Genomic DNA, 72,089 nt, shown 5'->3' with positions numbered 1-72,089 from the left:
TTTAAATGACCTGGGAGAATAATTTTTGAGTGTTAAATAATAGTTAATTTTATACCCTTATTGCGATATTAATAATAATAACAGATTGGCGCTTACACATATGTTAGCATGTGGCCGAGATTCTCCTCCGATTTGTGGCGTGCGCCTTGATGTTGATGAGTTTTGTGAGAAGCTATTTTTCATGGCAGAAATCCACTTGGAGGCTTGCCATTACCTGCCGAGGGACGACCGCTGTTAATGAAAAAACCTTTTTTCTATATTTTTTTGCGATGTTGCTTTGAGCAGGGCATGAACCCAGGCACTGCGAAGTGGAAGCACACACTGCTTACCACTACACCACAGCGGTTGATATTATTGAATAGAAATATTGAAAGATTGAAATAATTGATAAGCATATTTAAGATAATATTTTTTTTAAGTTATCGAGCATTTTAAAGCACTTAAAACGAATTTGTTGTGCGAATTTTTGCCGACCCTAATTATTATCTACAATGTAATATATGTACATACATACATACACATGTTTAGTTGACGTCATGACGCGTCAGAAAAAAAAGTCCCTTGTGTGTACTATTAAGACTATTAAGTCTCATGATGTGATATTAAAATATATTAAAGTATCTACTTAAATTACCTCAAACATTAAAAATTGAACTTCACCCATTTGAAAATATGTACATATGTACATTGCTATGAAATGTTCCTTAGAAATTAAAAAAAAAGTTTGGCTTCTTTAAACTGTTTTTTCCACATACATACATAAATACTTACATATACATACATATATACCCTGCAAACCATTTTTTCAGAGTATTCTGCATTGTAAAGAAATTTTAAAGAATTCGTTAAGATTTAATTAGATTTTTTTCCGAATTTTCTAAAATGAAATAAATTACGCACACTTCCATTCTTTTACGAAATTTCGGAAGAAAATCTGTGAAGCAACGAAAATAATGGTGCTATGTGAAGAATATCTTTCAGAATTTTCTTTATTTTTCGTACAGAAATTTCTTTACGAGTTCGTGTCAACCACTTCATATATAATTTTCTTTGAAAATTCGTAAAAAAATCGTTACAGAAATGAGATACTCCTAACGATTTCCTTAAGATTTCGGGAACTTTGGTTTGCAGGGTATGTATATCAAAACCTAAGAAACAAAACATATTAATTTGTGTATGTATATTTTTTCCCCCTAACTTATATATTTACAGTCATAACACCTAACACACACGTCCCTATCAGAGAAAGGTATTCCTGCTTGGTCTCCTTTGGATCAAGTACAATATTATAGAATGCATATAAACCCTGTACAGAAAGTAATTAGATTAAATATCAATGTTCAACTAGTTTTTTAGCCACCACAACTAGTTGATGATCTGTAGCTCGTTTCTGTAACAATTCTCTACCAAGGCGAATTGAGATATGAATTCGCCGCCCTGTTCTCTACTGCTAATGAGTAGTAGAGAATGACGTATATTCTCTACCAGTAGAGAAATAATCGGTAGAGAAGAGTTACAGAAACGAGCTACTGACTTTCTTCCTTGGAAAGAACAGTTTGACTTGAACATGGCGATGTCCTAGGCATCTGCCAATTCTCTCTGACTCTGCATTTGATTTCAGCTACTTTAAAATGCATTTGGCTTAAAGCACTTTAAGTCAGTTATTTGAATACGCTTACATTCTGCACTTCATAGACGCTTTTTCATAATTGAGAAAAACCGAAATTAAAAATTTAAAATTAGATGTTCCGCCTAATGAGATTTGAACATGGGCATTCTTGGCCGCGAGCAGTTGTAGCAAGCATCTTTGCACGCGCTCGGCTACAGCCAGACATGTAAATGTGCTTTAAATGTTCAGTTTGAATTGTGTGCAAGTAGTAAGTCGATCCGACTCTGCATTTGATTTCGACTACTTAAAAATGCATTTGGCTTAAATAAATGCAAAGTCTGTATGTTTCTTTTACAGATGACTTTTCATATTGAAATAGTTAATTGTCCACAGTTAGATGATTTTATAACTGGAATTGAACTATTTGCAAGGATATGTATCAAAAGTGTAAGCATTTCGTTTACCTCAATAAAGCTGCTGGTTGATTATACATCAATTTGAAGTTAGTTGCTGCATAAGTAGAAATAAACTAATTTTTCTGAAGCGATTGGTTGAGCTACGCCGTACTGGAACTAATAGAAAAGTATGAACCAAAAACACGAGTGGTACTGTTGTGAGATTCTATGATTACATTTGATATTTTCGGTTGGAAGGCTTAGTTTTTTGTTTGTGTATTTTTCTTTAATTGATGTACTCATGATCTGAATGTCAAGACGTAATGGACATCTGCCTAACTATCAGCAATTAAATATTAGAAATTGTTTAGAGGTGTGTAGCGCACGTATGTATCTACATACATATGTGTGTACGTTAGGGTGATCCAAAAATACATGCGGGTTAAAAGTTTAAAATTTTAAGTTCTTACCCCCTACGATTTTTTCAAATGGAAACAAGAGAATAACAGTATTAAAAAAAATTATATTTAGAACTGCCTCTAAGCCAATCAAGTTTTCTATGCATTTTATATGTGGAAAAAAAAATTTTTCGTAGAAAGGGTATAGAATTCGAAAACTCTGCTTCTCTTCTGGAGACTTCCAATAATAAGTAATACCCAATTATTTACTTATAAATTTTTTTGATATTTATTAAATATTTTTTTTTTTTATAAGAGCCCTGAAAACTCCCAAAAATTCAATAGGGGGACCTATAAAAAATCGCTAGTATTACTACTTGAAGCCTCTTGAAGAGAATCTGGGTTTTCCGATCAAAAATTTATTTTAAAGAAGTCTATACCAGTGTTTCTCCCCATAAAAAATAAATGGAAATTTTCAAGGGCTTTGAGGCGGTTCTAAATATAATGTTTTTAGCAAAAAATAGGAGTATACTTTTTTCCATTTAGAAAAATCCTAGGCGGTGAGAGCTTAATCTTTTTTCTTTGGACCACCCTAGTGTATAAATGTTTAAGTGTAGATGACAATGACGCGACTAATTCCGGTGGTGAAAATATATAAATAAAAGTTTTAATGTTCTTTCAGGGAACGAAATTTAATTTTTAATTTTATTATAACGGCCGTTGCCATGTTGCCTAGGTTGAGAATAAAAAAAAAAATGTAATTACTATTTATTAAGAAGTCACGTACACATAATGTCTTTTTTTCTTCGTGGAAGCGAGAACATTATGTTTGTGTGTCTAAGAGCCAAATTCACAGTGCGTAGTTTTTGTACTGAAAATCTGTAGTTAACTGAGTTGAATTTGGCCCTAAGAAAAATTTGTAAATATTTACATCAGCATAATTATCGGGTTATTTGGGAAATATTATTCTTCAGCCCATTTTACTCTTAGAAACCGAATTAAAATATAACCAAATGTCTCGATATCCAGAAATATTTGAATACGAATTGAAAATTTGAAATTTGAATAAAGAATAGTGATGGAGCAATTTAAAATTTTTGATTCCTGCTAAAACAAGAAGTTTTCTCCTTCACTCACACTCGCAGTAATTGGAAATACCAATTGCCACCAAATTCTTCTCCACTTCGCCTTTCTGTCGTATGCCTGCAGCATACCAGGCGTTCTTTCTGGGTCGCTGTAATCCGGTATATTCTTCGGTGGCCTCCATGAAGCAGCCAGCTGCTTAATCAGTTAATAAAGAAATGTTCTTGAATAAAGTGAACGTTCGTTTTTATAGGGAGCGGAGACTAATAAAGGTTCGTTGATGGTTCCTTCGAAACTGGTAGGAAAGCGCCTTTTGGAGGCATCTACACCTTTCGCTATAAAGATACACAGAGAAAACTGCCCCATAAAATTAAACGAAACTGGATTTTCTTCAAAAAGACATGGGCAAGAAACAAAATCTAACCAATTAACCAAAATCTAACCAGTAATTAGATTTTTACTAATAATATTTGGCGCTTACACTTTTGCTTAGTATTTGGCCGCGCTTCTTCCCAATTTTGGCGTACGTTTTCATGTTACAAAAAAAGAAATGGAGGGACCTACAATTTTGTGGCAAATAGTTTTTTGAGAAGCTTTTTGAAGGCAGAAACACACTCAGAGGTTTGCGCTGTTCGGAATGAAGAAATGTGGAAAATGGTAAAATTCAACGCGCTTCCATTCCCACAGTCCCCGTGGGTGGAAATAATAATGTTATCCGATTTTGATGAAATTTAGAAAAGCATAAATCTGAAACATCGTCAACATCGGTTTACATTATCGTCCAGTAATTCTAGAAAAAGAGGCGCCAATTAAAAAAAAAATCTTTTTTGATGAAATTCGATGTGCCCTGCTCGTTTAAGCCAAATATTTCCAACTTGGAAGATAACAAAGAATTTTCTATTACGGCGCCCATCACCTACACAAATTTGTTGGCTCCAAGTACTAAATTTTATGAATTTTTGAGAAAACAGGCACATTTATTTCATTTCTAAAGAAGTTCCTATTTCTTCATTTTAAAAATGACAAAGCGAAAACATTTACAATACCTGCGTACTTAATTATGTGCACGATAAGTATTTACACTGAAACTTTCAAATTTACCTACATTTTATACCACAAAAGCTGAGCTAAGGTCGGCAGGACCCTGGCCATCGAAAACAGATTTCGTCCAGAGAAGCGTCCATTTTTGGCTAAATGTTGAATGTGATTAATAGATTGGCGAGCCATTAATATCTACATCTTCTTCAATTTCTATTTTATATTGCATATTATTTATTTTATGTACACACCAGAGTCTTTCCCTTCAGCTCTACAATAAAAATTAACTAAATTTCACAGGAGGTGTGTCTATAAAAGAAAGAATAGAAGCTGAACTTGCAGTTCCTCGCAGCTGGAACTATCTGAGATATGACACGCATATTTAATGTTAACTTGTCCTAAGTATAATTTAGCTCGCATCCTAGGTCGGGTAGGGCTATTTACCTTTTTAAAGTAAGCACTCGAAAAATTTTATACTCATAAAATTATGTAGAATTTCAAAGTAAACTATTTTATACATTTCAAAAGATTTATAAAAATTTAAAGCAATGCTTGACCACAGATATATTCAAAACCTGCTCATAAATCAGATTGGCTTTTTATATATACACACAAGTGGAAAAATTAATTCAAATTACTTGCGACAAAATCAAATTTTTTCTACTTTAAGCTTGTGTCATGATTGCAAATATGCATTTTTATCAAAAATTCTTTTTGGTTTGGGTTAACTGGATATTTTGCTATGTATCTGCGTTATTACTTTTTCAGAATTCGCTTACCCGTTTTTATTACTTTTGGCCGCTGTAGTCACATTGTGCACCGCTGATAGAAAAAACTTCGAACGCAGGTCCTGCGGAGTGGTAGTGTGCACCTATAACCAGTCGGCTACAGCGGACTTTACTAATTGGAATTAAAAAAAAAAAAAATTGCGCTGACCTGTCATTGAACCTCGGCCTACTGATTTAAAGGTTACAGCTCTACCTACTAGGCTACGGACCGATCCTATTTTATGTGATAATATGAACTACTTGTCAAATGGAATTAAGAAGAGATTAAAAAGACGCACAGTGCGGCCGAAATCCAAAAGTAAGGTCAAAATTGAAAAAAAAGTTTCTAGATAGGGCTTTTTCATCATTAAGTTAGCTATAGGGATCCTCTAAGTATCGAACACCGTTCACAGTAACGACCTGTACCCTAAGTCCCTTCTTAATTTTGAGTTGGAATGTGTTCTTTGCCGAATCACAACGTTACGGTAGATTCAAAGGGAAAAGATATAAACGTGTAAAATTTTTGTGAATATCAACACTGTAACAGAATTTTTTTTAGAAGTATGTAGAAATATAATGTTTTTATACCCGAGCGCACTCGTGCACAAGGGTATTATAACTTTGTTCACATAACGGTTGTTTGTAACAGGCAAAACGAATCGAGATAGATATAGACAATTGTATACATAAATGATCAGAATAAAAAGAGAAATCGATTAAGCTGTGACTGTCTGTCCGTCCGTCCGACCGTCCGTCTGTGCACACGATAACTCGAAAAAAAATTCAGATATCTTAACGAAACTTCGTACGTGCACTTCCTTCGGTCGTAGGACGGACGGTATTGAAAATGGGCAAAATCGGACAACAACCACGCCTACCTCCCATATAACGGTAATTTTCAGAAATACGAAAACTGCGATATTTTAGTAGCTACTCAAAATTGATATTTACAATGATTTTTAGACGAAAAATAAGAATATTATAAATTTTTGGAAAATGGGTATAGCCACGCCCACTTATGATTACATGTGTATATCTTGGTAACCGCTGCATCAATTTCTTTCAAACTAGTCACAGTTGTTGGCTTTGGTACAACATACCAAATGGTTGAACATTTTTAAAATCGGACAATAACCATGCCCACATCTCATAGAACGGTAATTTGGAGAAATACGAAATCTTCGATGAATCGGTAAATATTAAAGCTAAGTTATTCAAAATTGATGCTTGAAACAATTCTTGACCAAGAAATACGTTTCTGAGAAAATTTTGGAAAATGGGCGTGGCGCCGCCCACTTATGACCACATATATGTATCTCGGTAACCGTTCTACCAATTTGTACCATACTCGGTATGGTTATTGTGCTTGTCACATAAAAGCAGAACTTTGAAAATGATTGAAATCGGACTAAAATTACGGCCACTTTTCATATAACGGTAAATTTCAGAAATGCTTGAAACTTCAATATTTCGAAATTTAAGGACGCTAATTTACTTCAAATTAATACACCCCGGCTTACCATGTAGCGGTAGGTTTCGGAAAGGTGAAAAAACATATATTTAATACTTGCGCCGTGTATTTAATGTTCGGCTCCGCCCGAACTTAGACTTTCTTACTTTTTTCTCAATTCCGACAGCGGATTCGTAATAAGCGACCCCGAAAACCCCCTACTGTGAAACTTCGAACTATTTTTTTAAAGCTTAGAATTTTGGCCGCACTTTTGGATTTCGGCCACACTGTAAGATTGTATTTTAAATGAATTCAAATACACACCACATATAAGTAACCTTCGGAGGCCCGATAACTTTTTACATGGCAAATGCCCTTCAAGGTGCCCAGGGATATTCTCTATTAACATGACGTGCGATGCGTGTAATTGCTTTAGTGTTATTAAATTGTTATGATCCGACTTTTAAGTAGTGTAATATTGTAGAAAGTGTGTGGATGTACATATAGAACAAAAAGAAATTATATGATGATCGCGGGCGTCCACAACATAATGACCTTAACCCGTTGATTATGATGAACGATATCTCGGAATCGTTTTTGAGGATATTTTAATAGATTATAGACATTCCATTTATAGAGGTCGCGAAGGCTTCGGCGGTTAGTTCCAATCGGATTAAAATGCCGTATAATAGACGACGTCATTGGACCCTCATTCGAGGGTAAAACAGTCTTTATTTTTAAATGTTTCTTAATACAAACTACTTGGAATTTTTCCTGCGAAATATCGAGCCCTAATTGCAAAAAAAAATAAAATAATCTAAGCGAATTTTTTTTGTAATATTCTGTTCGATGCAGAAATGGATTTAGATGCTCTAGGAGCATTTCTGCATTCATTTTTTTGGCGGTTTGGGCTCCATATAATTTTCAAAAGATATTCATATAAATAAAATTAATAAGGAGTCTCTATGGAAATATCTACAATGTTTCGTCTTTCTTTGTCCTTTGTCTAGAAGATTTTCAAAGAGACAATCTTCTACAATAAATTCTACACCTCACAAATATTTTTCGCTACGAATTGCTTTTAGACAATATGAAAATTGCTATTAGAAAAGCCTTAAATTTGTGACTTCTTTTGAGTAGATACTACAAGAATCAATAAGCACAGCAATTTTGGAGTTGAGCTAGAAAAAGCTTTGTATGAATGAAATATCAATCAAAGCTCTACTACCAAATCAAGCCACTCTTGCCAACATTGGTAAATTGCTTGGTACTGACAAAATGACGAAAAACGCATGCGTTTTGTGTTAAGAGAAAAAATCCGTTAGTAGAAAACGGCTGATATGGCTGAACACAGTAAAGTAAAAAGTAAATAAAGATATACTTGAATATGTATGTATTCAAATGAAAAGCAACAGAGTAAAGAAAGCTAAAGCAGAAAACTAAAATCCGCAAACTACAACTATTAATAAATAAACCATAAACTATTAATAAAGACAAAATTAACACAAACGCAAAGTGACAGATGGAAAATGTCTAAGAAAAGCCGAAAATTAAATTATCCAACTATACCGGTCTAGAAATAAATTAACTTACTAAAAGGTATGTACACATGTGGTTTGTATAATTTTTTCGCTCTTTTATTTTTCAAGTAAATTCAGCACACTCCTCCCAAATTAAAATATAATTTTTTTTCGTTTATTTTCATTTATTTTTTACATTACTTGCTCGCGCGCAGTTTTCTGATTCCGAGCTCTGCTTCACCTAATCGCAGCTTCTTGTTGTTTTTGTAATTTCCAGCTTCTGTCGCGACTGCGACTACATACTGGCTTCTACTTCTAGTTATGCTGATGCTGGCTTAGCGACTTTATAGCAGTCGTTGCCGAATCTGAAGCGTGTATACTTTGGATAACTTTTTTGGCGTTTCATGTATGTATGTATGTACATATGTAGAGTCGATATAAAGGGTCAAGTTGCAACTATGATATTCGCATTTAGCCGCAAGATTTTGATAAGCTAAGAGGTATGCGAATGCGTGCGCATGTGCAGACGAACGGAAAAGCTGCAGCAGAAGAACAGGTGTAGTGAAGTGATTAGTTGAATGTCAAAATGTAAATGATGTTCGTAATTTTGAAATGAATTAGAAAAAAACAAATGCCTACAAAAAAGTGATTAAAAATTCAATTTATGTAAACATTTCCGGCATGACACGGAGTACTTTGGATTTTTAAACTAAACGGCGGCGCTTTACATGAGTTTAAGGTTTTCTTAATGTTTTTTTTGGTTAAACAAAAAATGTCAAAAATATTTTGGTGTGTTTATTGAGCCGTTATTCATTTGTGCAAGGTGTGGCTGATTGTGAACCCAGTGATAATCAAGTTCGTTTGTAGATGAACAAATAAAAGTGAGGAAGTGCTTATAACAAAATCGTTTCTAGTTATGTGGTCGTGACAATATAAAAAGAAAATAAAAAAAAACATACATATGCATAAAGGCTGTGATAAATCTATGAAACGAGATAAATTAAATTATTCATAAAAATAAGATACTAGTATATATAAGCAGTAATTTATGAGTGAATAAAGAATACACATCAACTGAAAGTAATTTAACTTAAGGAAGTCTCAAGTCTGCTTTTTATTGATTTTCTCATAATTTGTACTTAAGATTGAGTGATATAAAAAAAAAAAATGAAGCTGTTTGCATCTGGATCAAAGAATGGGAGTAAGTAAAAAGTGTTTATTGCAAGTACATATGTACATACACTAAAATAAAATAAAAAATCCCCAAAAAAAAATGTATTCATAAAATTTGATATCTGAAAAATACGAATTTCGCCTACAAAATTGTGATTTTTTAGTACCATATGAAAATTAAAAAATAAAAAAAGAAGAATATGAAAATCTTTATACTTATACAGCTTGAGAGTAAAAATTGTATTAAATTTAAGCAGGAACTTTACATAATTCTCAGCTAAAAGTATTTTGTTTCCAGCGTAGAATACATACTCAAAAGTTCAATATTGGTACTGTACAAGAAATTTTATGTTTTTACTCTTCACCTTTATTTTGATATCCCGTCACCTCGACTAATTTTCATGCTAAACATTAAATTTAAAAAAGGCTGTTAAATGTCCTACAAAAATATTAAGTATAAAATTATGAGATGGTTATAAGAGGGTTAAAATTTTTGGGAATAAAGATCACTTAAAAAAATCATTACGAAAAAGTGCATTCTACTAAAAATTTTCCCTTGTAGCTTAAAAATGATAAAAACTTTTTGAACAATCAACATGCTTTTTAAACCAATTATATCCTTAAAAATTAATAAATGATTTTTGACCGTCGACTTGTATAAAGTGAGCACAGTGTGCGGCGTAGTAAATGCAAATAAATATTATTTATTATTATTTACAGTTATTTATTTTTTACACACTTATCTTCTAAAAGTTGTTGAACACTTTGCCTGTTGCTTCCTTTGTCTTTATAAAATTTTGTAAACTTCGTGGTTTCCATTTTTTGCCCTTGTCTTTATATTTTAGGTATTTTATATTTGAAAAAAAATTTTCGGTTTCATTTTCTCTGATTTCTAATAAATTAAAAATTTATTTTTATGTTGTTTGCAATTAAACAGTGTTTAAGTGTGCTTAAATTTTAAATCTAACTGCCGTTTTCTTTTGTTATTTTGTGTTACAATAACCCTCAGTACATAAGAACAATTGTGCTGCAATTAAATATGACCTTGAAGCTCATCTAAAAAAATCTGCGATGAAAAAAATTGCAAAATAAAATTAAATAAAGCTATTCACCAGCTTTACTCGCGACACGTGCTAAGGTTTTGTCTAAAATTTACAATTAAAATGAGAGTTACATGAATTTACATTGTGCGAGAGTAAAAGCATAGACAGACGGCAAAGTTGATCCGGATTAAAACGCAATTTGTGGATTTACAAGCCACGAGGTCGTAGGATCGAATCCCACGGCCAGTATTCATTCAATTTTTTTTTATTCATTCCATTATAAATTCTATATTTTTTTAAAGTTGGTTTTAGTTAGTTGTCTTTGACTTTTTAGTAAAATTATACTCTAACAGGTCCATTCTGCACGTTACCAAAGATTTTGTAACCGGAAAATTTTATTACCAAAAAATGTTACCAGTTCTTGTCACCGCGATTCTAATTACGTTGGTAATGCAGTTAAAATATTCAGCAATTCAGCTATGAAGAATTGTGGAGATTCTGGGATTGCATATTTCACGGGGCAATACTTTGTTACCAGCTTATGAGATAATACATGAGTAACAAAATTTACCGCTTACAAGAGTACACAGAATTCGAAAAGGGTTTAAAAATTGACAGACACTTTAATTACCGGTTACAAAACTTTTATTACCAGCGCAGAATAGACCTGTAAAAGTTTAAATTAACTAACAATAAAATAAAATATGTGAAATAACAAAAAACAAACGAAAATAAAATAAAGTAAAATTAAATATATTAATCAAATAAAATAAAAAAAAAAAATAAGTAACACTAAAAACAATTTTGTTTTTGGTAGTCGCTCCAACCGAGGATCCAACCTGGGACTTGCAGGCTTGTAGCACGTAGCCCTCACCATTCGGCTACCGCGGATGCAGTAGTTGGCTGCTTCGCTTGCTCAGAGAGCGTAGAATACAAAGAATACCGATGAAAAGGTCCATGCTAGTTTTGCCCTTTCTCTGTATTCTACGTTCTCTGAGTTTTGGTCAGTGTTGTCATCGAATATTCCCTTGCGAATTAACTCTAGGACTTAATCTGGATCAACTGCAGTTAATTCCCGAGATACTTCCGAATTAACGAGTTGATCCGGATTAACGCTGCCGTCTGTTTATGCTTTACGGGCCAATTTTTGTACTGAAAATCTGTAGTTAACTGCCGAGTCTGAGTTAACTACGCCCCAAATTAGGTAAAAAGCAGTCCGGTATGCGAGATAAACTCAGTGGCCTTTGTGATACCACATGGGGGTTGTTTTGCTGCTGCTATGATTTTTATAGACTCGAGATAACTTAGTTCCTCAAAGGAATATCTAGAGCAGGAGCAATCCTAGAAAATCTTACTAATTAGAGGTTTGCAGGTACTAGTTATTGGAACAGTTGATGTAGAACTGAAGTAATTTTAAGAAAGGGTAATGCCCTGGCGAACAAACTCATCTGGATTGCGGACGCCTTCGATGTTGCAATGCCCTGGAATCGATACTATATATGTACGTAAAAAATGTATTAGCCAGCTCACAAGGAGCTCGGCCGCCATTTAGAAGTAAGCGAAGCTTTTTCTAAAGGTTTTGAAGGATGGTTTAACTTAAAATAATTGAGTTTACTGACACAAGGAGATGGTTTAGGTCAATAATACGTCGTTCCATTTGTTTGATAAAACTAGGACGGACCTGCATCTAAAAACTATTTTCTATGTTTACCAATTACGACCAAGGTTTGTGAGCCGGTCCGTGATGTTGGCTGAGTGCAATGTAGTGACCACTATATTTCTAAAAATGGTAATTTATAGTCCAAATATCCATGACTGAACTGTCGAATCTATATAACTATGCACTGAGCCAAAAGCGCAAGGGCTTTTTCAACCAAGTTATGGTTAGATTTTTTCATGGTTAATTAGCCGATTATAAGAAAAATGATTCAAGTTGAACATTTGAAAACAAGTTCATATGTATGGCAGTGGCTGAACGAGCAGAGGTGCTTGCTGTTGGATTCCAGTAGTACGAATGCCGTCAGCGCGATACATAGTTTTTACCTTTTTCCTGTTTTTGGTTTTTCTTAGTTACGAAAACGCCGCTGTGAAGTGCAGAACCAAATCAAAAGGCGAAGAAAATTGAGTGTGTAGAGAGAGAGCTTTGCTAGTCCCGTCAGAGGCAACGTGTTAGAATGGTTATAAAAATGTTTGTTTTGTATCTTCGAATTATGAAAAAGCATCTGTGAAGTGTAGAACATAAATGTATTCAAATGAAAAATCGACAACCAAAAGTTTGGTCAATGTAAACAAAAGTGAGGTTAATACCAAATCATTGTTGAAATCATCAACCAAGGCATTGTTAATATTAACCAAAAATCACATTGATTCCTTTTCAAGTTTGAATTTGGAAATATTAACCAATTTTTGGTTGATTTTTTTCTCAGTGTATATATAATACGAGAAGGGACTTTTTGTCAAGATCATCAGATCTGCACCGTTCGTTAGATTTTTAAATGTGAGGTTTGGCTTTTTTCGAAAAGAGTTGCCACCTGTTAAATAATAAAACTCAAGTTATTTAATAATCAATGCCCTCAGATCCACACCATTCATTCGATGTTCAAATGTGCGGTGTCAAATTAAAGGGCTTAGGGTGTGGATGTTCAATAAGGTTTTACTTTTTCGAAAAGAGTTACTACCACCTGTTAAGAAATTTAGCTCAAATCATTTAAGAAGCTAAATCAATTGTTACAATATGGGTACCAACCGAAATGGGTTGAAAAGGCTTTATATCCTTAACTATTTACGTACGTGTAGGAGGGTTGCCACATGTTTAAAAAATGTAATTCAATTTTAACTAAAGGAATATGGTAAGTTAATAAGGTATCACTGTATGGCTGTCAGACAAAAGAGATTTAAGAAGGTAGTAGTGGGGGAATATTTCGAAGAGGGTTGCCACCTATTTGAGAAGTCGAATTAAATTATTTCATACCCAAGTTATATGAAATATTAAATTGACAATTTAGAGTATTTTTGATGTGTTTGAGAGTTGCCCCAATTTAAAAGGTTAAATTATAATTATTTAATAAATTAAATGAATTACTAAACGAAACGGTTATCAGTGGAAATGGGTTTAAACTCGTTTATTGTATTTAGGAGGGTTGCCACGCGCCACTTTAAGTATTTATAACAATGTCAGACGAATAATATTTAAGGAAATTTTAGTTCGAAAATAATTTTTCATGAGGGTTGCCGCCTGTTTTGAAAGTGGTATTTCGTTTAATTATACATAAGTTATTTGAAATTTTAAAATATGGGTATCAAACGAACGAGTGTTAAGAAAGCTTTAAGCAGTTAGAATTTTTTTAGGGTGTAAGAGGGCTGCCACCAGTTGAAAAATTCAATTCATATTATTTAATAAGTTAAATGGATTTTCAAAAGATGGGTATCAATCGAATTGGGTTTGAAAATAATAATATTTCTGAAATGTAATTAGGAGAGTTACCATTCAACTTAGTTCATCAGTTAATTGAGATATATGATTGAGTTTAGTTTGAAAATACTTTTAAAGGGTTTCCACCTATTTGAAAAGACGAGTTTGTTTTACTTATACGCAACCTACATATATGAAATATCGAAATATTAGTGTCAAACGAAAGAGTTATCACATCTGCACCGTTATTTCGAATTCATAAAATGAGAAGTCACATTAAAGAAATTGGATTCTACATTAGAGGTGCAATAAGGGTTTTATTTTTTGAAGTTAACCCTTTTTAGCGGTACAGGGAGATTTGAAATTTAATGAAAAAAAAGATTGGCGCCTTGCGAGACCTCTCATTACTCAAAAATGGTTTAGATAAATCATTTAGAATATTTTTTGAGATTTTTTTTTTGAGAGGTTAAACCCTCTTTCTGGCGTTTTAACGCCATGCGGGTTCACTAGTTAGTACTTATACATACGTAGTATCAGTAGTATTGGCTCGCGATTACGCACACTCACGAAGCCTTGTTTTTTAATCACGCACGCATTTTGACGGTTTATTTTTATTTTTTTTTATTTAAATTTCATTTATATAAATTGCATTTCATATGAATGGGCTTTTATCACATAAGTTTTGTTACAAAAGCTTAGACAAGCACCTACTATGGGATGTATGCGCCATTCTTTGTACTATTATAAATTTCTGATATAGTTATTTATACGCTTCGATTCATATTTTTGTTTAAATATACCAGGGATATTCGCTAAGTCTTGCAAAATCCTTGCAAGGTGTACGGATTGCGCGGTTGCAAAATTTTCCCATAGGAAAGCCGGTTCCAATATGCAAGCCACACAAATTTGGTAGGCCTCCGGACAACTTACAAATATGCAAAAAATTACGAATGTTACAGAATGACTTCAATGTAAAAGGAAAAGAAATAAATTAAAAAATTTAAATCCATTTGATAACTATTGACTCCGTGAACTAAAGTGCTTGAGAAAAATTTAAAAAAAATAGTTATGGTGACAATGGATTAAATTTACACTCTTTATTTGTATTACTCATACTTGTATAGTACTCATACCCAGCGCTTGACGGGGAACAAAGTATATTTTTCCCTATTTAAAAAGAGCTACTCCAGATATTAATTGTACAATAATTTACTAATTAATATAAAGAATTCTACTAAGTTTCACCTGTGCGTAATAAAATCTTGCAATACATTTTTTACCAACTTGCCGATGAACTAGGGACTTACAATGACAATGTAATATGAAATGCTCCGCTCGATGGCGCAACTGTCGAGATATTAAAAAAAATACGTATATAGGTACATTTTTTACATGAAAAGGAATAACTTCGTAAAAATTTGTCCGATAGATGGCGGAGGAGACGAGTTATTTATGGTCCGATTTGTTTCGGTTTTAGAACGTATATTACAAAAATGGGAGAAATAACACTACCCCAAATTTAGCCGTTAAGTGGTGCAGGGGTCGATTGAATTTTTTTTATTATCAACTAATAAAAGCTTGTCTTTAAAAATCCTGTTTTTAAGTGTTATTGTGCTTCATTGAATTTATGCTTACACATACATATAATAACCTAAGTATGTATTATGAAACGCAGTGTGTAATACTAATGTTAATGTACTAGTCTAAAAAAAGAAAAACTTGTAAAAACTAACAAATAAATCTCATTTTAAAATATGTCAACAAAAACATTTCAAGGTCAGTGTGAACTCTTAACCAACAAAAAATAAATAAATAAAAAATAGCAACAACTACAAATATGGTAAAAAACTTGATCTGATAACAAAGAAAAAGGTCCAAAAGTTAAGCTATAGGTACACATATGAACATGTGAAGCTAAATACCCTGTCGGAAACGCACTGCCGAACTGATTTTGAACTAGACATTTAGATGTCCTACGAAGTCAAGAATGATAGAATACAAGATTGCGCCGATCAGAGAGGATTTTTGAGAATAACTTTTGTGTGACGTCACACTGGTGCAATTGCGAGAGAGAAATGCCAAAACGTGAGCAAAAATGGAAGAAGAAGAAAAAATGTTGCAAAGAAAACGTAAACAAGTTGCACAAGTGTGACGTCATGCAAACAACGATTCTGTCAAATTCGTTAAGAGAGGAATAGCGGTCCAAGATCGGCGCAACCTTTGTATTCTCTCAATCGTGCTACGAAGTGTCAATTGCTCCCGCTGCATCCCTTTTTCGATAACTCTGTAATGGTTCTAAATCCAATTTCTCAAATTGACAGACGAAAAAAGTATCATGACTTTTTCATTATTTTTAGTTTTATCGTGTATGCCTTTTTTAATTATTTTCAAAGAAATGTGTGTTTCAAATTGAAACTAAATTTGTTTGAATGATTGTAAGAAATGAACATTTCCATACCTTTGGCTGTTGCTGAGTGTGCAGAGATGCTTGCTGTTAAAGCGCAGTTAGTCAACGACGTAGCGTAAGCGTAGGTTGACGTACGTAGCGGCATGTCAAATTTACTGTTGATAGGGAGAGAGAGAAGCTACGGCAACCTCAGCGCCATGCAGTGGTGAGTTTTCGTTAACACGCGAATCCCATAAGGTAGATCGTGTCTGCGTCAACCTACGTCTACGTTACGTCGTTGACTGTTTGAGCTTTTATTGGTCAGATTCCAGAAGGTTCCAAGATGTTAAAATGTTAAAATAGATTTTTGTTTTATATTACCAAGCTATGAAAAAGTATCTGCGAAGTGCAGAATGGAAGCGTATTTGAACGAAAAAGCCATCAAACACGTTTCTTTGTACATAAAGTAAATAAGCCCCCCGCTGCATCCATTTTTCGATAGTTCCGAACTAGTTCTAAACTCGTCACCTTAAATATAGATTTCTAATGAAAAAAGTGAAATAAAATAGGTACCATATTTCGCTGATTTTAAAATGTTGGGGATCTAGTTACGCGGACTGGTTTCTTTTTGTCGATAAATATTTATTACGGAACTAGAAATTTGATTCGATAGCTCGCGGTTTCCCTGCAGGGTACATACATAGATATGTATGTATGTATGTTTGCATGAACGCAAACGATTGTTTACAAACAATATTAGAGGGCCACTAGATAGTTTGTTAACCAAAAATGATAAAAATCGGTGCACAATATTGAAAAAAAAAAAAATAAAGCAAAGAAGCAAACAAAAAATTTTACCCAAGTCAACCGAGCTTACGGGAGCTAACACTACACACATCAAATCGTAAAAAAAGTATTGCAGCTACATACATATATACAAATGCACATATATGACCAATGCATTATATGCAGACATCCAAAACACAAACACGTCCAAATAATTTGTATAAAAAGACGAAAAAATATTAAACGCCATTGATGACATTTAAGCAGATCAAGAAGTAAGGCAAAAAAGACATTGAAGTGGGGAAGAAGGGGAACATAAGCACTTAGATACAACAAATACATATGTACAATTACAAATAAATGCACATTAGGCATATGAATTAAATATGTATGTATATCTAATTTGTGAGGTTGAATAATGATGAAAACCCAACAAATATAACGCTTTTTTCCAAATTTGGTAAAAAAAAGTTCCGCAGGGAACTCCGAAAAAGAAAATATATATTTTACTGCGCTCAAAAATTTGTTTCCAATTTTTTTTTCATTCGGTTTACTTGGAATTTTCCATTTGCGTACTTACATGTGGTTAAGAAAAAGCATATATAGTACAGTGACTTAGACTCAAAATCATACAGTGATTTTTTTACAATATTCGCCATGTTTTTTCATTCAGAAATTCTTCTTCTTATTTTTATAAGAGTATAGCTAATTATCTAAATTGCAGACTTTGTGCAAAAATTAGAGAAAATCAACAAAGTTCTATAAAAACTTTACAATCCGTATTCAGATTTTTTGGAATATTTTTGAGTATGCAGTTTTATGGCCCATAGAAAAAAATCTAGCATATTTGTGTTGTGCATTTTTTCCACATAAAAAAATTTCTAACAAACTTTGTATGGAGGAAAATGTACAACACTGTCAGCAAAAAAAAAAAATATCAAAAATCAGCGGGATTTTTTAGCGACTTCGAACTTGCACTTTATTCTATTGGCGTATTCGTTTCTACAAAAAATGTTGCTTTCTCATTGCCCTCTTCTTAGTATTTCTGCGTAGAGGGCAAAGGGAAGGTAAAATTTTTTGGTAGAAACGAAAACTCTATAATAAAAATCAATGGGCTATAACAGGGGTTCCCAAACTTTATTCACCGCGGCACCCTTGTTGTGCTAAAAAAATTTCGCGGCACCCCTACTCTTCAAAGGTTTACGAAAACAAGAAAACACAATGCAAACTTTATGCTCCTTTAGCTTTAATGTGAGGACTGAAATTGTTTTGATGATTTCGTTATTTCCTTTAAGCTTTACCCTGAAATCATTTGACGCTGAAAGCCTGCAAAAAAAAGAATACGGTTATCAATTCGGCGGAATATTTTTTTTTATTATTTTTGTCAATGTATGTTACCGCATAACTTTGGACCACGTTAACCGATTACTATATCTTTTTTAAAAGAAGTGTGTTACCTGACAGGTGGTCTAATTTGGTTTAGATGCGGTCATTGGATCATGAATATATTGACGATAATCTTAAATTCTTAGATGGGACTTTGAATCGGGTTTGTTTTTTTTTGCTTAAAAATTACTTGTTTATGTAAGCATTTGTTGAAAATGCAGTCTCACATAGAAATATTAAAGTAACAAGGAATGAAACCGATTCAAAATAACGTTCCGGTTTGGGTTTCGGTTTAGCCAAGTGTTTCGGTTTCGGTTTTGGTTTCGTTCTTCAAAATTTATTTCGGTTTTGGTTTCGGTTTCGTTCCGGTTTCGGTTTTTCACAGAAATTTTGTTGATATTATTTAAATGTCAATGTCTTAAACGTTGAGGAAAGAAAATCGAAAATTACAGTTCACTGATAATATCAACACTAGGTTCTTTCCCTAACAATCCGGACCGGATTTGGTAATTAGAGAATAAGAGAAACATTTTCTTTCAAAAATGGAACAAAGTTCAGAAGTACGGAAACGCAAAAACCCACATTTCGTGCCCACAAGTCGAGAAACAGCTGATTCACGTTGTTCTTGTTTTTGTCACTTATACCATGTTCTGACCGACATCGGAAACATGTTTTCGTAGCTAAAACTGGTTTTCGACCTGAAACTTGTGTTTTCGTCCATATAAAATCTGTTAAACGAAAACCAGTTTTCGCTGAAACCTACTTGAAAACTCACTTTCCACTCATTCCAATCGGTGTCTTCACTAGTTTTTTTCGATTATTTATCGAAGTGGAAGTCATATTTTATCATCTTTAATACGCCATTTCGGATTTATTGTTAATTGCCTGGCCAAAGCAAAATAAGAATGAAAGTTAAAGGTTGTAAATGAAAAGAAAATGAAGGAAAAATGTTTTGGTTGTCGGTCAGAACATGGTATTAAATGCAAACACTTGGAAATTGAATTTTGGTTTCACAAATTTGATTTTAAGTACATAGATTGAAAATACATCAACAGGCCATTCACTTTTCCTTAAAAGCACCAAGTAAATGCAGGCAACATGTAAACACAATACAGCTGATATGCACTTTGACCCTTTATCCATTTTTACTCGGAGAAAAATTCCGGGCTGTTTCGGGCAGGAAGAAGCATACACTTACGATCGAATACGCTCGAATTTTCGCTCTCTATTACCCATTTTGTTGAGTACAGGAATGATTTCTGGGCTATTTTGGGCACACGCGGGATCTCGCATTGCGTACGGGAAAGAAACTACTTAAATATAATTAATCGATTATCGATTCACAACAACAAAGTCATCAACAGATTTTTGTGAAAAGTTACCTTGCCATACTTATTTACTACTTAACAAGAATTTTAGCAAAATGTTGCTGATTTTGGTTAAATAAATCATTTATTTCAAAGAAATTTTTATTTATTATTTTTGTAAATTTCTGGAAACCGATTGAAACCTGTGATTGAAATGGTTTCGGTATCGTTCCTTTTCAGGTCAAGATAACGGTTACGGTTTCGGTTTCGGTTTTGAAAAACGAAACGGTTTTAAACGGTTACGGTTTCGGTTTGGGTTTCGGTTTCATTCCTTGTAAAGTAAGGCCTATTATGAGTTGCATTCGACTGTGGTCGAAAGTGCTGATCGAACGAATTTTCATTTGGTATTATGACACTCATTCGATGAAGAATAGCGCTATTGTGAATTTCGCTCGGTTAGATTGTTTACAGTAGTATATTTTTCATCGCTAAGAAGTTTTTTTACAAATCGAGCAAACTAAATAGTGTGCTTATAAATATGTATGTAAATTTGTGCAAATTGAAATGAAATAAAAAGAAAGCGAGTTTATAAAAATGTGGTAAAAATGAGTACAACGGAGTTCTGGTTCTACGATTCGTCAGAGGATGAGAGCTTCGTATACTGGCCCGGAGTAGAAAATGTTTAAGAGGGTTTAAGTGTAGTCTTTCGAATATGTTTTGACATGAAATATATTTAAGAATTTTGTCTACAGATTTATTAAAAACGTCCGACTGTAAAAGAGGCGTATGTGAGCCAAAACTATTCAAAATATTTTAAAACTATAAACAGCTTACGATTTTGTTCTTAAAGATCGTGCCAACTGAGTAATGGGAATTTTTTTCAGAAGTAAAACCAGCCTTTCGAGCTTGTGTTTAATATTCACGACGTTAGAACTGCATGAAATTATTAAAAAAAAATTTAAAATTAGTATCTATGGCGGATAAAGTAAAAAACAAATGCAAAATCATACATTTTTCATAATTTTCTAAAACTTCGCTACACCATCGAAAGCAATATTCTGTTCGACAGAAAAAAATACTCAACGAAAATTTCGACACGGTTGCATGGCTCATAATTTCTTCGCTGGTTATCGAAGATCGAAAATCGAATGCAACTCATAATAAGGGCCGAAAAGTCACTAGTATTTTTAATGCATCTTGCCAACAGCAGTGTTTTCTGCGTACACTTGCATCCATAACTCTCTTGACTCCCTTCGTAGTATTTAATAATCAAAGAGCTGTCTTCACTGATGTCCAGAAGGTTTTCAAAAGCTTAATTGGTCATCTGAGTAGGTTTACTTTTCGGGCCACATGGAAACGGGTTTGCTATCCAGCTGAAGCCATCCCCAGAGTCAATGTTGGGAAAATAATCGACAATGGTTTTTCTAAACCTTCCAAGTTAAGGCTGGTAATGCGCGTTAACACTAAGAAAATAATTTTTAAAGCCAATTTCACGAAAGCAGTTTAATTGATAAATGATTTTAATTTTTTGAATTTTTAAATCGCTAGTGAAACCGGCAATAGTGAGAATACCGAGGGATCATACAGGGACTTCTCGTGGCGTTTTCTGCCTCTTGCTTCATCCTAGACATCGCTCCTTCCATTTTTCCAACCACCGCAAATATCCGCAACGTGCTCCATTTCAAACCATTGTTCTGTACAAATTTGTCGATAGCTTTAAAAACTTCGTTCTTCTTCGATTTGCATTGCGAATGGGTACCTCACTAACACGAAAAGACTGCCTCTAAAATCGTGTTGATTCGCTCTTTGACAGTGTGATTGTGAAGTGCCAACAGCTACGCCAACCGATGTACATGCATATATGGAAAATCCCAAGTTTTCCATTCATATATTGATGAATAGGTTACCGAGATACATATACAGTGAACCAAATAAAAACTAGAACGCGATATTTTAGTAAGTTTTGGCAATTTTTCTTTATTCTTTTTTGATGTTTATTATTTTTTTAAGAAAGTATAGCTGATTACTTAACAAACACGATAAAAGTCCAAATTCAGACTTTATGCAAAAATTATGAAAATTCAGTAAAATTTTACCGAAATTACTAACTTCTTTATCAGCATCTTTAGACAAAATTTTGGTATTCAGTTTTGTAGCAGATAAGTTTTTAGCAAAGCAAATTGCTAAATTTAAGTATCTTGGACTTGCCGTTGATTTTTGGCTGTTTTTTTTATTGACGGTGCTCAGCATTTTTTTCTTATAAAAAAAAATTTCGAACATAAATTACCAAAAATCAACAGTTAAGGCATTCACACATCTATGCGATTCTGTCGCAACGAATCCGCACCGTTTTTGATGTTACAGACGTTACTGCTTCGAAAACGCAAGTACGCATACATCTGTGCGATTTATCGCAGTAAAAACTGTCAATTTAACCAAAAATAGTAAAAAAAAAAAAAAAAATTTGAATTTTCTACATCAAATATGTTTTGCTTTCTTACGTTAAATTTTGTTTTAGTATTGTAAAATCCTTCTATTGGCCCTTCTCGTTCTCAAAACGCGGAGTCTGCGCTTTCGGCACGACCAAAAAAAGAAGTGTTCGAATAAATCGCTGCAGCAAAATCGCGTAACTATGGTCGGAATTGTTGTAAATTTTGTTGGAACAGATTCGCACCGACAGAATTTCCAACGTTATTTCTGAATTATGTACATATATGCATATTTGGGCAGAAAATATGTACGGTGGTCCTTTTTTTGCATTCGCATAATCTACACAACATATGTAAGCTAATGTTTGTTATTAAACCAGCGAAAATTATGTGTCCGAATAAGAACTGGCGAGTCATGCAAAAGATCGAACTAATTGAGAATTGCCCATATGTGTATGTACTTAAGTATGTTTTTTGCTCCCAATACTTTACTCTTTTCTCGGAGTTCCCTGCGGGAACCTTTATTTGTAACATTTTTAAAAAACGTAATTTTAGTTGGTTTTTCATCATTCCTCATCCTATCAGCATAGGTGTATTTAATTAACAAATTAGCTGAAAAATTCTAATGCCTAATGCTCCAAAGCATATACATACATATATACATAAATATCTATCACATTAGTTATTCTAGCCTGCGGTCACTACGTATTGATGTAGATCGTAAATAAACGAGCATTAAGTGATTATACGACTTGTGAATATGCAGCATCGAATAAAATTTTTTGGTTTAGTTTATAAAAATATCACGTATTAAAACGTCTGAACGATAGATATATTCACATATTTTCGAGTATGTATGTAAATTGCAAATTGTCGAGTAAAGTTCTTGGGTTGTAGGCGGAGATGCTGATAAAAAAGCTTTGATTTACTGAAATTTATTATTGTATACATATATGAAATTTTGTTGCTTTTAAAGTGTATTTTATTATCAACTAGCAGACCCGGTGAACTTCGTACCGCCCAAAATTAATTTTTTATTGAAACATTTGGTCTAACATTTTCACCAACAATTCACGTTCACGTTTGGTTTTGTGGCCGTCAGAAGGCATATCCCCATTGCCGTCTTAAATAACCTAACCAAAGCGTTATGCTCGTGAAGAAGTTCTTGCGGCAACAATGACCCGGTTCGATAGACTTATTTCAGAGGAAATGTCTTAAAATTGAATTTGTAGGCATTTATCAAGAATTGTCTTTATTCTGTTTAGTCGCTGTGAAGCAATGACCGGTGGTAATTTGACATTGCTCCCTGGTTTCTCCGAATGACTTCACTTGACGATTTTTATCAATAACTGGACTCCAGCGCCACCTTGCAGATGTTTTCTTGGTAGTATTGCCCCAACCGTTACCAATATACTACATCTCGAATACGAGCCAAATTGGATAAAAAATACGATTTTTTGGAGGAGTTTACTCACAAATACCCGTACCGCGGAATTATATGTGGATTTACAGAAAAGTAAAAGTTTCAATATGTTTGGAAGGCTTCTCCAATAACCCCCACTTATCTCCATGAGTATGACATTGATTTAAAATATCTCCATACCAAGTTCCAGGACTCTACCACCAATAATTGCAGAGATATACGGTATGAAAAATTCGATTTGTATGGAATATGGCACACTCCCTTGATGTATCGAAATTATTATTAGCCTATAACCATCCTTGGAAAGTTTGCAGTAGGTGTCCAAATTAAAAAAAAAATGATTCGCGAGATCACCTCCTATAAGAAGAAGGGACCTCTCTTTATATATTTAGTAAAGTTAATAGATATAGATAAATAGCGGTGCCTTTAAACCCCTTTCGAACTGTAAAACAATCATTTAATTCGATTCTATGTATATCTATAATACGTGTACCGAATTTCATGCAAAAACGACCAAAAACACGATTTTTCGAATAGATAGGTAGGTCCCTGGTAAATCTATCAGAAAAAAAGTATCCTATACGTTAACACACAAAACTTAAACTTAACACACACTTAACAGCGCAACACGGAATCGTTTCGGTAAGCCGAAAATACCGAGAAAAAAATGTCGATCCGTTGTCACACCGTAATATTTATTGTATGTAATTTCGCTAGTATTTTTTTTTTGTTAAAAAAGTATTATAAACAAAAATTTGACCTTATCTTCGCCGATATGACAATTTTTTTGCGGTAAATTGATGATTTTTCAGCAAAAACTTTCGCAGCGCTGTTCAGAGGATTTCTTGCGTTAGCATTTTTTATCTATGCAATAAAAATTCAAGAGTTTTAAAACCCTAAAAAAACATGAAAAATAATGAATTTTTTTCGTTTTGTTTAATCTTCATTAATTTCTCAATAAATGCTCATACATGTTTTCGTCACAGTGGCTCTGTTGGAATATGTTATAAAAAAATACACACTTTGACAGGGCTCTCGCGAGAAAAACATTTTCAGATCTACTTGTCCATGATTCCAGCTTGAGCAAAATGACATACTACATACTTATATGTTACTAGATAACTGTCCCTGCTTGTTTTCACCATACATTTTTGGTGAACCTTTTTTGTGGCTTGCTCTTACTGAATAGCCAAATCGTCTCAAGTCACAAATAGAGGCACTAATTTATGATCACAAAACTTGAGAAGAGACTGACTTACTGAATACCAGCATAAGTAAAAAATCTATTTTTCTGCATAAAAAAGCGTTTGAAGCCACTTTAATGCGGGCGGCAGGCGGTAAAAACCCATCAATTTAATCAATTACCACCTCCATGCAATTTTGATTTCCGGGATTTTTTTTTTGCAAAACTTGTGAGTTCATTTTGTTTTTATTTACTCTGTGTTAGTCACTCTCTAGTCTTATCTTCTATGTAATTGTACTTCTTCTAACTATGTATTTTGCCATTTGTGTGAGGGTATGTGCAGCATCCAGTGTTCACGCAGAACGCCTGTGTTTATCACACATATGTAAATAGAATTGAGTTCCTAAATAGTATTGTAATAAAAATATTTTATTTATTTTAATGTTTATTTACATATGTACTATGTATATAAAAATAAAATTTTAGCTTTTAGGCCCCAAATTGTGATTCCCACCACATGCTTTATCATCTACCTATTGCTAATTTGCATATTAAATTAAGGTAAACTAGAAATAAGATTTACTTATACATGTGTAAATTTACATATGTAAATTTTGTTTATCTATTTCTTAAAATAATCTATTTTAGTTTTAATGAATATTAATAAAACGAGCCCTTAGCAAAGTTCTACATTATGGGTGAATGTTTATTATTCACATTTTAAGTAGTTTTAAGTATTATAAGCGTGTACAATTGAGGCTACCTGTTAAGAGGCGATTCATCTTTGAGGTATGGACGGCAAGATCTTTCACTATTTGCAAAACTATTGCTTCTGCCAATTCTCTTAGTTTTAATTTGGTAAAAATTAAAACTCGCTAACCTTAGTTAATACCCTTTACAAACCGTGCCAAATAATTAATATTCTTACAAATATTCGCAAACTATAATCTCATTACGCTGTCACTGCCCAAATTCATATTTTCTAATACAACTAAGCCAGTGTCGCGCGCCAAACCAGTCCGAGCTAATTAAGACAAAATATATACACTTAAATACGAATTATACCCGGCATAAAATTAAATTGAATGGGCCATAAAAAAAACGCATACCAAAGATTCTGAATAAAAATTTGAAGATTTTGCTGAAAATTTGTTGAATCTTTTATAATTTGTGTACTACGTTTGAAATGTGGATTTACATGCTGTTTGTTGTAGCACTAGCTAAACTTTATAAAAAAATATAGAACATTAAATTAGCTAAAGAAATATAGCCAAAGCTGGCGCGTCTATTACTTCTGCCACCAGTATATGTATCTCTCTAATAAATTAATTACGAATTTTGACACTGTTGTTTCAATACAGCGCACATTGGGTAATCAGAATTCAATCTCCTCACCGGTAATGGACCAGCTTATGATTATTAGTCAGCATATTTATGTAAATGTGTGCGCTAATCTAATTTTAGTACCGTCAAAACGTGTCATTATTTAGATTGCAAAAGATGATTATGCACTCTATCAATAACTAAATACTTAGAAGCTCATCGGTAGCTCTTTCATCTTTTAAGCTTCTTTCAGAAATGTGTACACAAATTATATATATTTAATGGTGTTGTTATGTATGCCGACACAGTCATGCGTTTTTGCCACGCTAAGTGTCTAATCAAAAGTCCCGATATTTGTCTGAAGTCCAATCTGTTCAATGCAAATAAATATTTAGCACAAACCTTCGGCACTGAAGCCTCTGACGGTGACATCGATGGACGAAAGTGAGTGTGCTTAAGTGGTTGTGGAACGCGGCGTATCTGGTCTGAACTCTCTCTGGCCAAGAATTTCCGAGTGATCTGGCATCCAGAGTTAGATAAGTTCAATACTATTTCCAATATATTTTAGTCGATTCTTGCACAGCCGAACCAGCCTGGAAATAGTTTGAGGACTGGTCAATGCTTTGAATGCAGCTTGGCTGTCACTAAGGACACTTAGCTGCATATCCAGCTATTTTCCACCAAGTGGTCCATGGCCTTGGGTAAGCACCGCGGCCGAAGAAGTAGTCCAATTTCAAGAAGCTGTAGAAAAAAAGAAGCCACTTACAGGGCCACGCTGCGATCGGGCGCAACGCGAGCTACGTGGAACTGCCATAGGGAACTGAAGAGGGAAGCGATACGTATTTGTCGCAATTAGAAGCGAGAGGCAGAAAAACGTTAGTGCAAAGAGCCTCAAGAGCAGGCCGAACTCCTGTAAGAACAACCATGGCGACCTAGTTACGGATGTCCAGAACATACTTAAATTATGGAAGGAAACCTTTTCCACTCTGCTGAATGGTAAGCTCTGAAAGCTGTAGAGAAGACGAACCCGTGCCCCTAGTCAATGATAACTGAGTCGATGTTCCATCAGCTGTCTATGACGAGGTACGAATAGTAATAGCGTGCTTGAAAAACAGCAAAGCTGCTGGATATGATAACCTGCCCAAGTGGGATAAAGAAGCAAACCGATTAGGTCTGGTGGTCAACAAGGACAAGACGATGTATCTCCTGTCATCAAACAAACAGTCAGTACATTCGCGCCTTGGCACCCACGTCACTGTTGACAGTTATAATTTCGAGAAAATAGCGAATTTCGTTTACTAGGGAACCAGCATTACCACCGATAATAATGTCAGCAACGAAATCCAACGCATGATCACAGAAAATCGCCAAGGCGGTACAGCACCCAAATAAAAAGAAGAAGTCTATGGCCTTGAGGATTGCAGATACCTTGGTTTGGAAGGTAGTCTCAATTATCTTCGATATAGAGGCCATAACCTTATAGAATCTCCTCAATATGAGGTAATGGTGGCGTACTATCCTAAAATACACTTGTGTCTAGAACTCTGCTCCCCAATAATTTCCGCATCGCACCACTCAGTATCAAACCAAAATCCATTTCTTTTAAACTTGCAGGTGGCCTTCAAGGCCTCACCATGGATTTTTTGCATAAAATTATTTGAAAGCTCAAATTTTTGTTAGATTTTGATCCGTTTTGTAAGGAACTTTTTTCGAATGAAAACACTGATCCCAATAGCTCTTGAACTTTAGCCATCATATTTGCTTTAAGCGGCAGAACTCGTTGTATCAGCATTTTCTACTACGTTGAAATGCTACACTTTCCTTGAAGGCTTACCGCACAGTGCCGCGACTGCGGCCAAAAGTAGTAAAATTCGATGGTGAAAAAAAAATGTTGATACCAATTATACGGTAATATATTCATTAGATTATTTCAAGCAATATTTTTTTTAAATTCGTTCGCAGGTTTTGCCCAGAGCGTGCCCAAATTTGGTGCGTTTAAAAATAATATTTTTGGCGTTCATGAAAAAATGCATGTGATGAAGCGATTGATTTGAAACCCATATGAAATTTCTTTAAAATCAAATTAAATGCATTTGTGTTTTAGTTGGTCTAACCATTTGCGTCAATATTGTGTGCCTTGTGGGCGTGGTAGTAAGTCGATCTTTATCAAATTTTGTATTTAGAAATTTTTTGATAATATAAAGCTACCCATCAAATTTGATCAAAACCGAAGTACATTTAGTATTTTCGCGCACTGGTGTAGAGGACGTGACAGCTACTTAATTTTCACCATATTTATTTACGATTACTATTTTTGGCCGCAGCCTATATGGAGTCGCGACACTGTGCACCGTGGGAAAATTTCAACTGATTTTGTTGAAAAATGGCGGTAATAGTAGCTTTTTTTATCGAAATGAATTTTTTCCAATACTTTGAACTGATTTAAGAAAAGATTTTCTAGGTCCGAATTAAAAAAAAAAAATATTCTGTCATTAGAATAGTATTAGTGACTCCAAAAACCCCTTTCCATATTTAATCGGCCATTTTGAATTCACGCTGCTATCAGAATCGAATTCAACGACCTGAAAGTCGTTTTTACCAACTTTATAAATTGAAATTTGGCACCAATTAAATATTACGGTTTTTTTTTAATATTTCAACTTTCACAATATGTCGATAGAAATAAGAGTTTCTTTTTAATTTCGGGTCTAGACAATATTTTCCAAAATCCGTTCCAAGTATTAAAAAGAAACAAATTATTCATTTCAGTAAAAAATTGACTTTTCCAGAAATTAAAAAAAAAAAATGCTCACCGTTGTTCGTTTATTGAGAGATACTCTCTGCGACCACGAGTAGAAGTCGAGCGGCGAAATGTTTGGACGCAGCTTGATTGCTTTTTCGACGTTGAGCTATCCGTTGGTTTTTTAACTCATCGAGGCGTCTATGCATCTTGGCTGCAACAAGGTAGTGATCTGAGTACCACTGCTACTATCCCTTAGGTGTTTGTATTTTAAACGTAGACGATTTTTTTTTTGTATTCCCCTTCTTGCTTATATCCACCGGTTATAATTTAGTACGCCGGAGTTTTAATAAGACATGAATATTTAGTGGATATACATGTTTTTTAAAAATACATTTTCATATATAATAAAAAAACTACAGAATAACATGTTTTCAAAGCAGCTGTGCCTAATATTGAGGAATATTGAAATTTATGTTGACTTGATTCAACAATTAAAACAGGGTTTACGACCGTAAGCTACTTAAAGAAAAGCGAATGGTATTTCGGAAATGCCGCTCTAGAATTTCTAGTTTTTTAAATACATAAATATCCTAAACAAGCAAAACACAATTTGTTTATAGAGACGTTGTGAAATGGAATTAATTATTTCACTATGCGGACGTGACCAAATGGCTAACTTGTTGATAACGAAGGAACGCTCTTCCAAAACAAGATTGAAAAAAAAAATAATAAATAAATAAAACGAAATACTACCAAACATGGTTTCTGTCTGCTAGTCACTATCCAGTTGCTACCAAACCCGCTACCGGTTAGTTATAATGCAATACAACATCGCCTTCTATGTTACCTGTTTACAGCAAAGTTGCTCCACCATCTATTTGCTACAATGTAAACAAATCGCACGTGGCAACAGCCTCAGCCAGTCCAACAACAATATTCAATGAATGAGAGGGAAACATTCATTGCCGTAGACAGGGCCGGATTTAATCATTCAAGCGCCCTCCATTCGGCCTCTTATTTAATTTAACGAAATATATAAGGCAAAAAAAAACATACCAAAAAAACACTAAACAGCAATTTTTAAAGTTTTTTTCCCAACTAATCCTAACAAAGGCGTGCAGTTGCGCAAAAAATGTTGCTCTACGAGTATCTTATGTTTTCTCAAAGTAAGAATTCCTATCTTAGAAAATGCATTATCTTCAGTTTTGTACAAAAAAACAAGATTCCACCGCGAAATTGTATCTAAATGAAAACTTAAAAAATATACATATTTAAACTAAAAAAAAAAAAAATAAAAATAACCACTCATGCTCAAATACCCGTAGTTCATTTAACACATTTACCCGCACGCCTTAACTTAAATTAAAGGTCATAATATTTAAAAGTAATTAAATATCGGCGTGGAAGATTTTTACACAGTTTTCCTTATGCACATAAGTACCTTTGTACATATGTATATATTACTTTCTTCATGTAGAATTAGTTTCTCAAATCATGGTCATATTTTACTAAATGTAATTTTTTTTTTTTATTTGGTAACACACTACTTTTGTTACTCTAGATTCGATCGTTTTGGCAGGAAGAACATTTGAACTGTTTAATTTAACGTTTTCAAGTACCCTTAATTTTAAAAATAGAAAAAAGGTAGTAAAATTTTAAAAATTACAAAATAGCTGCGACAGAAATTCTGCATGCTGCCATTTTTTTTAATTTCGTGGTACACTCTTGAAACTGCACAGATATGTAATATTTGACGCCAACGTCCATTGCATCTAATATGAACATTCTATTTTAAAATTTCCCAAAGTTATAAAAAAACACCATTGTGTGGCAACTATCTTTCAACTCACCACAGTCTTTCGTAAGACAATTGTCAATTCTGGCAACTATCTTGAATGCTCTGCTAATGAAGAGGTATTAGCGTTATGCTGTTCGCCTTTTAGCAATAGGTTTTTTTTTTTAATTAATATGAATTATAAAACATAAATTCTTCGTTTTAAAACATTAAAAATAATAAAGAATAAAAAGAAAGAAAGAAAAAAATTTTAAAATTAAAAAACAAATGTATTCGTAAAAACTAAATGACATTAAAAAAACAATTCTTCTTAAAATAATAATAACCAAACCAAAAATAAATAAAATTGTAAAAGAAAAGCAATACATAAAATTAGTTTTTAAAAATTAAATTATATTAAAAAATAAATATGTTTTTTTTTAAAATTAAGACATCTGAAAATTTAAATAAAATAAAAATGATAAAGAAAAATAAAAAAAAATCGCTGCATCAAGACTTGAATTCGGATCTCTTGATTGGCACGCCTGTGCTTTGTCCACTCGGTCATTGCGACTGATGGAGTGACGCGAACTAAATTAATTTTTTTCTACGACTTTTGTGACAGAATAACAATCGCGTTCTGTCTTTCATTTGTCTTACGAAAGACTTTTTACTATCTTAGCAAAGAATCGTACTAGTCTGAAGTAAGGCTTTGGATGTCTTAACATCAATGTTCGACTTTGAATCCAGATTCTCATTCTATCACGAATCCGAATCTCGAGTCTAGAATGACTTGAAAATACTTTCTTCGGAAGAAATCTAAATCAATCTTTTGTAGAAATAAAAGGAATGAAATGGGTGATAAAACAGACCTCATCATTATATCAATTATATCTGCTCAATAGTCCCTTATCGATTTGTTAAGAAACATCGGCTACAGAAACCATTCAACTTAACTCAGAGCGGATCCTCTGATGCTTTTCACAGCGCCCTCTAAATCCAAGCGCCCCTACCCTAAAGCCGGTGCTGAAAGTGTGTTATATACTTATTTGTAGACTTGTTGTCAGCAATGATCAGCTGTTGTTGTAGCTGGTGATTAATGTGTCGAAAGCGAGTTAGCAATCGTTTGAACGAGTTGTTTTTCAAAGCAGCTTATCTCTGCTGCAACGTTTTAGAATGAAGTTGCGTTGAGTGCCACTGAAGCGATAGATTGTCAAACCGATTGCTGTCACAATGATCCCGACTAATAGACAACTTTTTTAAAGTGATCGTCACAGTTGCCACACGCACTCAATTGGCGGGCACATTAGGGTGGTCCAAAAACAATAAAGTCGGAATTGTAATGCTCTCATCCCCTAGGATTGCTCTATATCGAAAAAAATATACCCCTATTTTTTATTTTGAAATCAAAAACAGGTCGCTCAAAGCGCTCAAAGTTTTCCATGTATTCTTATATGGGGAAAAAACAACTTTTCGTAGAAATGGTATAGAATTCTTAAAAATACATGAAAAACTTTGGGCGCTTTGAGCGACCTCTAAATATTTTTTGGTTTCAAAATAAAAAAAATTGGGATATAGTTTTTTTTTGGTATAGAACAGTCCTAGCGGGTGAGAGCATACAAATTCCGTCTTTACTTTTTCACAAGCGTATTTGGACCACCCTAGTGCACACTCATACATAAATGAACATTTTCACACAAATAGGCTGCACAATTTTTATTTTTATTTTTTTTTACTGGCTTTTAGTTATTCGTGCAGTACTTGTACATGCTCAGAGATTTTCCGGACTTCGTCTGTAGAAGACTTTCAATCTCATGACATGGGTACGAGTATATATATATTTCATCGAGTATGTGTAATTACTTGAAAAGTTATTAATAGCTGGCATTACATTTCTGAAATTGGTGACTGGAAGCTGGGTGGACCTGTCAGTTAGTTGTTCAATAAAATTATAGTCAGAAATTCGTTGATTAGATATACATAAGTGTTTTAGTTATAATATCTTTTGCTGGTGAAATAATTTTAAACGCGTACTAAATCTTTTACCATAAGCATATATACATAAATATTGGCCTTTGATGAAAACTTGCCCGCTAAGCACCAGTTGAAAGCTCAAATTGTTCTTCTCTTAGTTGTAAGGCTTTGATTACCTATATGGAATTTATTGCTTTTAATAGCTTACTTAACTAGGTTACAATTCGTAGGTTATAAATTGGTATTAAAAATCAGGGTTGCATTTTTCATATTAAAAAAGCCGACATTGAAAATTAATAGTTTTTTATTATCAAGCGGCATTTAAATTGCTCATCTGAATTTCGCGAAAATTATCAGCAAAATATTGCAGCCAATTCTTATTTTTATTTTTAATTTTAAATTAGGTATAATGATGCCCACTTCTTGAATTAAAATGCATGCTGACACGTGAATTATTAGCAATTAACATTTTATTAACGTCTTTTAATTTTAACCTATTCATAACGGTATATTGCATTCCACACCTCACATTAATTCTTAAGCTGGAGTCTCATCTTATCGCGGAAGCGATCGTTGAAGGTGCACCGGCGACAAAACAAATCGCATCAATGCAAATTCAAGTTCCAAAGTGAAAAAAAAACAAAAGCATAACGAGAAAATAGTGCAAAACCCAAAGTTGAAAATGAAAACAAAGAAATAATAAATTAATTTCATTTTTACTTTTTCTCTTCGCTATTATACTTCGCTTGCGATGCGAAACCGCACCGTGACCAGTGTTGCCAGGTAATTGAAGTGAGAAATCATCAGTTTGGTTCTCAAAAATCGTCATTTGCATGTAAAAATTGCCAACATATAAAAATTTTAATAATCAGAAGCAGGAAGCTCTTTTGTTTTTTTTTTCATTTTATTTTAGCTTCTGATTGCGAATTTTACGAATTTTTAAAATTTGCATTACTTTTAACACAAAAATTTTTAATTGCAATAAAATCACTTCTTCGTCTTATATTTTTTTCAAACTGCAACTTAACTATGTACATTAGAAACAAGTTTTGATAAATAACGTATTCATAATTCCCTTCGCTCAATAAAATATGTACCAGTGCACCATGATTCAATAATGCAAGGTTTCATAAATATTGATATTTATGTCAATTGACTGGCTTGTAAGGTTGCATTTGAGAAGGAAGGAGAAAGCGGGTAACCATTTTATCCCCTTTTGTGCAAAGGTAGAAGGAAAAGTAGTCTGGTATTGCTGAAACGCATTTTTTTTGCATACAAATTGAATTAAATATATAAAGCAGATTTCACTGATCTTTAAAATATACAATGAATTAACTTTTTTATGGTACATATGTTAAACATACCAAATAGATATTAGAAATGAAAAAAAAATGAATAGTCATAAAATTCTCACCAAAGCAAAATCTTACTGACTAATATTCAAAATAAACCATGGTTTCATTGAAACTTCAGTATACATTAAAAAAATCATACAAATAGTAATTGTATAGTAGTTTAGTAGTATTGGTTACATTTAAAAAATATATCTTCAATATCGTAATTAAATTACATTTGGTTATCTAAAAATGCGTTTTTTTAAATGTTTTTTACTTTCATTATATTGGTTAAACTTTAAAAATATGTCTTTAGTATCGTAATTTAATTACATTTAGTTTTTTTTTCAGAAAAGTTTCTTGGTAATAGTTTCAACTATTTTCTCCAATTAGTCTTGCTAATCATTATATTGGTTACATTTAAAAGTTAGATCATCAATAAATATGTCTTTAATATCGTAATTTAATTATATTTGGTTTTTTTAAAGAATATTTTTTTCGGTAATATTTTTAACTATTTTCTCCGTTAGTCTTGCTAATCATTATATTGGTTACGTTTAAAAGTTAGATCTTCAATATCGTAATTTTATTACATTTGGTTATTTAAAAATGCATTTTTTTATCTTTTTAACTTTTTTCTCCAATCAGTCCTGTTCATCATTATATTAGTTAAACTTTAAAAATATGTCTTCAATATCGTAATTTAATGATATTTGGTTTTTTTTAAAATGAAAATTTTATTAAGTCAATGATAATTGAAACCAGCATGAAGAGTTCTATCGAAGCACTTTTTGGGTGTTCTATAGACCAACGGTTAGTACTCTAACTTTTTCCACTTCCACCAGTATATCGCACACCGTTTTCAAAAGAGTAAATCCCTGCACCAGCAAATGGTCCTGACCTGCACAAGAAAACATAATTATTAATATTTCCACTTTCGTGTTTATGGAGTGGTATATGTACTTACTTGTAAATATGCAAAGGCTCCACTTGACCAACCCAAAGGCTGCAGTGGTAAAAATACATGCACCAGCAAACGTGGACGGAAACCCATATGATTCTGCACAAGAAAATATATTTATTAATATTTGTACTTTCCCATTTACAAATATTGCAAAGTAGTTCCGAGTGGACTGCACCAGCCATACGTGGACGGACACACAGGGATTCTAGTACGCAAAACTTGCTTGCAACGACTGCACTTGTTGTTAACACTACTTTTTTTAATACAAATTATGAATAACTCTAATACCCTGCAAAGAAATATGTAAATTATTAGTTTAATTCAAAATATTTCCATTATTTTTGTTTTTTTTTGCATACTTACTTCAATTTGGGCAATAAGAAAATGAGTTTACACGAAACAATCGAAGAAAATATCGACAGTGTTGCCTGTTGAACTTTTCATACGAAGACAATATTACTCCTTGTATTTTAGTAGTAGTTTCTATAAATCTAAAGGAAAGCATCACAGGCTAGGGCAGAATGCGGGAGCGAGACAACTGCCAGGTTATCCAACCTTTTATTATTGAATGAAGCCAGTGCACAACGTCATAACGCGAAAGTTACGAATTGGACAGCCAAAAATTACACAAGTAGTGATAAAACAAAGAAGACAACGACTCAACGATAACTACTCTTCAACTTGACGACCAAATCGGTAACCTGGCAACACTGACTGTGACAGTTACTGTCACTGCCAAGATCAACGAAACTATGACTTTGGCTTTGACTTCTGGTTCACCACCCTGCAGGAAATGGGACTAGTTTGTGGCTAACTATTAACCGACTAGTGGTAAATATTCATTAACTATTTCCTTTGGCCGCAACTAACTACTTTTGAAGGGCCATGGCCGCAAAATAGAGAGAACTGGTTTCCTCTGCATTAGATGTCATCAAACTTGTAGCTAAATACTCTTGGACATAAAATATCAATAAGAAAAACAAAATATTTTTTTATTTACCTATTTACTTTATTTTATTACAATTTATATTTGTTTACATATTCTGCTGTAGGTGGTCCCATATGTGAACGCCGTCAGACATAACTTCAAAATGATTATATAAAATTTCGATCTTCCTTTTATTTGTCCTGAATACGAAAAAGAATCTGCGAAGTTCAGTAAAAAAGTGTATTGAAAGTAATTTTTGTATGAGGTTATTAAATAAAAACTTCATCTGCATGACTCCTGCACGATTACACAACTAACTTAAAGTCAGTGTTGTCATAGCTTATCAAAAGTTAGTTATTTATCGAACTCTCGCTAAAAAGCTCATTCGAAGTTGGTTATTTTAAACAATTGATAATTTTTTTCTGCAGGGTAGCATCGAGATTATTATGTATGTATGTACGTATTTATGCACGCACATATGTATGTATGTTTGGATATACATCTGATTACGACATTGCAAAAAAAGAACAAAGCCAGACAGAAAAAATGCATACATAAATAAAATAAATAATCAATAAGTGGGTCAAGTTGGTTTCAGGTAAGAACTTTTTGGGCTTTTAGGAATGTACAAAAAAAAATAAAAGATAAGAATAAATTAGGCACGAAACAAAAACAAATTTTGTAAATACTACTACATAAATATGTATGAGTGTGGCTGGCTATTGATTGAAGTTATTTTATTTTATTTTGTCTACCACTTCGACATCTCTCTGTATATGGTTGTTGTAGTTCTTGTTGCCATTTCAATGCCATTTCACTTTTTCTTGAATTCCTTTGTTATGCAGCATCATTGGGCTAACTTTTAAGAAGTGCTTTAGTGGTTTTCACTTACCTGGTATTTCCTTAATGATATTATTCGGTTTTATCAAGAAACGTGATCTTTTCCGGTTTCACATTCGGCATAATTAGTCTCTGATACTGGTTGTTTTCGATTTCATTATTGTGGTTGTGAATTTCTTTACCATCATAAACTGAAGCAAAGCAGTTGCTATACGCACGGCCACAAAAATAATGGTCTTGACTATATGAAAAACCACATGTCACTGTTGCAGTTGAAAAAAAAAGAACCGTCAGAAATTCATTGTGAACTTGAACTTCATCCAAGCGAAAATGATAAAAACAAAATGCTACTCGTAAAGGATTGTACGTATGTATTGTAAGTATCCCAGTGGGAATTAGGAGCACGTAATAATACCTTATTAGCAACTTACTCTTCACCTGGCAGTCATTGCCATTTCCCTGCCGAACGTCCCTTACTTTTACAAAGGCATGGCCGCCTTATGTAATTAGGAATTTAGAATGTACATTTGGTATCAGACATACTTCTGAGCCGCTTTACAAAGTAAGTTACGTGTAATGCAGAGAAGTCGCTCGGAGTAGTTCGGCGCTTGGAGATAACTTCGGCTGCACGTTACTTTGCAACTGACAACGTAATGTGTCGTTGGAGGTGTTCATTTTGTGCTTTACTAGTAGATGACATTGGCCATGATGACAATTTTGGTACTAAAAACTGAAAGAAAACATGGCTTACCTCGTAAGGTGCTTACCTATTTTCCCAGTGGGATATTTTATCTGTGAAGTTGTAAATGTGAAAAAATATTGAATTTTGAGGTAAAAAAATTTTTGCTTTTATTTTAAAAGCGGAAAGTTTTGCATACAGCATTACGTAACGATGCTGGTTATCCCACTTACGGTAGTTTTTAAGCGAATAGCGGCAATTTTTCTACTTAGTGGATAATGCAAGTAATGGAGTATCTTCCAAAAACTTGAATGGATATTGACGTCAAAAGTTGATTTTTTTTTCTCTGAAAATGAGTGAGTCACAATTAACAGGTTCAGTATTACTTATCTAAAAAAAAGAGGCCCGTCAGTTCTGTCAGGAAGAAAGATAAGTGGACAATAATAGTTTTAAGGAAGTTTAGGTCGAAAACTTTTCATTAATTAAAAACGCTCGCATACCACGCATTCAGGAAATGCATAGTGTGTGTGCGAAGTTTGGAATAATCATAGTACAATATTGTTGATGTCTTGTGTAAATTTTATACATACCGATCCGATAAACCGATCTGATACTACTAAGTGATCAGTGCTAATTGGGCTTAGTTGGCTGACAGTAATTCTAAGCTTTGTCATAAAAAATTAAAAAAAAAAACATTGATGCATCGATTTAACCCGATGCATCGGCTGCGTTCGATATATATATAGAGATGCATATATATATTTTTCCGAAACATCGAGTTTTATTCTTTAGAGTTTTTAAAGCAAGTTTTCAGATTATATGGAAGTAAATAGGCAAAACTGTAAACAAATTAGGAAAAAGTAACTTCAATTCTAAATAATTTGGACGCTTTTACACTAAAATTAAGTAGGTTTAAATCTACGTAATCCAGTTATTTCTAAAAAAATCAGAGTCAAAAGTTAGGTATAACTGGGACGGGGTATCTGACGAACTTATTCAAGGCTCAATGGACAAGGAAGACTTTTGTATCTTTGATGATACGTTTAAAAACAGTAAGGGAAAAAACTGGCTCCTCCCTCCGCTCTCATGTATATTTGGCGATGTGCCATCAAGGGAACTTTTGAGGAATTTCAGCCGAGTTAAGTTAATGGTGGGGGCTCTCCTTTCCATTCTCCAATAAATGCCATTCAACCATTGTCAAAATAAACAGCTCGTACGACCTCGTACATTTAGAAAGTGACTACTTCCAAATTAAGCAACAGCGGTATAGACAAAATTATTAGTATAAAACAAGCATATAATTTAGTTAAATACTGACCTCTTATGGCCTTAGTTCACTCGATTGTTGACCTCTCTTCAAAGTGGCATGTAACTGCGTTTCGTGTTGATGCAGTTGTTGTATGCACATTCCTACTTGGTATGCAGTATAATCATATTTTTTTTCACAATTAAAAACATACATATGTACATAAATACTACATGTACATTAATTTTCACACGCCTTTTTGAGCGTAAGCATTGTTTTTGTTTTATTTTTTAATTTTTCGTACTCATTCACGTGTTTTGTTGAAATTTAATGTTTTCTTAATTCACTACAAAGATCCAATTTTCCGCCCCGCCGCAATTGAATAGGTTGCAATAGCATAAAAACCATTTTGTTTACATACATATGAACATAAATATTTATTTTAGGCGTTCATTGTTGGTTGGCCTTTGCTTATCAAATAGCCACAATCAACAATCAAGTGTGTGTTCCATTGTGGAAAAGCAGTTCATTGTCAAAAATCTTGACCAGCGGTTTTATTGCAGTCCAGATGCATCCGTGACGTTTTTGATATATTTCTGAGGATGTGCTTGTATTATTTAGGCAAAAGCAACATGCGACTTTTTGGGCATAATCATGACAGCTACTAAAATTCGGAATAAAAGTTCGAATTATAGTGAAACGTTACGGATGCTTTACACATGTACTGTTGTGAACGTAAAAAATGTAGCTTTACATTCATACATACATATTTAGAAACTAACCATGAACAAAATCATTTATAATAACTTTAAGAGGACAATTCTAGCAACCGTCTCTCGAAAGATTTTAACCAAGAAGTTTAGGGAAAATTAAATTAATTAAAAAATATATATATTGTACTTTATAAAACAATAACCACTAAAAATTAAATTAAAAAAAAAGTTAAAAACGCTAAATAAATAACATAATTTTCTAAAAATTAAATGAAATAAAAAAATATATTTTTAAAATAAAAAAAACTAAAAGCTACAAAAATATATGTATTAAAAAAGATAAATAATAGGTTCCTAACAATTTAATGAAATACATTTGTTTATATAACAATGTCTAAGAAAACTAAAAAAGGAAAAGCTAGATCTTTTTCTATTTTAATTTAGTTATTTAAGTAATTAAGCACAACGGTTTCACGCTCCTTCCCGCCCAACCGACACTAGCGACGCAGTCCGCATGACACGCGGAACTTGTTTCTAAAGATTCTTCTTCTTATGTAGCACTACAACCTTTTGTCTGTTTGGGCCGTGAACAAAAAACTTCGGCAGTTGTCTCTCTCCTTTGCGGATTTTCGCCAGCTGTTCATCCCAAGTGCGGCCAGGTCCTTCTGTACTTGGTCCTTCCATTGTCTTCTAAGAATTAAATGAAATTAAAAAAAAATATTTTTCTTTTCAAATGATTAAAATCCAAAAATTATATGAAGATTATTAAAAAATATTAAAACAAATACATTAAAAAAGTGTTTGTCATGTTTTTCACCATGAAAGTTGGCAGGCGAGCTTGGTTTTGTAAGACTTTCGTGTCAGAATAAACAGCCAGAATTGCCCAATAAGAGCCCTTATTAATTTATCTCTGTCGTTTATGCGACGAGTGAAAAGCTCTATGTGGGAAGAGCACATTCAAAATAAATAATTATTAAATGGCGAAATTTGTATTACTCACGACTGAGTGCCCTACCAAATGGAGTACACCGGTATGATACCGAAACAAGTTTCAAACAGGATGCCTCACTTTTAGCGGTGATAAATTGTTGGACACCCTCCATGATTTGATACAAGGGTACTTGAAGTGACTAAATAATCTGCGAACATAATATGATTGCTGTAAATGTTGAACTGATGGTGAAGAATACTACAGTGGCTCTGTTCTATTGACGGGGTCGATCGGAAGAAAGATCCTGCCTTCTTACGGGCTCTGTGCAATATCCATAATTTTTTATGGAGCCCTTGTATAATACACTAGAGCAGTCTACGCTAGTTAAAAAGCAGGAGTGGATGCAACGTGTCGCCAATAATGAAAACAGTTGGGCATTTGGGACCAATCCCAATCTGGCTCTTAATGTCAGGCTTAACATAGTGGCTGCCGCAGTCGCAGTTAAGGCGGCTGTAGCAAGGTCTGCAGTCATACTTAGGGGCATCGGATGCTTAAAATAATTAGTACTTTGATATTCTAACGTTCTTTTAGGCTTTGACTTTAACTCTGATAGTATAGATCACTCCGTCACATCCCCTCTATGGAAAGGTGGGCCAGATGCACTGGTTGAAAGGAGGCACTGGTCAAATATTTTACACGCTTGAAGTGAGGTTTCACTCTAATATCCGTATTGGCATTTAGGCTGGCAAATCAGAGTTCTGCAATCGCTTACGGTGCGATCAAAGCTAGTTTCGTACATTCTGACCTCACTGACAGTGATATTACAGGAAACTATGTCATAGATGAGCTGGTCAGGAAAGGCATTCTCTAGTCACTCTCACCGAGTGAAGAGACATTGGGTATACCTATGGCTGCATGTGGGCTACTCTTGAACAGATGGGTCTTGGACGAAAACACGGACATGTGCTAGAGGTAGGTTTTTCTGGACGACTATGAACCGGAGGCCTAGGGCATTTTTTGTCCAGGATGCCACCTGTTAAAAAATTATATTGAAATGATTTAATAAATTAAATCAATTATTACTTAATGGGTAGCAATCCAATAGTTTTAAAAAGGCTTTATTTCATAACTTAATGTAGTTGCCACCTGTTTAAAAAATAAAATTCAAAATGAATTAAGGGAATTAGGCAATCGAAATATGTATCACCATAAGGGTGCCTGACGAAAGAGATTTAAGACGATTTCAGTTGAAAATGCTTTGGAAGAGCCATCTGATTAAAAAGCCGAATTTAGTTAACTTATGCACAAGATGATATAACGAAATAGTGCTAAGAAGATATAGTTTGAACATTAGAATTTTTTTGAGATTATGAGGAGGGTTGTCGGCTTTGGAAAATGTTAAATTCAAATTATTTAATAAGTTAATTCAATTTAAAGAAGATGTGAATCAATCAAAATGGGTTCGAAAAATATCTATTTATGAACTGTATTAGGAGACTTGCCACGATGTTAAAATATCAAATTCAATTTAATTCATTAATTAATAGAATTTTATGCCACAATATCAGCGGAAGAAGTTTAAAACGATTTTAATTTGAAAGTACTTTTAAATAGGGTTCTCACCTATTTGAAAAGTCTAACTTATATAACTTATACAAGTTAAATTAAGTATTAAAATATGAGTGTAAAACGAAAGAGTTTTAAAAAAACATTAGTTTTTATATATATTTTTATTAGGACTACCATCTATTCGAAAAGTACTATCTTTACTATCTAAATATACTATACTAACGATAGTAAGGAGAGGGCGTATCTTACATTGTCGCTGAAATGCAAAAACCCACAACTAACTAAAATGTTTTATTGCACAAAAGGCCTTATAATTCCATGAAATGCATCATAATCAATCAAAAGGTTAATTTTGAGTTTTTAGTTAGTTACGGTTTTTTGTGTTTCAGCGACAATGTGAGTTACGCTCTTTCCATATACTAATTTTGACAGAAAGTCAGTATCTCCGCGGAACGAATTTTTTTTTACATGTACATGGTGTTTTGATGGAATATTTATTAAGGTTTCAACCTCTTTAAAAAGTTGATTTTAATTTTAATTCTTAACGTCATGCGGGTTCACTAGTTCTTACTAACTCGAGTATTGCACTTTTATTGCTTGCTATTGTACTAGTCAATGTTAGTAGAGAATTAAAATTATTTAACTTCATTTAACATAGCAACCAAAATATGTCGTGGTCTATCTAAGTGTTTGCGGTATTTACATAGATATTTGTTGCTTTCGTCTTGAATATTTTAGATTTTTGTGTATCTTACTGGCCAAGTTGATCACTTTCAAAGATTTTATTGTTTTCTTTAACATAAAGCCCAATAAATATTACGTGTTCATTGACCACAATAGTCCCATTGTCAACAGTTACCTGTCATAAATTTGTTTTACCTTTAACCAATATGCTAAGAAACTAGTATTTAATATTTAGGAATCAGTCGGCAAATAAATACATACATATATGTATACGAGTTTTGTATGTTTACATAAGTACAAGTATGCATGCATATATACAAATATACGCTTATTATAACTACTATAATACTACCATATACTACATACATATGTTTATATGTATGTATACGACGAGTATTTACGTCGCAGTGTCATGTACAAGGAAATTTTTGCCGCATATCTACCAACTCATGAAGATATGCCTGAAAATAATTAACACCTAAGAACATCACAGGTGTGCTTATGTAGGTATGTATGTATGTAAATATTTTTTTAAGTATGTATACATACAAGTGTGACTGCATTTTTTTGTTCAAAGTTTGTGAACAAAAAGTAGCTAAGTTTTTTTTTTTAACGCTGGACAAATTCTTGATTAAATTATAAAGGTTACTGACACACGAACGATTATTTTTATCTTTTGTTTATTAAAAACTAATTAAAATTGTAAAATGACAGGAGTTTTTACTTGTAAATATGTATTAAAATTTGTTGTGTAAAATACTTGTAAATCAAATGATTAAATAGTATTAAATTCAAAAAAAAATATTTTTACATATTTAAATTTGATTTTGGTTTGGAGGAGCTATAATTTTTTTTTGTTTTTAAGTCAAGTCAATTTTGAAAAATTTGATGAAAATTAAAAAAAAGTAGACACACCGAACGTTCCGAAGAGCGTTTTCCAGTCCTTCTTACCTTTCTAGAACGTTCCCGTAAAAGAGGACGTTCTCAAGAAGAACAGAATGAGAATGAAGCTTTCGGAAGCGTCTGGGGCAAGCCTGGCGAATGTTCGACTACAGGACAAAAGCAGGCGTCTGCGTATTGGGATGAAACATCGTTTCAGTGAGAATGATGATTGTTAATTCTAAGCCAGAAGAAAGATAAATCCTTTATACTTCCACATCGTTTATCATTGGGATAAACTGTCCATTTATCCAAAAGTTTTAAACTTTTTGTGCAAGAAAAGTTCGTCTTTTAAATCTTTCGTTTATTTAATTTGCATAATTATCTTTTATTTATTTTTGATTCATTTTAATATTCTAACAATTCAAACTAACGCAATGCTATGTGAACATTTTTGTTCTCACTTAAATGATTCGCGAAGGTTCATAGATGATTTGTCCCCGTTTCTTTCTCTGTCAGAATGTTCATGAGACTGTAGTTCACAAATTTTTCTACGAGAGAAAGTTCCTTAGGTTTTGGGTCCCGTTTTGCTTTTCTGTTGGCCAGAACGTCCGAGAGACATTTGTTCCCACTTTGTTCTCTTATAAATGTACACGAAGGTACTGTTCGCATTTTGTTTTCCACAGCGTTTTGTTGTTATATACATAATTCCCGTTGGAGCCTTCTCGATAGTTTTTTTTTTCTTACTTTCGTTCTTGTTAAAACACTGCCGAAAGTTTTGTTATAATTTTAGTTTGACTTTTTGAGTATTCTTGGGAACAAAATAACGAGAACGAATTTCGATCATACCTTTTGTTTCCGGCCCCCACTTTGAAGTGACTGTTAACAGCGCAAAGCGCGCTCGTACTCAGTATGTTTATGCTAAAATATGTAAAGCTTTAAGTTTTTGGGTTGTTTATGGTATAAACGCCGTTGAGGAATCATATCCTTCATTGACATTTGCTGCCACTAAAATTTGGTTTATGTACCGTTAAAGTTCATAATCTTTGTTAAGTATATTTTCTGTATGAGTTAGTATTTCCTGCAGGGCTACATCCATATAAAGTACAACGAAATGCAGACATTTTTTCCATACAAAATTAAACTTTAAACAAGTATTCGACAATTATTTATTGTAGTATACCTCGCTAATTTTTCGCTAATTGTAATTGTACTAGACAATAGTTACTATTAACTGTTGTTACTTTTGTTTGAGCCGAGTTATTATTCAATTTTATTAATCTGCTTCGCGTATTTGTCAAGTGGATTTGCCAGACATACTTCAGTGGTGATAGTGCTGCTGTCGATAGTCTGAAACCGACACCAACGGCGATTGTTGCTTGTTTCGACGTTTAATGCGTTTGTGCTGTTGGTATTGCCGGTATTGTTTTTATTTTTACTTCTGCGCCTGCCAATGCTCTAATAGCCAACCCATTAGTATCGCAATTGTTGTCGTTGCTATGTACATATCATGTACCCTCGATCAGTGTTGCTGACATGGCTGTGTATAAAAACACGTTCAAACTTACATACAAATATATGTATGTACATTAGACTGAATCACTCGACATACAAAAAAAAAATAATAATAAAAATCGGTACTGTTTTTCCATTGGAATTAAAAAATCTATTATATTTTAAGACGTCCACCAAAATATTTGGGAAAAATATTAATATCTAAGCGAGCGGGACCGTTTTGAAAATACCTCCAAAAATGGAGTTTTTTATGAATAAAACTAGTTTCTTAAAGATGCTTTTTTGGAAAAATCACCTCAAGTGACAAAACGGTTTAAGCTTAAGAAATTTACATAAAAATTTTGAATAAAAACTTTGAACCGAATCGTAATAACGAGACTTTTGATGCTGTTTTTTTTAACTTTTTTCAAAGATTGGTATAAGAAAAACTTGAATAACTGAACCTAAACTCTTCCGATTTAGACTTGTTAGATATCATTTTTATTTCTTTGCTACCAAGCTCATTCAAAGGATGAAAGAGAAAGGTAGGATGAATGAACATCATTCAAAGTTGATTTAAGATGTGTTGGTATTTGAAAAAAAAAAAAATTCTTTAAGAAACTATTTTCATTCATAAACAAGTAAGAGCAGCGCTGTCTTCGGCTATGCCGAAGGCTTCATACCTTTCATGAACATCTGCAAATTTTACTTTGACAGATTACTGCTTTTGAGTACATCTGCATACATCGATAGAGGAGTTACATACCTATATAAAAAATCGCATCTGAACAAACAGAGGTATGGAAGATATACCTTATATTAGCACCAATCTAAGTGATTTTCACTGCTATGTGATCGGTATGTAAACCGGTAACACAATTTATTGGGTTTAGTTTCCTACATAAAGGAGATATATCGCAAAAACTGGTATCTGAACAATCAGTGCTATAGGAGATAAAGCTTATACAGCATAGATTTTGACGATTTTCTCAGTAGACTTTGTATTATTATTTATAAAATATCTTACGAAATTTATCGGTTTTAGCTGTTCAAATAAAGGAGTTTTACAGTAAAATCCCATATCTGAACAATCAGATGTATGGAAGATATATGTTGTAGTCATCCGATCCTTGTTATTTTCACTGTAAGTATTCTGTTAATAATGAGTGAAAATGGTGCGAAAATGTTCCTAGCTGCATAAATGCATGAATTATAACGAAAAATCTCATATCTGAACAATCAGTTGTATGGGCGCTATAGGTTATAGTTATCCGATCTTTTTAATTTTCACTGTAAGTTTTCTGTTGATAATTATTGAAAACAGTGCGGAATTTCCTGTTCCCAGCTATATAAATGGAGGAGTTATAACGGAAAATTTTGTATCTGAACAATCAGTTGTATGGGAGCTATAGGTTATAGTGAACCGATCTTTGTAATTTTCACTGTAAGCATTCTGTTAATAATGAGTGCAAGTGCTGCAAAATTTCATGTTCGTAGCTGCATAAATGTAGAAGTTATAACGAAAAATCTCATATCTGAACAATCAGTTGTATGGGAGCTATAGGTTATAGTGACCCGATCTTTGTAATTTCCACTGTAAGTATTCTGTTGATAATAGGTGCAAGTACTGCAAAATTTCATATTCCTAGCTGCATAAATGGAGAAGTTATAACGAAAAATCTCATATCTGAACAATCAGTTGTATGGGAGCTATAGGTTATAGTTACCCGATCTTTTTAATTTTCACTGTAAGTATTCTGTTGATAATGGGTGCAAGTATTGCAAAATTTCATGTTCGTAGCTGCATAAATGGAGAAGTTATAATGAAAAATCTCATATCTGAACAATCAGTTGTATGGGAGCTATATGTCATAGTGGTCCGATTCTTCCGGTTCCGACAAATGATTAATACATTATAAAAATACACCCACTTACCAAATTTGATCCGGATATCTCGAAAACTGAGAGACTAGATTGCATACAAACAGACAGACAGACGGACAGACGGACAGACGGACAGACGGACATGGATAAATCAACTCAGCTCGACGTTCTGATCAAATAAGTATACATTTTAATGGGTCTATCTCTTTTTGTTCTGGTACTTACAAACATCGGACCAAAGTTATAATACCATTTCATGCTCATGAAAGGTATAAAAAACACCATTTTTGGAGGTATTTTCAAATCGGTCTAGCTCGCATAAATCTTAATATTTTTCCGAAATATTTTGGTGGACGTCTTAAAATATAATAAATTTTGTAGTCCCGGCAGAAAAACCGCAACTTTTTTTTTTGGTGATGCAGTCTAATGTACATATGTATACATAATTTAAATACTTACTTATGTATGTACATATACATGTATATACATTGCTTCGTAGGCAGATACATAAGTAAATTAAGTGCGGGTACAATAATAATCGCTCGGTTCAATGCTCTAACTTTCCAGCTACAAACGCCACCGTTGCGAATTACACTATTGTTGCGTTAATTGTTGTTGCAATCTGATTTATTTGCATTTTGCTATTATTGACTATGTTTGATTGTGTCGAATGTGTTGTTTTTGCAGTTGTTTATTTTCATTCTGTGTTTTTTCATAGTTTCTTTGACACCAATGGCAGCTATGTTTTAGTTTTTGGTTATTTGATTAATTTGCTAATTAACTATTTCATTTACTCAGCAAAATTTTGTTTTGAATCTTAAATGAAGGCATAAAAGTTTTATTGGTTTAATACCGGTTTTTATTAGGTAGTGATTTTCATTGTCATTGTCATGGAACAAGTGTCACAATTAGCTTAAAGTTCACAGGCGATGCTGTCAAATACATACTTACCTAATTAATCAAAATTTGAGCAACTAGTAACTGGGACTTTTATTACATTAACGTCTAACTTTTTCTTTGAGCGCATTGGGGAATGGCATGTACTAAATTTAATGTAATTCATTCTGTGATCAAATGTATCTTTCATTCGAAATCTTCCTTTAATTTCCGGCTCCGGCTTTGTACTGAAACAAGAGACGTACCGATTGGGCTATGCTTAGAGGTTACCTACTATCGGAGTCTTTGCCCAAGGACGCTTCCCTCGAGTTACTGTTACCACCTAGCGAAGCGGAGCCTCTAATTGCCAACCTCGCTTCTCTCGGTGAGTTAAGCTCATCAGAGAAAATAGAGGAAGTCGTAGATTGCCTTACTTACGTCTGTAATACGGCCTTCTCTGCTTCCTGCCCAACTGTAATTCCCAGAGGAATGAGCAAGCCAAAGAAATCGCCCCTCTAAGGAAGAAAAGCAGGAAACTCTTCAATGCGGCAAAGTGGAATGGTTCTTGGTCTGCTTACAAATGGGCCCTGAAGAAATTTAAGAATGCCACCAGGAAAGCCCAAATGTACTTCTGAAAGGATTATTGCGATAGCATAGTGGAACAGTCGGAGGGTAAAAGTGCTTGCTAAATATCGGACGAACTCAATGTTGTATATTCAGCAGCCAAATGGCGAGTGGAAGTCATCCCAAACGGAAATGCTGTGAGGTTCTAATGAGTGCTCACTTGTCAGGGTGTACTGAGGAGCCCAGCATATGCGAATTTCATTGACGTAAAAGGGGTAGAGTGGGCCATAAGCTCCTTGCAGCCCTATAAATCTCCTGGAATGGACCGTATTTTCGCTGCCCAATTTCAATAAGCACCCGATATTTCATTCCTCAATCTATAAGACTTGTCTTAGATTTATATTCATACCCAAGGGGTCTGGGGAGATTGGTGAAAATTATGTTCATTCCCAAAGACGGAAGACTATCCCACGTAAAGCCAATCATCTTTCGACCGATAAGGTTCTCGAAAGACTGCTTGTCTTAAATATCCGACAGGAAATTGATAAAAATAAACTATCTAGCTGTCCGAATGCCGACAGGATAGGTAGGTCTTGTAGATACAGCTTTGTATAGTAATGCTTGCACCATTGAAGAGGCACTAGCGTTTAAGGAATTTGCATTAGGCGTCTTCCCTAATATCGAGATGCCTTCAAAAATGTTCTCCCAGAACACGCCCTAACACATCCTGTGTGTAGGAAGCTAAACCCATTAAATTGTGTTACCGGTTTACATACCGATCACACAGCAGTGAAGAACACTTAGATTGGTGTTATATAAGGTATATCATCCGTACCTCCGATTGTTTAAATATGATTTTTTATATATGTAACTCCTCTATCTATCTATGTTTGCTGTGAATATATAAATTTTTGCAAATGCAGTAATCTGTTAAAGTACAATTTTCACTTGTTTTTATTGCATCACTCCATTTTGCATATTCCGAAGATTTATGAATTGCCACCATAGTATTTCAAGCTGCTCACTGTTGTTTATACATATGTACATGCAAATGCATGTAGGACTTATTTATTTACTATGCGAATTTTTACTTTTAAGCTATAATTAAGTAAAGCAAATTGATATTAATTTTTGCATTTTCACCCTTTCCTCTGCCATTTTTCAGGGATACTCAAATTATCCAGCATTGGCATTGCGCTAATAAGTTTGGCTGCGCTGATGATTGCGATCGATCCACTACAGATACTAATCGATAATGTAAGTGTACAATGCAGGCGTAACTATTAAGTATCACTGTAATTACAAGTGATCTTGAATTGAGTTACCAAGCATCATCAACTTAGTTTTATCTTGCTGCATTACCAGGCAATGACATTTTTCGAATTTGTTTAACTTATTTTTTCAGCAATTGACCCTGAAGACTGGCACGCTACTGTATAATTTGTGGCTAAAGCCACCACTCGAAGTATTCATCAGTGTGTATATGTTCAATGTCACCAACGTAGAAGCCTTTATGAGCGGACACGATACCAAGTTGAAGGTGGTCGAGGCGGGTCCATATGTGTATCAAGAGATGTTGGAGAACCAAAATGTATTGTTTAATGACAACAACACAGTGACGTTTACGCCAGTGCGTTCTGTGCGATTTATACGCGAACGTTCTATTGGCGATCCGCTGGTCGATAAAATTGTGGCGCCGAATATACCATTCATGGGTATATTATCGGCGGCAGCTGGTTACTCGTTTTTCGCTAGCATGGCTGTGAGTGCGTTGACGAAGAAGTTCAATTCGAAACCAATGTTGGAGTTAACAGTGCATGATTATCTGTGGGGCTATGAGGATCCGTTGGTGCAATTAGCATCAAAGGTGGTGCCGAGCGTTATACATTTTCAGCGCTTTGGTTTAATGGAGAGGGTTAGTAGAGAATTAAATAAACTAATGTACAAAATAGACATGGAAATTTAACATTAATGACTTACGTTTTTTTTTTGTATACCTTTAAATGCTTTCAGATGTTCGATGAGGGCCATAATGTGGTTACTATGAAACTGCCCGATAAGATGAAACAAACAGCAACAGCGAGTGATGAGGATGCAGTCCAAGAAACAGATCGTGACTTTTCCATCGATAACTGGAATGGCAAGACGGGTTTCAAAAATTGGGACTACCATGCGGATCGAAAGTAGGTTATACTCGCCTGCAACTTTAAAAGTTAGCTTATAACATCAATATTGTTTTTTCTCTGTTCTTTGCAGCAAGAGCAATACACCTTGCAATACACTACGCGGCACATACGACGGTACTCTCTTTCCGCGCAACATTCACAAAGGCGAAACATTTCGAGTGTACCGGAAAGCCTTCTGTCGCAGTTTGCCCATTCAATACTCGCATCCTGAGACTGTTAATGGATTCAAAGGTTACAAATTTAAGCTGAAGGAAAATGCATTCGATAGTGATCTGGATGATGCAGAGACTTCATGCTATTGCAAGAGTAAACATTGTTTGAAAAAGGGGCTGGGTAATATTACGCCTTGCTACTACAGTAAGTGAAATAGTTATACGGCTAATGAACTGCCACCAACTAGCCCATATTTTATTTTAGACATACCTATGGCGGTTTCTTTTCCACATTTTTTCAACGGTGACCCCAGTCTGCTAGAAAATATCGAAGGATTGAACCCTGATAAGGATAGACATGGCACAGATATCATTATACAACCAGTAAGTATAACATATATTTACTAAGGAACGGTTTCACTGTTCCATCCATGGGAGCCGCGCCTAGGTATATTTTCGGAGTAACACAACCATGTCGTTAAGGAGCTCGTACCTTCTCTTCTTTATTATACAACCGTCTCTTCCTTATTAGACAACGTTCACGTTTCTGCGCTATTTTAAATTGTTAGCATGATATTAGAATTAAATAGCATCAAAGCGGGGCTCTACTTTCCTAACACCTTTTGGGCATAAATGGTAAGTGTTGGCAAGAGTTATTCTTCGCTTGATCTCTAGGCTACCAATACTATATCATAAAGAAATGGCCAAGAGTAACGTGTATCTCAATACGGGAAGGTTTCGGTGCTTCGCTTCAAAACATCAGATTGGGGAAGTTGCATAACATTGAGCCGGCTTTTCTGAAATCTCGATTGGTTCCGAGTAGTTCGGCACTCTGCGGAGTTCTTAAACGTAGGCACGGCATCACAGCGGACATTTGCCTTTATATATTAAATGCGGTTTTAAGTTTAACAAAAATGTAGTATGAGTCAACGTTTTTGTCGAGGGTATTTTTCAGGATTTGACTCTCTGCGAAAATATGGTCAATGCTGAATTTGGCTGGTCGGAAGTCGAACTGATAGGATCCCTCAACTCGGTTTAAGTAGGGCTTCATGTTTTTCAATCTTCATTCATGTGAATCTTTTTTTCTTTCGCTGAGTCGTGATCGGTACCTCCTTTCCTGCAACGGGGGAAAATGTAATTGCACCACTTATTAATATCTAAGTGATGAGGAATGGGCGGTTGGCAAAGTTCTCGACTCTACGTTGCGATTACAGCTTTTAATACCATCGGTATGCTGTCTGAAACTGTCCCCGTACAAAATTATCTGTGCCCATGGCAATGTCCCGAGCATTTTTAAATCGGAGGCCTCCGCAATCAATCTGTGTGTAGGGACTAACTGAAGTAAAAACTAACCGCCACTGTGGCTGAGTAGTTGGAGGTGCGTACTACCACTTCGAAGGACCTGGATTTGATCTCTGGTCCGAGCAACACCTAAATTAGAAAACGATTTTTCTGACAGCGTTCACCTCTCGGAAGGTGATGGAAAATCTCCAAGTGTATTTCTGCCGTGAAAAAAGTCATAAAATCCATTTGCCTTTCGAAGATGGCATTAAACTGACTCCCAACAAAATCAAGGCGCACACCACAAATTGGAGGAGAAGCTTTCCCAAACACTTAGCGAAAGTGTAAGCGCCAAAATATTATTACGTAATGAGAGAATACTAATTCTCAGCCAGTCAGGCGGCACTCGAGGCACTCCTCTACTTTGAGGTCAAATCTTCCCTAGTCTTTCATTGCATTGAGCTCAACATAGTCCCGAACCATACCTTTCAGTAGGTCCCGATAAGGGAGGAGCTCAGAAAATAGACAATAAGAATCAGAGAACAGAATTGGCGAAATACCATTGGAGATAACCTGCCGAAAGAGAAACTGGGGATTGTGGCGGGAAACTACGGATTTTGAAGAGATCTACGAAGATTCGGAATTCAAATTACCACTCTCGCTTTTGCGTCTCAGCAAAGAAAACCACCTGCTTCTTGAGTGTAAGAGAGAATAAACACAAACACTAGCGTGGGCGGTAATCCGCTGTTTTATAATTTTTTTTTAGAGCATAATGAACCATATTTTTGCTATTACCAATCAAAATTATAAGAAAGCGGATTTCTGGACCACGCTAACACACACCCCATACCCCGAAACTTTTTTCCAGACTTTCTGGGGATTGTAGGGCTGAACGAAGTGGTGTGAGGAGAGCACAATAGATCTTATAGTCACTGTAAACACCTATTCTTAATGGATGTCTACTGTTAGTCTATACAGAGATGCAATTTTTACACAACATATATAGCAGAACAGGTGGTGTTCATTTCTGCAAAATTTTGTTATTTTTTGATTATGACTCTCTTGCAGAGAATGAGCGTTATGTAGACCTGACTATTATTGTATTTCAGTTGAAATTTTCCTAAAATATAAACTATGCTAATTTCTCCCATTGTCAATTCCAGCAACTTGGCATCCCGATGAGAGTACGTTCACGCTTTCAAATAAATTTACTAATGGGCGATGTCAAGCACAGCCGAGATGTATCGCAATTTAAAAATATGGCTTTACCTATATTTTGGATCGAAATGGTGAGTCTAACTTAGCACCCACAAAATACAGCCTTTTTTTTACTCAAACTTCAAAATCGTTGACAGGCCGTTGAGGACCTCACACCAGGCGTCAAAATGCTGCTTACGCTACTCTTCCGCGTCTGTCCATGCCTGCAGCTTGGGCTGGTGATCACACTGCTGGCGATCGGTGTATATTTGATCAGCAGCGCATTGTTATACTGCTTTTGGGTGCCTGCATCATGGAATACACTCAATGCCACCATGGAACAAGCAAAGAGCGCAGAGGCTGGCCTCAAAGCGAATATTGCATTTTTGCCATTGCTTAAACAGCCAACGATAGTTGAGAGGAAAATGCTACCGAAACAGTCAATAACGGCAATACAAATGAAACGTAGTTACGATACGACATTGCTACCGCTGCAGCGCAGCGTTTAGGCGTAGTGTAAAGTCGAATAACTAAAAACAAACTGTGATATTACGAATTAAGTATAACATTTATGCTTTGTAAATAAATTTCTTAAGGATAGTAGATAGCGAGGAACAACTAATGAAATTTTTAGGTTTTGTATTTATGTACATACATACAATTTTTAATTACACTATATTTTGTTATTAAGTAAGCTTTTTTTATATAACTTATTACAAATTAATTTAGGTCTAATAGTGGTTTACTAAGCTTACGAATAAATTTAATATCAGTAAGATTATTTTACTTATCACTGTTTTACTTCGCTATATACAAGTTGTACTTAAATATTTTTTATATTCATTAGATTAAAATGTATTTACAAGCTGCTGATTATTCGTTTGCTATTGTATCCTGAATCCATTTCATATAGTACGAAATACGCACATAGACATCGGGGAAGCCTTCCATGGCGCAACCTGAGCCAAACGAAGTAATTCCGGCCAATAGCCATGGACCATTTTTGCTAAGCTTACACTGTAGCGGTCCGCCTGAGTCGCCCTATGAAGTGGAGTACAAATGTTTTAAATGCTTTTAACTTGAATTTTCACTTCAACTTACCACGCAAGTACCACCCTTGCCATTTAGCTTGCCAGCGCATAAGTGACCGCGGTGGATTTTCACAAAACTGCCATAGGCCGCTCTGCATCTGAAATTTTGATATTCTTATTTTAGTTTTCTATAACACATTCAACATCAATTGCTCAACCTGTCACTGTTATGCAATGGCACTCGTGTCTTAAGCAGCACATTCGTCAAATCACTGCTCACGTTCGACTTGCCCCATCCCGTCGCTACACAATCACTGTAGGGCAAATCTTTGTAGTCTTCCAACTCTGCGCCATTCTTCCAATAGTGTTTGCGCGAGTCTAGAATACCTTCATATTCGCGATAATTTCCCTGTACTTTCATAAGTTTATCATTTCGCCGTCGCGTTGCACGTAACACGCGTCCTCGTCGCTGTAAATCTGTCTGCTTTAATCGACTCAGTATCTTCGTGTTCATCAATTCGCGCATGCTTGGTAGGGTTACATTTCGATTGCGCCGCACCTTTTGCACGCTCCGTAGGAAATTGTCACTTAAATCGGGCACGCCGGCGAGTCCTGGTTCCAAGGGGTCCTCTGATTCGCCCTCAGCTATGATCTCCTCATCACTGCCTGATAAATCGATGTCCGAAAGAGACTGCTCATTGTATGCAAAGGGCAGGCAAATGATGCGTATGTTGGAGTTTCTAGCCAAATTGGCTGGTGTGGAGAGTTTCATGAGTGCGAGGTCGTGACGAAAGTTGTGGTAGCGCTTGTGTAGAATAATCTTATCGACGGGAACACGTTGTTCATAACCAGATTCTTCGAGCCGGTTGTGATCACCTAGCACGACCGTCCATAGCAGTGGTATGGGTAGGTTGAAGAGATCACTGCAAAGGGAATGCAAAAAGAAGTTAAAAGATCCAAATATACTAAAATCTATTACCAACTATGTTGCGCTGCCTACTCACTTGTGTACGCAATGCGCTGCGGAAAGTATCCAATTTTGATGAATAAGGACACCGCCACACCAGTGGCCTAAAAACCCCATAGACGGATGTAGCAGCTCAAGCGATGCTTGCCACGGATACTGGCCGTCCTTTGTAGGTGATCCTGATATTATGCGAGGTGTACGCTCAAGTTGTCGTGGTTGTTGGGCTTTCATTTCCACAGATTCCGTAGCTGATGGGGCTGTTGTTGCGCGTGGTTCTCGCCGACCGGAGCGCGAGCCACAACCTAAATATGAAATGTAGGTGTTTGTGAAGTGATGTGCATTAAAACTTGTTATATTTTGTTGTCTTTATTAAGTTGGGAATGAGTATAACTATACCTCCAAGCACACTTGGTCACAACTTGTGCACAAGGGTTTATTAAAATTTGCTGCCGAAACGGCCATTTGTAACAGCTAAACTCTATATTTCTTTCCATCTCTCTAGGCAAGGTACTGAAATTTTTGAAATTGAGCATGAAACGCGCCTACTTCTTATGTAACTGCGATATTTAAGTGCTTAAAATTTTTGAAACTGGGCCGCCAGCCAACTTGCTATAAGAAGCAATTTTTAGAAGTGCACTATAAGCACTATAAGATAACCGTATCGTAAGTGTCGTATTGTTGTATGTCGTAAACTTTAAACACCAAAATAAATGTTAAGAATACTTGAAACCACAATCAACTATTTTTGAATACTGTGAATATTCATAATATGACTTTTATAGTACATCGCGAGCACTCTTAATACATACGTATGTACTAGAGAACCCGCATAACGTTCAAACGCCCAAAATTTAATTTCAAAAAGAGGAGATAGATTTCAGGGCCCCCCGGTCCGCGGTATAATTCTGAACAACGTCGGGATGAGCGGGTTCGGAAGTTAAAAATTGAATTTGGGGATGGGCGGGATCGGGACTTTATATTTAGTCCCATGCCTATCTCTACTCTCTATCCCTGCGTCACCTAACGAAAGACAAACACACTGATCCTTTCAAAAATCATTTCACAAAATAAAAATCATTCAATGGGATTTAGAAATCTGGTAGAAAATGGTTCCAATTGAACTATTCTTTCAATTTTTTGTGTATATACATGTAGATGTATTAAATTCCATTACCTTATCATAAGTGGTTTCAGATATAAGCGATATGGAAATTGTATTTTGTATGCGAGGTGCCTCATCCCCCTTTCGAATAAGTCCGGTAATGATAACGCATGCAGCTGTGTAAAATTTCAGAACGTTAGCATAAGCGGTTACACAGTTGAGCGTTATAAGATTTCAGTTTGTATGGGAGGTGCCACGCCCCCTTTTCCAAAATTTACTAATTTTCGCCGTAAGTGTGGTATTGATACATCGGCGTAGCCAGAATGAAATTTAGGGGGGGGGGGAGCTCGACCCTATTAAGCTGGCATTTCAGGGTACTAGTTTATATATATATATATATAAAACTTGAAAGTTAGGGGGGGGCTCGAGCATCCCCCTGCCCCTACCTGGCTACGCCCATGTATTGATAGCATATGTGGCTATGTCAAAAATGTAAGGACGTTAGCATAAGCGGTTCCAGAGATAAACGATATGAGAATTTCAGAGTGTGTCACGGCCCATTTTCCATTCCTAGACATTCTGCATGATTATAAACTAAATTTAGTATTACATTTTGATTGAATTTTTTTCGTTACTTTCTTGTTAAAATACATGTGTTATTTATTTTTGTACCGGCAACAAAATAATTAGGAAATATTTTTGATTGCATATTTTACTCGTTTATAGCGCTTCACGTAAACGCTTATTGCACGAGAACTCATGAAGCGATTTCAAAGAAAAGTGTGCCGTTTCAAAAATTCACAAAATTCCAAACAGATACATTTATGTATGTAAGTAACTGAATCAGTGTCTGTCGAAGAAACAACGGTAAATATTGGATAATTTTCAATATCAAATTGCTCGAAAACCGCTCGAATGATTTTGTTTTTGTTTTGAATAAATTTTACAGGAGGTGGGTCTATAAAAGCAAGAATAGAAGCTGAACTATTTGAGATATGACACGCGCAGGTTTAATGTTTACTTGTCCTAAGTATAATTTAGCTCGCTTCCCAGGTCCCTTTTAAATATCCCTTCGTAAAGTAAGCACTCGAAAAATTTTACATTCACAAAATTACGTAGAATTTCATTGTAAACTGTTTAATACATTCCAAAAGATTTATACAAATTTAATGCAATGTTTGATCACAGATATATTCAAAAACTGCTCATAAATCAGATTGGCTATTTATATATCCGCACAAGCGGAAAAATTAATTCAAATTACTTGCGACAAAATCAAAATTTTTTCTTACAAATTTATTTTTTCGCATTGCTCCTACTTTAAAAATTCTTTTTGGTTTGAGTTAGCTGGATATTTTACAATGCATCTGTGTAATCCTTTTTCAGAATTCGCTAATCCGTTTTTACTACCTTTAGCCGCTGTAGTCCCATAGTGCGCTGGATGTGAGAGAAGGAGACAAAAAGCATGAGTGTGTAGGTATTTCGGCTTTTGAGTAGCAGATGGCGCAATATTTATAAACTAATCGCAGCATATGTATGTAAATACATACATATGTACATATGTGACCTGGTCTACGAAAAGGGAGCTTACGTGCGAAAACTAGTTTTCTGTGAAAAAGCTGTTAAAAGTAAGCAACTCGTTTCGTCAGTTTCTCATTATCTCGTTAATTGTTCTCCGCGTCGGACGTCCAGTAAGTGTTGTTGTTGGTCCAGTAAGTGTTGTTGTTGGTCCAGTAAGTGTTGTTGTTGGTCGGAATATTATTATAGTTCATCGTGTAAGTTGCTAGTGTGGAACATTTAAAAAAGTAACACTGAAGAAGTGACGTTTTTGTACTTCTAAGCAAGTTAGGATTTTCTGCTTTTCACCACGTGAAAAAGCATCTCATCTTCCATCCGAATCAACCAAAAAGTGAAAATTGATTTTTTGACACCTAAGCCCCCTTTCCGTAGACCAGGTCACATATGTTGATTGCAGTTAATGTTGATCTGTTTTCTTTTAGTAATCTATGTATGTGTGTAGATATGAATGCATACCCTGTAGGGAAATCCCCAACTGGTGAACCAAATTTGTAGTTCCGTACTAGATCTTTATCGCCAAAAACGAACCAGTCCGATAGTAACTAGATCGCCACCAGTTCAAAGGCAGCGATATGTGGTACTTTTAAAAAACAATTTTAGAAATGGTTCAAACTGGTTCAAAACTATAGAAAAAGGGATACAGAACGAACTAGATCTCATCTGGCGAATTTTGAACTATTTCGAAACTATTGAAAAAGGGATGCAGCGGGGGGCTTGTTTACTTTAAATAGATTTTTGCTTGGCAGGTTTTTCGTTCAAATACGCTTTCAGTCTGCACGTCGCAGATGCTTTTTCATAGTTTGGCAATACAAAACTGATATTTGTGTTAGCATCTTAACATTTTGGGACCTTCTGGAACATAACCAATAACAGTCAGCAGTCTGCAAATTCAGCTACAGCCAAAGGTATGTAAACGTGTTTTCAAATATACAATTTAATTTACATTCATTCAAACAAATTTGATTTCAGATTGAAAATACATTTCTCTGCAAATAATTGAAATGTTCTACCATGGTAACCCAAAAAGAAAACATGTTGTTACTTTTTTCGTTTACAACTGGTTCGAAACTATAGAAAATGGGGTGCAAAGCGAACTAGATCCCATATGTCGAATTTAGGACTGGTTCTGAACTATTGAAAAGGTAATGCAGCGGGGGACAATTTCCAATTCCTATGACATCGCTGTATTAAATTCGCCAGTTGTTTGCATGCAAAAGAGATTTATCGCGAACTGGTAGTGGTTCCAAATGTACTAGAAGCGCAACAGTTCAAAACTAGAGATTTTCCCTACAGGGATAATATGCAAACACTTTTTCGTCACATCTGATCTGTACCGTTAAACCTTATCCAAAGAAAATACGACTTCAAGTCGTTTATATTGAAGTTTATGTCGCAATGAAATATATGAAAAACTGAATGAAAACAATAGAAAACAGTTAGGTAGCGGTAAACTAACTAAAAATTAAAACAGGCGAACTTTTTTCATTCATTTTCCTTTTTTTGCAGTTAAGTTCCGCATACACGACTAGACGTTTTTCGATCACGCGCAACAAAATCGAGGTTATATTCAAATGTCATCTAACCACAGGCAAACCCATTAAGTCCCTTTATGCCTAGTTTACTTCTCAATTTAATTAGTTGAATACGCTTTTATAACACTCGTTAGGTGGAATAAAAGTAGAGGGTTAAGGGAGAAGAAGAAGTAGAGGGTTAAGGGAGACTTTTTACTTTTTGGGAAGAACGGAGGGCATTTGGTGGCAAAGGACAGCTGTCCTCCAGAAAGGAAGACGCTCGGCAAGCCTAGATCCAGCTCCAAGAAGTCACGTAATTTCTGAATCATGTCCAACGCTTCTTTATCGGTATCCAATGTACCGCTCGGTTCATTTTCATAGCTAATTGTAGTCTGCTGTCGGATGACTGATCGACTGGGGTGCCGCCAGTCAACATATCAGAGAATAGTACTGACGTACAGATATAAAATGAAAATAAACCTATCAATGTGCGACTTACAATCCATTTTTATGCAAGGTAGTGCAAATGAAACGCGAAAAGTATATTCCTTTTCAATCCTGCATCTCTCTTCTAGTTCATAAATCGCTGAATTCGGGAACTCTGAAACTTTCGTATTTTCAAATCAGCCTATATTAAGGTTTTAACCAAAATTGTATGCTCTCTGTGCACAAGAGTGCTACACTTACTGCGCCGATTGAAGTGAAACGAATTACGACGCGTTTGCCATATTGATGTCAAGCGCATACAGGTCCTTCGTAACTTGGCACTTCATTGCGTTTACGGACACATTTTTGCGTTGGTCAGCACACCTTTTGTGAGCTCTGCTTCAATAAAAAAAAAAAATAAAGTAAATTCAGCTATGCTCTAATGAAATGCATTTATGGAAACTAAAATTCCTATCAGCTCGATAAGACGGTATTTAGTAGCCGATAAATGGTAATTAGTAACAGTACATATTTACGTGTCGGTCGACTTTCTTTTTACAGTTTGTCTTGCGATAAAAACTGAAAGTAATTTCACATTACATTTCTGCAAAAACTCTTACAATTGTTTACCTGCACTGAATTGTTGATACTTTAAATTTTGCGATGTCGCTGCAGCAATCGATGCGAAAATAATTAGGCATGGCAACAGTAAACGAGGCAGAAAACACATGTTTAATCACATTATTCACAGATTGTTGTATATGTACAGCTCAGTGCTTGCAATTGGATATGTAATATCTTCAATACGCACTGCATTTCCGCATCTAAACGCCCTTGACAAAGTGGTCGCGCAAACATTCGCACCTGCCGTTTACAAAGCCATTTACACTTCAACAGGTATCCAGCTGAACACGCTTAACACTCAATCGAAGAATTTTACGAGTATAACCGTCAAATGGTGATTTGGTGTCAAAACAGTCCTTATTTACACAATTCGTATGCTTTTTTATTACACTATACCTAGATGCGATTGTGCCACTGGTATTTGAGTTTGCCACCCGAGCTGGATGCGGATTTGTTAAGCGCGCGCGCACGGAATTTCCACTTTCACACTGCAAGCGAAACGTAATGGCAATGCGGCGGAGTTGAACGCGGCACTCAATACAGACCGGGTGGAAAATTGCGCGTGGCTAGCAAAAGTACTTTTCTTTTCGTTGTGTTTATTAGTGGTTTTCGACTTTGTATTAGTTTTATTTAAATGTGTTTTTCACTTCATTTTGACAATCTATGCACTGCTTGGCCTTTGCCATATGCCCATGCTTTCTGTGGTCGCCTTATTGTTTTTCTTTGCGCGAGATCGCCCCCTTTTTGCTGTTATTCTACACACTTAATTGCTGGTTTAGTGAACAATACCAATTTGCTGCTGTGTATCATTCACCTAAAAGTCCATTAATCACCTGCTGCAAAGCGTCAGTAGAGCAATTGAAGGTAGCGACTATTTATTGTGCAACTGAAAATTTTTTCGAGGAGGTTTCGAACGAGATGAGTGAGCAGCCCGATTTACATATACTTTTGTATGTTTGTTCATATGTATGTGTGTATGTATATATATGTATGCAAATAGATGCTAGCACATGTGAAAAATGGAATTATTTGACTTTTGCTTTCAGTGAGCGGCGCTTATATAACCCACTGTTTCTAACTACGATTGCTTTAAGCGAAAACTGAGAAAAAAATTGACCGATCAGAAATCACGTGAGCCAGATGCACAATGAAAACAATATTATTTAAATGTATATCTGTTCCCTTTTTGTTTTCCAATTCACACGCGTTTGAGGGTTAAGTTGCTATCGCAAAGCGTTTCGAAAGTTGCGACTCGCACCGACCACCGCTCAAATGCAACTGCACTAAGCTCCTGTCGCGCACGCGGCCTCGACTTTAGCCTCAACAACTGCCACCGTGCGATAGCAGCGGATGCTGCTGCTGACTGCCACCTATCACCTAACATTTTTCCCAACAATCATCTCCCACCTACCGCCTTCTTGTCCACTCACAAATGCGAGTGTAAATGATGTTTGAAATGAAAATTTTCATTGAAAATAAAAGTGATTCAAGAAAAAGGAAAAGGGGTATGGAGGCGGACAAATAACAACAAAGCAAAATTAAAACAAAACAATAACGCCAACAATGAGTCGTCGTTGTGCTAGTGTCTGACTAACGGCTAATGTTAGCGGTAGTCAAGCAGCCAGTCAGCTGCGCCTCCCTGCGCCTAGGCAGGCATTTCAGCAGCACGCGCTACACCGTTGAGCGCAGCTATGCGGCTATTCGATTACTTTCGTTTTCATTTGCAACGTCGCGCTGCTGAGTGTTGACTGCGAGCTAACCAATGCAATGCAGTGGTGCCAGAGAAAATTTCGTTTGGAGCTAAAACGGTTCAGAAAAAGAGCTAAGTAATAGTAATAGTAGCTAAAATGAAGAGCTACATATATGTATATTTTTTTTTTAAAATTGAGCATTTATTGAAGTAAGTTTGTTTTTAAATTTTCGGTAATTTTAATAAAAAAAAAGTTTTATAAGTTTCAGTGCTGAACAAAATTTTTGAAGCCAAAGAAAGGTGCATATATTTCGAATTCGTTGTTATGGCATTAATAACATATTTTTATAAACTAGACAGACTAGAATAGACTTTACAAACTTTTTAAATCGGCAATTTCAGATACTTGGATTGACCGTAAAAACTCGGGCTATGCTTAATTTTTTTGCACAATTTTTCTCAAAAGCTTTACTTCTAGCTCTCCTTAAGGGTAAAATTTTTTTCTAATTAATTTTTGAACTATCAACGTTTAAGTTTTAGCTTTCCTTTAAGCTTTTAGCTTATCGGCGCTCGAATTACTGTCCGGTATAGTTTGTGTGCTCCCGCGCATGTTGCAGCACCTAATTGACTTGTCCATTTTCCAGTTGCTTGCATGCTAGTATTTGCATTAGGAATGGAACTTTTCTAGTTACTAATCGAAATAGAATAAAATGAAAATATCAAAAATAGCCTGAGATCACCAAGGCGAAATAAAATTTAGTCAACACTTGTGAAATGAACTTACAGATTTGTAATTATAATATATAAACAAATACAACTAAAGCTTTTCGGAGCTAAAAACGTGCTAGATAAATTTGAAAGGAGCTAAAAAAGAGCTATTAGCTAAAACCCAATTTTCGGAGCTAAATAGAAAAAATAAAGTGCTAAATCTAGCTCGAAAAGCGGCAAAATGGCAACACTGGTGCATAGTAACAACACAGCAGCAGCACCTCACAAAGCGTCTAATTGCTTTTGTTGTTGTCATTTAAACATTACGATACTAGCCTTCTAGCTGATAGCTGAGCTGGCTACAATTGCTTCAGCTGGTGTTGATTGTAATGTGGCCTTCTCACCCATTCCTCCAATCTACTCCCTGCATAATACATTCGACCATTGCACTCTCACTCTCACTCTAACTCTCATTTTCTTTAGCGCATGCCGGCAATAAATCGCATCCGCTTGATTGTTGAATGCAACATAAACCGGGAAGTTGTTGTTACCTGTTCGCTTGTTATTGCTATAATTGTACAAAGCAGCTCCGTAACGAACAATGTAGTTGTTGTCACAGCCGCGGGCATTACATAGTTTGACTATATGTAATCTATGTATGTATGCAGACATATTCCGGCATCCGTAAGCGTTAAAAGGTCGGCCGTTTTATTTACACTCGCCCATCTCGAGTTTTTTGGGCCGTGGCTTATTGTTGCTATGGCCAATGATAATCTTATTGAAGTTATTACCATTGTTGTACACGTAATTACCGTTAGTTTTTTGTTGTTGCTGTTGCTGTCAACGTTTTTGTTGTTGCTGTGGCGCTTAGCGTTACCTTTACTTTATGGATGTCGATGGCAATCAAACGCGATAATGGCGTTGTGCTGTTGTTGGTGTTGTAAGTGCCGTTGTTGTTGGAGATGCTGCGCTGCTGGCAGTCAAAGTGTTGAAAATCTCATTGAAATTACAAGTGTTGCGAAATGCAGTCACTGCCTGTTACATATGCACAAATATATATGTATGTATGTATATATATGCACGAGGGTAATCCTGAAATTTGCCGCTAACGACCATTGCGGCGGCGTTCTTTGATGTCAAATAATGATTTTCAAAAAATTGTGCAAGGTATCAACATTGCCAGATAAAAATTCCGCCAAGTAGTTTTGATTAAATATCGTTTCAAAGGAACAAATTTTGCGAAAAATGGAAATTTCTCATGAAAATTTTCGTGCGATAATTGTCTACGATTTTATGTAAGTCAAAAACAAAGCTCGGAACGGCTTTATTCGGCTTTCGGTAATGTAGCACCAACAACAGCCATTATTTGTGACTGGTTTGCAGAATTTAATCGTGAACGCTTAACAGCCTTATTCTGTATCACGAACGATAGGCAACACGAACGATTCGTCTGCAGAGGAATGCTTCAAAAAATATTCCGCCGGCATCATTCTAGCCGGTTTAAACGCAACCGAGACCATTGCAATGTAATATATGAAAAACAAGACGAACACGACCGATAGAGTAATAAACCCAACAATAAAATCCAACAGCTCCAATGAAAACAATTATTGGCGTGGATGAATATTTGGACTGTGGTACAGTGAGCTTATCTGTGCGACTAGACTGTGCAAACATTAGTTTTGGAGGAAAATATTCTGGCCAAAGATACTGAATTAATCAATACATAAATAACGAATAAGAGGCATGAACGAAACTAAATAAATGTGGTTCTCGTAGTTTTTTTCCCAAGAACGCTTAAAAACCAAAACCGAAATGAGAACCTTCGAAAACGTTCTCAATGGGAATTATGTAAGTACAAAACCCTTTGGAATATTCGCAATGAGATCAAATTTCGAACGATACTTTCGAAAACATTTCAAAGGGAACGAAATGGGAACAAAAGTCTCCGCAATGTTTTGGAAAAGGACAAAACGGGAACTAAAGTGTAAAAAACTTTCTCTCGAAGAACAATTTGGCAATTAAAGACTCAGTAACTTTCTGACAGAGAACGAAACGGGAACAAATCTCGTCTGAACTATTCGGGAAGAAAGGAAGCGAGAACAAAATCTTTCTATAGAGTTCCATTAGTTTGAAATGGATGAATATGAAAATTAATCAAAAAGAACTTAAACATAATTATGCAAATAAAGTCAACGAAAGACTTAAGATACGAACTTTTCTTGCACAGAAAATAAAAAAAAAACTGTTTCAAAAACTGGCGGTTCACCCTAATGATAAACGATTCGTTGTTCTCACTGAAACAATTTATCATCGCAGATGCCCCTCACATTCTTAGCGTAAAGTTCTCAAAACTTTTGTTCTCTAACAGAACGTTCCCCAGAATTTTATTCTTATTTGATCCTGCTTGAAAACGTTATCGATACCTTTTTTCTTAATTTGTTCTCAGTGAAACGGAAGTTTCGTTCTCTTTCTGTTCTTCTTGTGAACGTTCGCGAGAGTTTTGTTCGCATTTTGTTCTTTCTGGAAACGTTCTCGAACCTTTTGTTGTCATTTTGTTTTAGTTAAAACTGCTCTCAATACTTTTGTTCCCATTTTGCTGTGCAGAACTAAACCAAAACTGGAACGCGTTCTCGGTCTTTGATAAATAATACCAAACGGCGGTCAAAGAATTTAGATAAGCTACGGAGAAGAATTTTTGCCATAAGTTCAATGAGAATTTGTCTGGGCAACCATAAATGAACTCTTGGGAATATATTATATTCACATGTTTAAGTTTAGTATCTGGTGGGATATATGCAGCAGTTCTCCATAGTTGTCTTAGTACAAAATACAACCTACTAATTACTGATGCATTTACATCGTCAAGAGTTCTTTCAAGATTAAAGCCAAGGGTTTTTGTCATATTTCACATCCTTTCCATCTGATATTATTGGCGAAATATCAACAAGATTATTCATGATTCTGTGGGGCCTACTTCAGAGTGGAAATGTTTCGACATCTGGTTTCTTCGAATACAAAAGTGTTTAGTACATACGTACATATTTAGATCTAAGTTTGAAAAACAATATATCGTTTGTGTTTTAATACAAGTAATTTTTAAGCAAAAAACACAATGAGCTGCAATGCTTATATAAAAACTTAGGAGTACCGTTAATTTCTCAATGACACAATGATCGATAAAAAAAGAATAATCGGAAACGGTTTACGTGATCGAAGTTATCCGCTAACATACAAAAAACATTCCGATGAATTGGCAAGTTTCTCTTTTTTGAAGTCGGTCGAAAATGTGTATTTTTTCTGTATTCTTCGGAAAACTTTCAGGGCCACCCTTGTACATATATACATATGTATCTACAAATACATATCTACGTTTGCATGTACGTTTTTGTTATTACGAAATGGTACAGTGTAGCCGGTGGGTGATTTATGAGCGCCAATTAATCTACGGCTAATAATTAAATTACCCACCGGTGATTAATTATACATACACTCATATGTACTTAATACATTTTATGGTGAAAGACTTCATAGCAAATTTTCGATGCGCTGTTGCACATTGATGAGGAAAAATGACTAAATGCAATGGGCATTTGGGGTTAAATTAATAGGTCTTCTACATCGAATTGAGCGTCTTGTTATTGTTACGCAAATGCAGTGACCTGCAACATAATTTCGTCTGCAAAACTCTGGATAGGTTTTGTAACAAGCCTTTTCATCGCAGAAATACACTCAGGGGTTTACCATGGAACGTAAAAATTCAAAAAACGCGCTTTTAAACACCATTTGCCGACTTCTAAAATGCAGCCGATTTTTTGTTTTGAACGGGTATTAAAACTAGGCCTTAAAAGCCGCAGACCAAATTTGTCGGGAAATTATATTTTAAAAACCGCATGGTGCAGAAATCCAACTAAGGAGACCCTCCGGCACTGCGATAAAATGTATTTACTTCATTCTCGAAAAGAGTCCTTTACTGTAAAGCTCATATCTTCGACATTACTTAAGCTAAGGCAATATTATTGACTTGTCAGTCAGTGGCGGACCGATGGGGGAATTTAAATATGGCGCATATGTAAGTAAAATATGGCGTTTATGTATTAAAACACCCCGCGTGGGTCCGCTACTGACTGACACGTAGTTTAACCCCCAATCCAAGTGCATGTGCTTGCCCTGGCAAAATTATAAAATGATATGAAATTAATGTTTAATTTCTATCAAAGAATTTTTGAGAACAAAATTTGTTTTTAAAGGCCAATTAAATTTTAAAGCCTACTTGAGAAAACGGCCCTAAATGAACTGTTGTTGTCAATTCTATACATCCATTTGCTTATTTGCTTTTTTGTATAGTTTCAGGCAGGCTCTTCCTAATATATGTATTTGTCAATGTTATTGTGGCTTATTAACATTTTATTTTTAATATTTTTATTGAGCTTTGTACCACGATTGTTTATTAGGAAAAATTTAAAATATAATAGACAACAACAACCACGCTGTCGAGTTTAAATAGCGGCAAATCAGCTGCACTTGATAGTAGTTGGTTGAATAAGGAAAAATGAATTAGCAACAAGAGTTTACGGGATGTACATAGCTCAGTGGTTAACGCTTCTGACTTTGAACATCGAATTCGCAGGTTCGATCCCTGCTGAAGTCTAGAAAAAAGAAGTCTGATGAGGAGAAATAGTGCTATAACTTCTACCGCTTAGACTTTGTTGCTTTTTCAGTTTTTGTATATGATTTTTAACATTTCAGAGAAATTTTTTTTTTGAAAATATGCCATCTCAAAAAATTGGAAATCGCGCAATATTTAAATATAGTACTCTACAATAGTTTGAGTTGTTAATTTTTTTTTACGGCGAAGTTGATTAAAATGAGTAGATACATTAAAATTAAACAATTTTTTAAATTTTTTTTACAATTTTTTTGAGTAGGTATGCAGTTTTGTAGCCCCTTAAATTCTAGTATAACAAAGTGCAAATTTTTAGCTACTGGAAGTAAATGCGCAAAACCGTTTTCAAAGAAAATTAAAACAAATTAATGCCAGTTTGGCAATCGCCTAAAATTACGGTGTAAAAAAAATCATAACTCAAATTACTGTAGAGTGCACCCTATAATACTATACCTAAATATTGCGCGCTACCATTGTGATTTTCTTAAATTTTTATTGAGATCGCTTATTTTCAAATACTATTTTTTTGTATAAAAAAACATATTGTAAGTGAAAAATTCTTCAAGAAAAAAATTAAAAAAATATTTATTTCGATAAAGAATTTTTAAGTGTGTATGTGTGAATTTTTTCATATTTTCCTCGCCCCGTTCTCGAGATATTTGGAAAACTACTAAATCGATTTGTTTTTGTTTTTGTGCTGTAAAGTTTTTAAAAATATATTGATCAAGCTCAAATTTAATATTTATTTATTTTTTATGTTTATGCATCAACCCTAAAAATTTGAAACAATCAAACACATGAGGTATGAACCCCGTCCGTTTTGGTATGGGTCGCCCCATATAGTACATAATTATAAGTTTGTATAATATATACTTAACCCACCTACAGTGTTTGGAATTTTACCCCTTCCTATAAGGTTTTGGGCTATTTTGACCCAATAATATAAATTAGGCAATTAAAAACCACCATTGATTTCAGTTAATATTTCATTTATCTTATGCAAATACTTCACCGACAAGTGCTGTATGCTTACCGGTTCAAGGTTACCCTTGAATACCAAATAATAATTTGGGTCAAAATGACCCAGAAGCACTGTGGGTGTATGGAAAAACTATGTTGGCTTCTAGAAATCAAGATAAAATAAAAAACTCTTTTTTTTCTGCAAAACCATAGCTTATTATGTCTTTAACGATTATACAACGCCGCTGTAATTAAAGAAAAAAATTGGGCAATTTTGACCCACTCATTGCAGAAGGGTTAATTACTAAGTCTGTGGTGTACGTATTCATTTATTGCCGTGTGTTTGTATACATACATTTTTGTTGCATTCATTACTTAGCCAACGGCAATGTTGCACTATTATTCAATTGTTGCAATTGCATCATCGATTTTCTTATGTGGCAATTTCCACAAGCACTGAATAAAAAAAAACATACAACTTGAACAAATAAATAACAATAAACAATGAAGATAATAGAAGAAAAAGAAGGAAAACATAAAACGTCAAAGGTAGGCAGTTTAGTGCGATCAGCTGTACAGAAGTGGCAGGTCGAAAAACTTTGATATGAAATCGGAGATGGCAATGGCTACGATGCCGGAGAGGCTGAAGCGCAAGCCGCGAGTGAAGAGGCGACGCAGAGATGTACACAAGCGGAACGTGGTGAAGCGCCTTTTCTTTTATAGCAGTTTGTTTCAGTTTTATTTATGCATTTTCCGAGGCATTGTTTTGTTTATCTGCTTGCAGCCGATGTGCGCTGATGGCATTGTCATTTGGGGTGTTCACAGTTCGTTCCAAATTGTGTCTGAAAATGTAGACGTCTACATTTTGAGACATTTTTAGCATCAAACTGTGAGCACCCCTTTCTAGCAGTCGTCGCAAAATCGTCTCAAAACTTTGCTGGTGTTGCCAGACATTTCTTGTTTGCGTGCATTGTTTATATGTCGCCTTTCGATTTTGTTTCTGAAAAATTGTAATTATTTAACTTAATTAGCAATTCCTAATATTTTTTATTTCTTTTCCTTGATTTATTTCTTTTCATCAGAAATTGCGCTCAAATTAAATGCAAATATAGAAAACGCGCCCAATAAATAAAAAAAATGCGATTAGTATTGCCATAGTGCAACCCTGCTGCGAGGTTGCAAAATGTAGACGCGTAAAAAACATACCTTTGAGTGTGACAAAATGTAGACGGCGTCGTTTTCCGATTTTGTATGGGAAGCAACAACACCACAGATTTTACGGTTAGAAAACGTCTTAAAATGTAGACGTCTACATTTTGAGACACTATTTGGAACGAACTGTGAACACCCCAATTGTTGACATTGATGATGATGATGACGATGATATTCAAGATGATGATAATGATGTTGCAGTGTGGCACATATGTATGTATGTATGTACAAAAGTTAACTTACAGCTGATCGGTATCACAGCGTCACAATGGCATTGACAGTGGCAACAACAGCCGCAGCAGCAGCAGCAGCAGCAGCATTATCTGCATCAGTTGCATTGCTGTCGATTTATTTAGTCATTTTCAAATTTTCACAATTCCCAGCGTTGACTGTTATCAAATACCTAGTCGCATTTCTATAGCTTTGTTGCTGCCACAAAGAGCGACGATTTTATATGTAAGCACATCAGTGTTGGGTTTGTAGGTACATTTGTAAATTTTGTACCTTACATTAGCTACAACTGTTTACAACTTGGTAAAATTTACAAAAAATATATGTTTAATGTGGAATTTTTTTCCTATTTTAAATTAAAAACTGCATTTAAGCAAATGAATTTTGTCAATATCGGCTTTGAGTTAGGTCTAAAAGCATAGACAGACAGCAGCTAATCCTCAAAATTAATGCGGATCAAGGGAATATTCGATGACAGCACTAGTCAAAACGGCTCGCTGTTGTTTGTGGTAAAGGTAAGCAAACAAAGGTTCTACGTGAATGTATTATTATTTAAAAAAAATATGCATAGTTTTACACATTTTGACTGTTCTCGGTACTCTTTCTGTACCATTTTAGGTACATTTATGTTTTTTTCTAAAACCAACACTGTTGCTCTGAGACATGCCCACTTACATACAAGCATATACATACATATGTAAATTTATGTCCAAATCCATGTATGTATGTAGGTATGTACTTGTATGCAAGTTTGTATAATTCCACTTACTATACACTCACTTGGCAACTCGCGTGACGCTCGAACGAAAACGAAAGTGAAGTTGAATGCCGCTATTAGTTTCCTGCATCTACCACTTTGGCGTGCGCTTGAAGATGCCTGCCGCTCCAATGGCAAGTCACGGGTAACATGTTACAAGCTGGAAGCTCACACACACGCACCATGCATAACTCATTCACCTGGTGGCGCCTGAGTTTACATTTGTCTTTGGTGATTTTTTCTGTTTTGTTCGGATATTTATTTTAAGTGGCGCATTTTTTCCGGCCATTTTTTCTAGTTTTGGTTGCATGCAGCAACCACATCGCGATTTTAATTAATTCAATGCCGCAAATTGCAGTCGATTTTATTTTGTATTAAAATTGCATAAACAGTGTACACTAAAAATATACAAATTTATACATACATACAATTTATACAAAATCATGCCTGGAAAAATTTGCAGTGTACGTGTTTTAATCTGCCGTTTGTTACTTTGCCTCACTGCCATTTCCATGCTTTTTCTGCATTAACATGGAAATGCATATTTTTCTATAATTTACATAAATCTTGATTTTTTTTTTTTTTAATTTCTAATCGAAAGTTATTTCATTTGATTGTCGCAGTTGCATTTTGCTTTTGTAATGCTAATATTTGTATGTATTTATATAAATATCTTTACTTATTTTATTTGCTTATGATTATTGCAAACATTTATGGCGCTTGGCTCAGCACACAATTTGCATAAATATTTTCATTTGTTTGTTACTGTGGTTTTAGTGTCGTTGCTACTGTTGGCATTTGTTGGCGCTTACAATTACGGTAATTTGCCCGCTTGGAAATAAAAAAAATTTTACATGGTTGCATGAGTTATTGGTTTGAGTCGTTTAGTTAGCTAAATGACTGCAATTAAATCTTAAATCAAAAAATACCTATTTATTTTTTAAGTTTAATTAGACTACATATTAGAGGAGATAACTATTATTAGATTATAAATGGCAATTGATACTTAATGACACCCCGTTTGCCGTGTCGAACAAACTATGTGGACAAAATTAATTCGTGGATTTCCAGAAAAGCGTAACTTATTAACATAAAGAATAACCCAAAATCCCTGACTGAAATACGTTTTAAATAATATGGGTAGGACATTATTCAGAAATAAAACAATAATTTTACTGAAAATTAAAAATATTTTAGTTGAGAACAAAATTGTCGAGAACGTTCTCAATAGGAATTATATAAGAACAAAACCTTGTAGAACGTTTCCAAAGATAAACAAATGCGAACAATGCTTTCGAAAATATTTCTAAGAAAAAAAGGAACAAGAGTCTCTGGAACATTTCGGAAAAGAACTAAATGGGAACAAAAGTCTAAGGAACTTTTTCTTGAAGAACGATTTGTTAATTTAAGTCTCAGGAACCTTCTACCAGAGGACGAAACGGGAACAAATCTTCTATGCGCTATTTGCGAAGAATGCATGCGTTAACCAAATTTTTCACATAGCGTTCATTAGTTTGAAATGTTTGAATATTGAAATTAATCAAAAAAGAGCTGAAACTGATAAATGTAAGACTTAAGACACGAACTTTTCTTGCACAAAAAATGAAAAATTATTCCATAAAT

At 34.7% G+C, this 72,089-nt stretch overlaps 2 protein-coding genes across 2 annotated transcripts; one reads left to right on the top strand and one right to left on the bottom strand.

The window, feature by feature from the left end:
• Positions 1-47,899: 47,899 nt before the first annotated feature.
• LOC118738207 (lysosome membrane protein 2) lies at positions 47,900-53,512 on the top strand. Its single transcript, XM_036469130.1, has 8 exons — positions 47,900-48,008; positions 49,353-49,444; positions 49,593-50,102; positions 50,201-50,370; positions 50,444-50,730; positions 50,791-50,909; positions 52,970-53,095; positions 53,162-53,512. The coding sequence occupies exons 1-8, from the start codon at positions 47,900-47,902 to the stop codon at positions 53,510-53,512; spliced, it is 1,764 nt and encodes a 587-aa protein (XP_036325023.1).
• A 226-nt stretch (positions 53,513-53,738) lies between these two features.
• LOC118738463 (plasma kallikrein) lies at positions 53,739-60,348 on the bottom strand. Its single transcript, XM_036469401.1, has 5 exons — positions 60,249-60,348; positions 55,039-55,303; positions 54,253-54,957; positions 54,105-54,192; positions 53,739-54,044 (listed from the first exon to the last, which is right to left on the bottom strand). The coding sequence occupies exons 1-5, from the start codon at positions 60,346-60,348 to the stop codon at positions 53,877-53,879; spliced, it is 1,326 nt and encodes a 441-aa protein (XP_036325294.1). The 3' UTR covers positions 53,739-53,876.
• Between the last annotated feature and the right edge of the window lie 11,741 nt (positions 60,349-72,089).

This window comes from Rhagoletis pomonella, unplaced genomic scaffold (assembly GCF_013731165.1).
Source record: "Rhagoletis pomonella isolate Grant_MI unplaced genomic scaffold, Rhpom_1.0 Rhpom_scaffold_00004, whole genome shotgun sequence".
Taxonomy (NCBI): domain Eukaryota; kingdom Metazoa; phylum Arthropoda; class Insecta; order Diptera; family Tephritidae; genus Rhagoletis; species Rhagoletis pomonella.
The sequence above is the reverse complement of the archived record's forward strand: the minus strand, read 5'-3'. Positions and strand labels throughout refer to the sequence as shown.

Excerpts from the sequence above, each read along its gene's own strand:
- LOC118738207 (XM_036469130.1), top strand. The coding sequence starts at position 47,900 with ATGCTTAGAGGTTACCTACTATCGGAGTCTTTGCCCAAGGACGCTTCC. Across the intron at positions 50,103-50,200 it reads GCTTTGGTTTAATGGAGAGG|ATGTTCGATGAGGGCCATAA; the intron begins GTTAGTAGAGAA and ends AAATGCTTTCAG. Across the intron at positions 53,096-53,161 it reads CTATATTTTGGATCGAAATG|GCCGTTGAGGACCTCACACC; the intron begins GTGAGTCTAACT and ends AATCGTTGACAG.
- LOC118738463 (XM_036469401.1), bottom strand. The coding sequence starts at position 60,348 with ATGTGTTTTCTGCCTCGTTTACTGTTGCCATGCCTAATTATTTTCGCA. Across the intron at positions 54,958-55,038 it reads GCAGCGCATTGCGTACACAA|TGATCTCTTCAACCTACCCA; the intron begins GTGAGTAGGCAG and ends TTCCCTTTGCAG. Across the intron at positions 54,193-54,252 it reads CCATTGCATAACAGTGACAG|ATGCAGAGCGGCCTATGGCA; the intron begins GTTGAGCAATTG and ends TCAAAATTTCAG.